Source organism: Engystomops pustulosus, unplaced genomic scaffold (assembly GCF_040894005.1).
Source record: "Engystomops pustulosus unplaced genomic scaffold, aEngPut4.maternal MAT_SCAFFOLD_290, whole genome shotgun sequence".
In the NCBI taxonomy this organism is placed as follows: Eukaryota; Metazoa; Chordata; class Amphibia; order Anura; family Leptodactylidae; genus Engystomops; species Engystomops pustulosus.
The window spans coordinates 28,798-95,416 of NW_027285169.1; the positions used below are offsets into that span (position 1 = coordinate 28,798).

The 66,619-nt window shown below is 58.0% G+C and overlaps 2 protein-coding genes across 3 annotated transcripts; both read left to right on the forward strand.

Moving 5' to 3' along the window:
- The first annotated feature begins 22,839 nt into the window (after positions 1-22,839).
- On the forward strand, positions 22,840-35,901 carry PELO (pelota mRNA surveillance and ribosome rescue factor). 2 transcript variants are annotated; one of them, XM_072132236.1, is made up of 13 exons: positions 22,840-22,993; positions 25,361-25,453; positions 25,526-25,676; positions 25,759-25,849; positions 25,933-26,096; positions 33,932-33,992; positions 34,420-34,581; positions 34,674-34,720; positions 34,797-34,870; positions 35,140-35,211; positions 35,345-35,419; positions 35,507-35,538; positions 35,626-35,901. In XM_072132236.1, exons 1-13 carry the CDS (start codon positions 22,953-22,955, stop codon positions 35,712-35,714), a joined length of 1,152 nt encoding a protein of 383 aa, XP_071988337.1. In that variant the 5' UTR covers positions 22,840-22,952; the 3' UTR covers positions 35,715-35,901. The 2 variants fall into 2 exon arrangements, with proteins under 2 accessions (XP_071988337.1, XP_071988338.1); XM_072132237.1 differs by having other exon boundaries at positions 22,888-22,993; positions 25,365-25,453.
- A 142-nt stretch (positions 35,902-36,043) lies between these two features.
- On the forward strand, positions 36,044-45,608 carry LOC140110497 (kremen protein 2-like). The gene is made up of 10 exons (XM_072132235.1): positions 36,044-40,255; positions 40,362-40,456; positions 41,468-41,636; positions 41,803-41,894; positions 41,973-42,097; positions 42,520-42,673; positions 42,751-43,083; positions 43,154-43,264; positions 43,890-43,953; positions 45,183-45,608. The coding sequence occupies exons 2-10, from the start codon at positions 40,399-40,401 to the stop codon at positions 45,322-45,324; spliced, it is 1,248 nt and encodes a 415-aa protein (XP_071988336.1). The 5' UTR covers positions 36,044-40,255; positions 40,362-40,398; the 3' UTR covers positions 45,325-45,608.
- The last annotated feature ends 21,011 nt before the right edge of the window (positions 45,609-66,619 follow it).

Genomic DNA, 66,619 nt, shown 5'->3' on the forward strand with positions numbered 1-66,619 from the left:
CAGCTCTCCTAGAGAGCACCCGTTTCCTTAGATCCAGCTCTCCTAGAGAGCACACGTTTCCTTAGATCCAGCTCTCCTAGAGAGCACACGTTTCTTTAGGTCCAGCTCTCCTACAGAGCACACGTGTCTTTAGGTCCAGCTCTCCTACAGAGCACACGCTTATTTAGGTCCAGCTCTCCTATAGAGAGCACACTTTTTTTAGGTCCAGCTCTTCTAGAGAGCACACGTTTCCTTAGATCCAGCTCTCCTACAGAGCACACGTTTCCTTAGATCCAGCTCTCCTAGAGAGCACATGTTTCTTTTGGTCCAGCTCTCCTAGAGAGCATACGTTTCTTTAGGTCCAGCTCTCCTAGAGAGCACACGTTTCTTTAGGTCAAGCTCTCCTAGAGAGCACACGTTTCTTTAGGTGCAGCTCTCCTAGAGAGCACACGTTTATTTAGGTCCAAGCTCTCCTAGAGAGCACATATTTCTTTAGGTCCAGCTTTCCTAGAGAGCACCTGTTTCTTTAGGTCCAGCTCTCCTAGAGAGCACACGTTTCTATGGGCCCAGCTCTCCTCCAGAGCACACGTTTCTTTAGGTCCAGCTCTCCTACAGAGCACACGTTTCTTTAGGTCCAGCTCTCCTACAGAGCACACATTTCTTTAGGTCCAGCTCTCCTACAGAGCACACATTTCTTTAGGTCCAGCTCTCCTACAGAGCACACGTTTCTTTTGGTCCAGCTCTCCTAAAGAGCACACGTTTCCTTTGGTCCAGCTCTCTTATAGAGCACACGTTTCTTTAGGTCCAGCTCTCCTACAGAGCACACGTTTCTTTAGGTCCACCTCTCCTACGGAGCCCACGTTTCTATGGGCCCAGCTCTCCTACAGAGCACACGTTTCTTTTGGTCCAGCTCTCCTACAGAGCACACGTTTCTTTTGTTCCAGCTCTCCTAAAGAGCACACGTTTCTTTAGGTCCAGCTCTCCTACAGAGCACACGTTTCTTTAGGTCCAGCTCTGCTACAGAGCACACATTTCTTTAGGTCCAGCTCTCCTACAGAGCACACGTTTCTTTAGGTCCAGCTCTCCTAGAGCACATGTTTCTTTAGGTCCAGCTCTCCTACAGAGCACACGTGTCTTTAGGTCCAGCTCTCCTACAGAGCACACGCTTATTTAGGTCCAGCTCTCCTATAGAGAGCACACTTTTTTTAGGTCCAGCTCTCTTAGAGAGCACACGTTTCTTTAGGTCCAAGCTCTCCTAGAGAGCACACGTCTCTTTAGGTCCAGCTCTCCTAGAGAGCACACGTTTCTTTAGGTCCAAGCTCTCCTACAGAGCACACGTTTCTTTAGGTCCAGCTCTCCTACAGAGCCCACGTTTCTATGGGCCCAGCTCTCCTACAGAGCACACGTTTCTTTTGTTCCAGCTCTCCTACAGAGCACACGTTTCTTTAGGTCCAGCTCTCCTAGAGAGCACACGTTTCTTTAGGTCCAGCTCTCCTAGAGAGCACACATTTCTATGGGCCCAGCTCTCCTACAGAGCACACGTTTCTTTAGGTCCAGCTCTCCTAGAGAGCACACGTTTCTTTAGGTCCAGCTCTCCTACAGAGCACACGTTTCTTTAGGTCCAGCTCTCCTAGAGAGCACACATTTCTATGGGCCCAGCTCTCCTACAGAGCACACGTTTCTTTAGGTCCAGCTCTCCTACAGAGCCCACGTTTCTATGGGCCCAGCTCTCCTAGAGAGCACACATTTCTATGGGCCCAGCTCTCCTACAGAGCACACGTTTCTTTAGGTCCAGCTCTCCTACAGAGCCCACGTTTCTATGGGCCCAGCTCTCCTACAGAGCACACGTTTCTTTTGTTCCAGCTCTCCTACAGAGCACACGTTTCTTTAGGTCCAGCTCTCCTAGAGAGCACACGTTTCTTTAGGTCCAGCTCTCCTAGAGAGCACACGTTTCTTTAGGTCCAGCTCTCCTACAGAGCACACGTTTCTTTAGGTCCAGCTCTCCTAGAGAGCACACATTTCTATGGGCCCAGCTCTCCTACAGAGCACACGTTTCTTTAGGTCCAGCTCTCCTACAGAGCACACGTTTCTTTAGGTCCAGCTCTCCTACAGAGCACACATTTCATTAGGTCCAGCTCTCCTACAGAGCACACGTTTCTTTAGGTCCAGCTTTCCTAGAGCACATGTTTCTTTAGGTCCAGCTCTCCTACAGAGCACACGTGTCTTTAGGTCCAGCTCTCCTACAGAGCACACGCTTATTTAGGTCCAGCTCTCCTATAGAGAGCACACTTTTTTTAGGTCCAGCTCTCTTAGAGAGCACACGTTTCTTTAGGTCCAAGTTCTCCTAGAGAGCACACGTCTCTTTAGGTCCAGCTCTCCTAGAGAGCACACGTTTCTTTAGGTCCAAGATCTCCTACAGAGCACACGTTTCTTTAGCTCCAGCTCTCCTACAGAGCACACGTTTCTTTAGGTCCAGCTCTCCTAGAGCACATGTTTCTTTTGGTCCAGCTCTCCTATAGAGCACACATTTCTTTAGGTCCAGCTCTCCTAGAGAGCACACGTTTCTTTAGGTCCAGCTCTCCTAGAGAGCACACGTCTCTTTAGGTCCAGCTCTCCTAGAGAGCACACGTTTCTTTAGGTCCAGCTCTCCTAGAGAGCACACGTCTCTTTAGGTCCAGCTCTCCTAGAGAGCACACGTTTCTTTAGGCCCAGCTCTCCTAGAGAGCACACGTTTCCTTAGGTACAGCTCTCCTAGAGAGCACATGTTTCTTTAGGTCCAGCACTCCTAGAGAGCACACATTTCCTTAGATCCAGCTCTCCTAGAGAGCACACGTTTCTTTAGGCCCAGCTCTCCTAGAGAGCACACGTTTCTTTAGGCCCAGCTCTCCTAGAGAGCACACGTTTCTTTAGGCCCAGCTCTCCTACAGAGCACACATTTGTTTCGGTCCAGCTCTCCTAGAGAGCACACGTTTCTTTAGGTCCAGCTCTCCTAGAGAGCACACGTTTCTTTAGATCCAGCTCTCCTAGAGAGCACACGTTTCCTTAGGTCCAGCTCTCCTACAGAGCACACGTTTCTTTAGATCCAGCTCTCCTACAGAGCACACGTTTCCTTAGATCCAGCTCTCCTAGAGAGCACACGTTTCTTTAGGTTCATCTCTCCTAGAGAGCACACGTTTCCTTAGAACCAGCTCTTCTAGAGAGCACACGTTTCCTTAGGTCCAGCTCTCCTAGAGTGCACACGTTTCCTTAGATTCAGCTCTCCTAGAGAGCACACGTTTCTTTAGGTCCAGCTCTCCTAGAGAGCACACGTTTCCTTAGATCCAGCTCTCCTAGAGAGCACACGTTTCTTTAGGTCCAGCTCTCCTAGAGTACACACGTTTCTTTAGGCCCAGCTCTCCTACAGAGCACACGTTTCTTTAGGTCCAGCTCTCCTACAGAGCACACGTTTCTTTAGGTCCAGCTCTCCTACAGAGCACTCGTTTCTTTAGATCCAGCTCTCCTACAGAGCACACGTTTCTTTAGATCCAGCTCTCCTACAGAGCACATGTTTCTTTAGGTCCAGCTCTCCTAGAGAGCACACGTTTCCTTAGGTCCAGCTCTCCTAGAGTGCACACGTTTCCTTAGATCCAGCTCTCCTAGAGAGCACACGTTTCTTTAGGTCCAGCTCTACTACAGAGCACACGTTTCCTTAGATCCAGCTCTCCTACAGAGCACACGTTTCTTTAGGTCCAGCTCTCCTAGAGAGCACACGTTTCATTAGGTCCAGCTCTCCTACAGAGCACACGTTTCTTTAGGTCCAGCTCTCCTAGAGCACATGTTTCTTTAGGTCCAGCTCTCCTACAGAGCACACGTGTCTTTAGGTCCAGCTCTCCTACAGTGCACACGCTTATTTAGGTCCAGCTCTCCTACAGAGCACACGTTTCTTTAGGTCCAGCTCTCCTACAGAGCACACGTTTCTTTAGGTCCAGCTCTCCTAGAGAGCACACGTTTCCTTAGATCCAGCTCTCCTAGAGAGCACACGTTTCTTTAGGTCCAGCTCTCCTAGAGAGCACACGTTTCTTTAGGTCCAGCTCTCCTACAGAGCACAAGTTTCCTTAGGTCCAGCTCTCCTAGAGCACATGTTTCTTTTGGTCCAGCTCTCCTATAGAGAGCTAGACCTACAGAGCACACGTTTCTTTAGGTCCAGCTCTCCTACAGAGCACACATTTATTTAGGTCCAGCTCTCCTAGAGAGCACACGTTTCTTTAGATCCAGCTCTCCTAGAGAGCACACGTTTCCTTAGATCCAGCTCTCCTAGAGAGCACACGTTTCTTTAGGTCCAGCTCTCCTACAGAGCACACGTGTCTTTAGGTCCAGCTCTCCTACAGAGCACACGCTTATTTAGGTCCAGCTCTCCTATAGAGAGCACACTTTTTTTAGGTCCAGCTCTTCTAGAGAGCACACGTTTCCTTAGATCCAGCTCTCCTACAGAGCACACGTTTCCTTAGATCCAGCTCTCCTAGAGAGCACATGTTTCTTTTGGTCCAGCTCTCCTAGAGAGCATACGTTTCTTTAGGTCCAGCTCTCCTAGAGAGCACACGTTTCTTTAGGTCAAGCTCTCCTAGAGAGCACACGTTTCTTTAGGTGCAGCTCTCCTAGAGAGCACACGTTTATTTAGGTCCAAGCTCTCCTAGAGAGCACATATTTCTTTAGGTCCAGCTTTCCTAGAGAGCACCTGTTTCTTTAGGTCCAGCTCTCCTAGAGAGCACACGTTTCTATGGGCCCAGCTCTCCTCCAGAGCACACGTTTCTTTAGGTCCAGCTCTCCTACAGAGCACACGTTTCTTTAGGTCCAGCTCTCCTACAGAGCACACATTTCTTTAGGTCCAGCTCTCCTACAGAGCACACATTTCTTTAGGTCCAGCTCTCCTACAGAGCACACGTTTCTTTTGGTCCAGCTCTCCTAAAGAGCACACGTTTCCTTTGGTCCAGCTCTCTTATAGAGCACACGTTTCTTTAGGTCCAGCTCTCCTACAGAGCACACGTTTCTTTAGGTCCACCTCTCCTACGGAGCCCACGTTTCTATGGGCCCAGCTCTCCTACAGAGCACACGTTTCTTTTGGTCCAGCTCTCCTACAGAGCACACGTTTCTTTTGTTCCAGCTCTCCTACAGAGCACACGTTTCTTTAGGTCCAGCTCTCCTACAGAGCACACGTTTCTTTAGGTCCAGCTCTGCTACAGAGCACACATTTCTTTAGGTCCAGCTCTCCTACAGAGCACACGTTTCTTTAGGTCCAGCTCTCCTAGAGCACATGTTTCTTTAGGTCCAGCTCTCCTACAGAGCACACGTGTCTTTAGGTCCAGCTCTCCTACAGAGCACACGCTTATTTAGGTCCAGCTCTCCTATAGAGAGCACACTTTTTTTAGGTCCAGCTCTCTTAGAGAGCACACGTTTCTTTAGGTCCAAGCTCTCCTAGAGAGCACACGTCTCTTTAGGTCCAGCTCTCCTAGAGAGCACACGTTTCTTTAGGTCCAAGCTCTCCTACAGAGCACACGTTTCTTTAGGTCCAGCTCTCCTACAGAGCCCACGTTTCTATGGGCCCAGCTCTCCTACAGAGCACACGTTTCTTTTGTTCCAGCTCTCCTACAGAGCACACGTTTCTTTAGGTCCAGCTCTCCTAGAGAGCACACGTTTCTTTAGGTCCAGCTCTCCTAGAGAGCACACATTTCTATGGGCCCAGCTCTCCTACAGAGCACACGTTTCTTTAGGTCCAGCTCTCCTAGAGAGCACACGTTTCTTTAGGTCCAGCTCTCCTACAGAGCACACGTTTCTTTAGGTCCAGCTCTCCTAGAGAGCACACATTTCTATGGGCCCAGCTCTCCTACAGAGCACACGTTTCTTTAGGTCCAGCTCTCCTACAGAGCCCACGTTTCTATGGGCCCAGCTCTCCTACAGAGCACACGTTTCTTTTGTTCCAGCTCTCCTACAGAGCACACGTTTCTTTAGGTCCAGCTCTCCTAGAGAGCACACGTTTCTTTAGGTCCAGCTCTCCTAGAGAGCACACGTTTCTTTAGGTCCAGCTCTCCTACAGAGCACACGTTTCTTTAGGTCCAGCTCTCCTAGAGAGCACACATTTCTATGGGCCCAGCTCTCCTACAGAGCACACGTTTCTTTAGGTCCAGCTCTCCTACAGAGCACACGTTTCTTTAGGTCCAGCTCTCCTACAGAGCACACATTTCATTAGGTCCAGCTCTCCTACAGAGCACACGTTTCTTTAGGTCCAGCTTTCCTAGAGCACATGTTTCTTTAGGTCCAGCTCTCTTACAGAGCACACGCTTATTTAGGTCCAGCTCTCCTATAGAGAGCACACTTTTTTTAGGTCCAGCTCTCTTAGAGAGCACACGTTTCTTTAGGTCCAAGTTCTCCTAGAGAGCACACGTCTCTTTAGGTCCAGCTCTCCTAGAGAGCACACGTTTCTTTAGGTCCAAGATCTCCTACAGAGCACACGTTTCTTTAGCTCCAGCTCTCCTACAGAGCACACGTTTCTTTAGGTCCAGCTCTCCTAGAGCACATGTTTCTTTTGGTCCAGCTCTCCTATAGAGCACACATTTCTTTAGGTCCAGCTCTCCTAGAGAGCACACGTTTCTTTAGGTCCAGCTCTCCTAGAGAGCACACGTCTCTTTAGGTCCAGCTCTCCTAGAGAGCACACGTTTCTTTAGGTCCAGCTCTCCTAGAGAGCACACGTCTCTTTAGGTCCAGCTCTCCTAGAGAGCACACGTTTCTTTAGGCCCAGCTCTCCTAGAGAGCACACGTTTCCTTAGGTACAGCTCTCCTAGAGAGCACATGTTTCTTTAGGTCCAGCACTCCTAGAGAGCACACATTTCCTTAGATCCAGCTCTCCTAGAGAGCACACGTTTCTTTAGGCCCAGCTCTCCTAGAGAGCACACGTTTCTTTAGGCCCAGCTCTCCTAGAGAGCACACGTTTCTTTAGGCCCAGCTCTCCTACAGAGCACACATTTGTTTCGGTCCAGCTCTCCTAGAGAGCACACGTTTCTTTAGGTCCAGCTCTCCTAGAGAGCACACGTTTCTTTAGATCCAGCTCTCCTAGAGAGCACACGTTTCTTTAGGTCCAGCTCTCCTACAGAGCACACGTTTCTTTAGATCCAGCTCTCCTACAGAGCACACGTTTCCTTAGATCCAGCTCTCCTAGAGAGCACACTTTTCTTTAGGTTCATCTCTCCTAAAGAGCACACGTTTCCTTAGAACCAGCTCTCCTAGAGAGCACACGTTTCCTTAGGTCCAGCTCTCCTAGAGTGCACACGTTTCCTTAGATTCAGCTCTCCTAGAGAGCACACGTTTCTTTAGGTCCAGCTCTCCTAGAGAGCACACGTTTCCTTAGATCCAGCTCTCCTAGAGAGCACACGTTTCTTTAGGTCCAGCTCTCCTAGAGTACACACGTTTCTTTAGGCCCAGCTCTCCTACAGAGCACACGTTTCTTTAGGTCCAGCTCTCCTACAGAGCACACGTTTCTTTAGGTCCAGCTCTCCTACAGAGCACTCGTTTCTTTAGATCCAGCTCTCCTACAGAGCACACGTTTCTTTAGATCCAGCTCTCCTACAGAGCACATGTTTCTTTAGGTCCAGCTCTCCTAGAGAGCACACGTTTCCTTAGGTCCAGCTCTCCTAGAGTGCACACGTTTCCTTAGATCCAGCTCTCCTAGAGAGCACACGTTTCTTTAGGTCCAGCTCTACTACAGAGCACACGTTTCCTTAGATCCAGCTCTCCTACAGAGCACACGTTTCTTTAGGTCCAGCTCTCCTAGAGAGCACACGTTTCATTAGGTCCAGCTCTCCTACAGAGCACACGTTTCTTTAGGCCCAGCTCTCCTACAGAGCACACGTTTCTTTAGGCCCAGCTCTCCTACAGAGCACACGTTTCTTTAGGTCCAGCTCTCCTACAGAGCACACGTTTCTTTAGGTCCAGCTCTCCTACAGAGCACACGTTTCTTTAGGTCCAGCTCTCCTACAGAGCACACATTTCTTTAGGTCCAGCTCTCCTACAGAGCACACATTTCTTTAGGTCCAGCTCTCCTACAGAGCACACGTTTCTTTTGGTCCAGCTCTCTTATAGAGCACACGTTTCTTTAGGTCCAGCTCTCCTACAGAGCCCACGTTTCTATGGGCCCAGCTCTCCTACAGAGCACACGTTTCTTTTGGTCCAGCTCTCCTACAGAGCACACATTTCTTTAGGTCCAGCTCTCCTAAAGAGCACACATTTCCTTTGGTCCAGCTCTCTTATAGAGCACATGTTTCTTTAGGTCCAGCTCTCCTACAGAGCCCACGTTTCTATGGGCCCAGCTCTCCTACAGAGCACACGTTTCTTTTGGTCCAGCTCTCCTACAGAGCACACGTTTCTTTTGTTCCAGCTCTCCTACAGAGCACACATTTCTTTAGGTCCAGCTCTCCTAGAGAGCACACGTTTCTTTAGGTCCAGCTCTCCTAGAGAGCACACGTTTCTTTAGGTCCAGCTCTCCTACAAAGCACACGTTTCTTTAGGTCCAGCTCTCCTAGAGAGCACACATTTCTATGGGCCCAGCTCTCCTACAGAGCACACGTTTCTTTAGGTCCAGCTCTCCTACAGAGCACACGTTTCTTTAGGTCCAGCTCTCCTACAGAGCACACGTTTCTTTAGGTCCAGCTCTCCTAGAGAGCACACATTTCTATGGGCCCAGCTCTCCTACAGAGCACACGTTTCTTTAGGTCCAGCTCTCCTACAGAGCACACGTTTCTTTAGGTCCAGCTCTCCTACAGAGCACACGTTTCTTTCGGTCCAGCTCTCCTACAGAGCACACGTTTCTTTAGGTCCAGCTCTCCTACAGAGCACACATTTCTTTAGGTCCAGCTCTCCTACAGAGCACACGTTTCTTTAGGTCCAGCTCTCCTAGAGCACATGTTTCTTTAGGTCCAGCTCTCCTACAGAGCACACGTGTCTTTAGGTCCAGCTCTCCTAGAGAGCACACGTTTCCTTAGATCCAGCTCTCCTACAGAGCACACGTTTCTTTAGGTCCAGCTCTCCTACAGAGCACACGTTTCTTTAGGTCCAGCTCTCCTACAGAGCACACGTTTCTTTAGGCCCAGCTCTCCTACAGAGCACACGTTTCTTTAGGCCCAGCTCTCCTACAGAGCACACGTTTCTATGGGCCCAGCTCTCCTACAGAGCACACGTTTCTTTTGGTCCAGCTCTCCTACAGAGCACACGTTTCTTTTGTTCCAGCTCTCCTACAGAGCACACGTTTCTTTAGGTCCAGCTCTCCTAGAGAGCACACGTTTCTTTAGGTCCAGCTCTCCTAGAGAGCACACGTTTCTTTAGGTCCAGCTCTCCTACAGAGCACACGTTTCTTTAGGTCCAGCTCTCCTAGAGAGCACACATTTCTATGGGCCCAGCTCTCCTACAGAGCACACGTTTCTTTAGGTCCAGCTCTCCTACAGAGCACACGTTTCTTTAGGTCCAGCTCTCCTACAGAGCACACATTTCTTTAGGTCCAGCTCTCCTAGAGAGCACACGTTTCTTTAGGTCCAGCTCTCCTAGAGCACATGTTTCTTTAGGTCCATCTCTCCTACAGAGCACACGTGTCTTTAGGTCCAGCTCTCCTACAGAGCACACGCTTATTTAGGTCCATCTCTCCTATAGAGAGCACACTTTTTTTAGGTCCAGCTCTCTTAGAGAGCACACTTTCTTTAGGTCCAAGCTCTCCTAGAGAGCACACGTCTCTTTAGGTCCAGCTCTCCTAGAGAGCACACGTTTCTTTAGGTCCAAGCTCTCCTACAGAGCACACGTTTCTTTAGGTCCAGCTCTCCTACAGAGCCCACGTTTCTTTGGGCCCAGCTCTCCTACAGAGCACATGTTTCTTTTGGTCCAGCTCTCCTACAGAGCACACGTTTCTTTTGTTCCAGCTTTCCTACAGAGCACACGTTTCTTTAGGTCCAGCTCTCCTAGAGAGCACACGTTTCTTTAGGTCCAGCTCTCCTAGAGAGCACACGTTTCTTTAGGTCCAGCTCTCCTACAGAGCAGACGTTTCTTTAGGTCCAGCTCTCCTAGAGAGCACACATTTCTATGGGCCCAGCTCTCCTACAGAGCACACGTTTCTTTAGGTCCAGCTCTCCTACAGAGCACACGTTTCTTTAGGTCCAGCTCTGCTACAGAGCACACATTTCTTTAGGTCCAGCTCTCCTACAGAGCACACGTTTCTTTAGGTCCAGCTCTCCTAGAGCACATGATTCTTTAGGTCCAGCTCTCCTACAGAGCACACATGTCTTTAGGTCCAGCTCTCCTACAGAGCACACGCTTATTTAGGTCCAGCTCTCCTATAGAGAGCACACTTTTTTTTAGGTCCAGCTCTCTTAGAGAGCACACGTTTCTTTAGGTCCAAGCTCTCCTAGAGAGCACACGTCTCTTTAGGTCCAGCTCTCCTAGAGAGCACACGTTTCTTTAGGTCCAAGCTCTCCTACAGAGCACACGTTTCTTTAGGTCCAGCTCTCCTACAGAGCCCACGTTTCTATGGGCCCAGCTCTCCTAGAGAGCACACGTTTCTTTTGTTCCAGCTCTCCTACAGAGCACACGTTTCTTTAGGTCCAGCTCTCCTAGAGAGCACACGTTTCTTTAGGTCCAGCTCTCCTAGAGAGCACACGTTTCCTTAGGTCCAGCTCTCCTACAGAGCACACGTTTCTTTAGGTCCAGCTCTCCTAGAGAGCACACATTTCTATGGGCCCAGCTCTCCTACAGAGCACACGTTTCTTTAGGTCCAGCTCTCCTACAGAGCACACGTTTCTTTAGTTCCAGCTCTCCTACAGAGCACACATTTCTTTAGGTCCAGCTCTCCTACAGAGCACACGTTTCTTTAGGTCCAGCTCTCCTAGAGCACATGTTTCTTTAGGTCCAGCTCTCCTACAGAGCACACGTGTCTTTAGGTCCAGCTCTCCTACAGAGCACACGCTTATTTAGGTCCAGCTCTCCTATAGAGAGCACACTTTTTTTAGGTCCAGCTCTCTTAGAGAGCACACGTTTCTTTAGGTCCAAGTTCTCCTAGAGATCACACGTCTCTTTAGGTCCAGCTCTCCTAGAGAGCACACGTTTCTTTAGGTCCAAGCTCTCCTACAGAGCACACGTTTCTTTAGCTCCAGCTCTCCTACAGAGCACACATTTCTTTAGGTCCAGCTCTCCTAGAGCACATGTTTCTTTTGGTCCAGCTCTCCTATAGAGCACAAATTTCTTTAGGTCCAGCTCTCCTAGAGAGCACACGTTTCTTTAGGTCCAGCTCTCCTAGAGAGCACACGTCTCTTTAGGTCCAGCTCTCCTAGAGAGCACACGTTTCTTTAGGTCCAGCTCTCCTAGAGAGCACACGTCTCTTTAGGTCCAGCTCTCCTAGAGAGCACACGTTTCTTTAGGCCCAGCTCTCCTAGAGAGCACACGTTTCCTTAGGTACAGCTCTCCTAGAGAGCACATGTTTCTTTAGGTCCAGCTCTCCTAGAGAGCACACATTTCCTTAGATCCAGCTCTCCTAGAGAGCACACGTTTCTTTAGGCCCAGCTCTCCTAGAGAGCACACGTTTCTTTAGGCCCAGCTCTCCTAGAGAGCACACGTTTCTTTAGGCCCAGCTCTCCTACAGAGCACACATTTGTTTAGGTCCAGCTCTCCTAGAGAGCACACGTTTCTTTAGGTCCAGCTCTCCTAGAGAGCACACGTTTCTTTAGGTCCAGCTCTCCTAGAGAGCACACGTTTCTTTAGGTCCAGCTCTCCTACAGAGCACACGTTTCTTTAGATCCAGCTCTCCTACAGAGCACACGTTTCCTTAGATTCAGCTCTCCTAGAGAGCACACGTTTCTTTAGGTCCATCTCTCCTAGAGAGCACACGTTTCCTTAGAACCAGCTCTCCTAGAGAGCACACGTTTCCTTAGGTCCAGCTCTCCTAGAGTGCACACGTTTCCTTAGATTCAGCTCTCCTAGAGAGCACACGTTTCTTTAGGTCCAGCTCTCCTAGAGAGCACACGTTTCCTTAGATCCAGCTCTCCTAGAGAGCACACGTTTCTTTAGGTCCAGCTCTCCTAGAGAGCACACGTTTCTTTAGGCCCAGCTCTCCTACAGAGCACACGTTTCTTTAGGTCCAGCTCTCCTACAGAGCACACGTTTCTTTAGGTCCAGCTCTCCTACAGAGCACACGTTTCTTTAGATCCAGCTCTCCTACAGAGCACACGTTTCTTTAGGTCCAGTTCTCCTAGAGAGCACACGTTTCCTTAGGTCCAGCTCTCCTAGAGAGCACACATTTCTTTAGGTCCAGCTCTCCTACAGAGCACACGTTTCTTTAGGTCCAGCTCTCCTACAAAGCACACGTTTCTTTAGATCCAGCTCTCCTACAGAGCACATGTTTCTTTAGGTCCAGCTCTCCTAGAGAGCACACGTTTCCTTAGGTCCAGCTCTCCTAGAGAGCACGCGTTTCCTTAGATCCAGCTCTCCTAGAGAGCACACGTTTCTTTAGGTCCAGCTCTCCTACAGAGCACACGTTTCCTTAGATCCAGCTCTCCTACAGAGCACACGTTTCTTTAGGTCCAGCTCTCCTAGAGAGCACACGTTTCATTAGGTCCAGCTCTCCTAGAGAGCACACGTTTCTTTAGGCCCAGCTCTCCTACAGAGCACACGTTTCTTTAGGCCCAGCTCTCCTACAGAGCACACGTTTCTTTAGGTCCAGCTCTCCTACAGAGCACACGTTTCTTTAGGTCCAGCTCTCCTACAGAGCACACGTTTCTTTAGGTCCAGCTCTCCTACAGAGCACACATTTCTTTAGGTCCAGCTCTCCTACAGAGCACTCGCTTCTTTAGGTCCAGCTCTCCTAGAGAGCACACGTTTCATTAGGTCCAGCTCTCCTACAGAGCACACGTTTCTTTAGGCCCAGCTCTACTACAGAGCACACGTTTCTTTAGGCCCAGCTCTCCGACAGAGCACACGTTTCTTTAGGTCCAGCTCTCCTACAGAGCACACGTTTCCTTTGGTCCAGCTCTCTTATAGAGCACATGTTTCTATAGGCCCAGCTCTCCTACAGAGCACACGTTTCTTTTGGTCCAGCTCTCCTACAGAGCACACGTTTCTTTTGTTCCAGCTCTCCTACAGAGCACACATTTCTTTAGGTCCAGCTCTCCTAGAGAGCACACGTTTCTTTAGGTCCAGCTCTCCTAGAGAGCACACGTTTCTTTAGGTCCAGCTCTCCTACAGAGCACACATTTCTTTTCAGGTCCAGCTCTCCTAGAGAGCACACATTTCTATGGGCCCAGCTCTCCTACAGAGCACACGTTTCTTTAGGTCCAGCTCTCCTAGAGAGCACACGTTTCTTTAGGTCCAGCTCTCCTACAGAGCACACGTTTCTTTAGGTCCAGCTCTCCTAGAGAGCACACATTTCTATGGGCCCAGCTCTCCTACAGAGCACACGTTTCTTTAGGTCCAGCTCTCCTACAGAGCACACGTTTCTTTAGGTCCAGCTCTCCTACAGAGCACACGTTTCTTTCGGTCCAGCTCTCCTACAGAGCACACGTTTCTTTAGGTCCAGCTCTCCTACAGAGCACACATTTCCTTAGATCCAGCTCTCCTAGAGAGCACACGTTTCTTTAGGCCCAGCTCTCCTAGAGAGCACACGTTTCTTTAGGCCCAGCTCTCCTACAGAGCACACATTTGTTTAGGTCCAGCTCTCCTAGAGAGCACACGTTTCTTTAGGTCCAGCTCTCCTACAGAGCACACGTTTCTTTAGGTCCAGCTCTCCTAGAGAGCACACGTTTCTTTAGGTCCAGCTCTCCTACAGAGCACACGTTTCTTTAGATCCAGCTCTCCTACAGAGCACACGTTTCCTTAGATCCAGCTCTCCTAGAGAGCACACGTTTCTTTAGGTCCAGCTCTCCTAGAGAGCACACGTTTCCTTAGAACCAGCTCTCCTAGAGAGCACACGTTTCTTTAGGTCCAGCTCTCCTAGAGAGCACACGTTTCCTTAGGTCCAGCTCTCCTAGAGTGCACACGTTTCCTTAGATTCAGCGCTCCTAGAGAGCACACGTTTCTTTAGGTCCAGCTCTCCTAGAGAGCACACGTTTCCTTAGATCCAGCTCTCCTAGAGAGCACACGTTTCTTTAGGTCCAGCTCTCCTAGAGAGCACACGTTTCTTTTGGCCCAGCTCTCCTACAGAGCACACGTTTCTTTAGGTCCAGCTCTCCTACAGAGCACACGTTTCTTTAGGTCCAGCTCTCCTACAGAGCACACGTTTCTTTAGATCCAGCTCTCCTACAGAGCACACGTTTCTTTAGGTCCAGTTCTCCTAGAGAGCACACGTTTCCTTAGGTCCAGCTCTCCTAGAGAGCACACGTTTCTTTAGGTCCAGCTCTGCTACAGAGCAAACGTTTCTTTAGGTCCAGCTCTCCTACAAAGCACACGTTTCTTTAGATCCAGCTCTCCTACAGAGCACATGCTTCTTTAGGTCCAGCTCTCCTAGAGAGCACACGTTTCCTTAGGTCCAGCTCTCCTAGAAAGCACACGTTTCCTTAGATCCAGCTCTCCTAGAGAGCACACGTTTCTTTAGGTCCAGCTCTCCTACAGAGCACACGTTTCCTTAGATCCAGCTCTCCTACAGAGCACACGTTTCTTTAGGTCCAGCTCTCCTACAGAGCACACGTTTCTTTAGGTCCAGCTCTCCTAGAGAGCACACGTTTCTTTAGGTCCAGCTCTCCTAGAGAGCACACGTTTCTTTAGGTCCAGCTCTCCTACAGAGCACACGTTTCTTTAGGTCCAGCTCTCCTAGAGAGCACACATTTCTATGTGCCCAGCTCTCCTACAGAGCACACGTTTCTTTAGGTCCAGCTCTCCTACAGAGCACACGTTTCTTTAGGTCCAGCTCTCCTACAGAGCACACATTTCTTTAGGTCCAGCTCTCCTACAGAGCACACATTTCTTTATGTCCAGCTCTCCTACAGAGCACACGTTTCCTTAGGTACAGCTCTCCTAGAGAGCACATGTTTCTTTAGGTCCAGCTCTCCTAGAGAGCACACATTTCCTTAGATCCAGCTCTCCTAGAGAGCACACGTTTCTTTATGCCCAGCTCTCCTAGAGAGCACACGTTTCTTTAGGCCCAGCTCTCCTACAGAGCACACATTTGTTTAGGTCCAGCTCTCCTAGAGAGCACACATTTCTTTAGGTCCAGCTCTCCTACAGAGCACACGTTTCTTTAGGTCCAGCTCTCCTAGAGAGCACACGTTTCTTTAGGTCCAGCTCTCCTACAGAGCACACGTTTCTTTAGATCCAGCTCTCCTACAGAGCACACGTTTCCTTAGATCCAGCTCTCCTAGAGAGCACACGTTTCTTTAGGTCCAGCTCTCCTAGAGAGCACACGTTTCCTTAGAACCAGCTCTCCTAGAGAGCACACGTTTCTTTAGGTCCAGCTCTCCTAGAGAGCACACGTTTCCTTAGGTCCAGCTCTCCTAGAGTGCACACGTTTCCTTAGATTCAGCTCTCCTAGAGAGCACACGTTTCTTTAGGTCCAGCTCTCCTAGAGAGCACACGTTTCCTTAGATCCAGCTCTCCTAGAGAGCACACGTTTCTTTAGGTCCAGCTCTCCTAGAGAGCACACGTTTCTTTTGGCCCAGCTCTCCTACAGAGCACACGTTTCTTTAGGTCCAGCTCTCCTACAGAGCACACGTTTCTTTAGGTCCAGCTCTCCTACAGAGCACACGTTTCTTTAGATCCAGCTCTCCTACAGAGCACACGTTTCTTTAGGTCCAGTTCTCCTAGAGAGCACACGTTTCCTTAGGTCCAGCTCTCCTAGAGAGCACACGTTTCTTTAGGTCCAGCTCTGCTACAGAGCAAACGTTTCTTTAGGTCCAGCTCTCCTACAAAGCACATGTTTCTTTAGATCCAGCTCTCCTACAGAGCACATGTTTCTTTAGGTCCAGCTCTCCTAGAGAGCACACGTTTCCTTAGGTCCAGCTCTCCTAGAGAGCACACGTTTCCTTAGATCCAGCTCTCCTAGAGAGCACACGTTTCTTTAGGTCCAGCTCTCCTACAGAGCACACGTTTCCTTAGATCCAGCTCTCCTACAGAGCACACGTTTCTTTAGGTCCAGCTCTCCTACAGAGCACACGTTTCTTTAGGTCCAGCTCTCCTAGAGAGCACACGTTTCATTAGGTCCAGCTCTCCTAGAGAGCACACGTTTCTTTAGGCCCAGCTCTCCTACAGAGCACACGTTTCTTTAGGCCCAGCTCTCCTGCAGAGCACACGTTTCTTTAGGTCCAGCTCTTCTACAGAGCACACGTTTCTTTAGGTCCAGCTCTCCTACAGAGCACACGTTTCTTTAGGTCCAGCTCTCCTACAGAGCACACATTTCTTTAGGTCAAGCTCTCCTACAGAGCACACATTTCTTTAGGTCCAGCTCTCCTACAGAGCACACGTTTCTTTTGGTCCAGCTCTCCTAAAGAGCACACGTTTCCTTTGGTCCAGCTCTCTTATAGAGCACACGTTTCTTTAGGTCCAGCTCTCCTACAGAGCCCACGTTTCTATGGGCCCAGCTCTCCTACAGAGCACACGTTTCTTTTGGTCCAGCTCTGCTACAGAGCAAACGTTTCTTTAGGTCCAGCTCTCCTACAAAGCACATGTTTCTTTAGATCCAGCTCTCCTACAGAGCACATGTTTCTTTAGGTCCAGCTCTCCTAGAGAGCACACGTTTCCTTAGGTCCAGCTCTCCTAGAGAGCACACGTTTCCTTAGATCCAGCTCTCCTAGAGAGCACACGTTTCTTTAGGTCCAGCTCTCCTACAGAGCACACGTTTCCTTAGATCCAGCTCTCCTACAGAGCACACGTTTCTTTAGGTCCAGCTCTCCTACAGAGCACACGTTTCTTTAGGTCCAGCTCTCCTAGAGAGCACACGTTTCATTAGGTCCAGCTCTCCTAGAGAGCACACGTTTCTTTAGGCCCAGCTCTCCTACAGAGCACACGTTTCTTTAGGCCCAGCTCTCCTACAGAGCACACGTTTCTTTAGGTCCAGCTCTTCTACAGAGCACACGTTTCTTTAGGTCCAGCTCTCCTACAGAGCACACGTTTCTTTAGGTCCAGCTCTCCTACAGAGCACACATTTCTTTAGGTCCAGCTCTCCTACAGAGCACACATTTCTTTAGGTCCAGCTCTCCTACAGAGCACACGTTTCTTTTGGTCCAGCTCTCCTAAAGAGCACACGTTTCCTTTGGTCCAGCTCTCTTATAGAGCACACGTTTCTTTAGGTCCAGCTCTCCTACAGAGCCCACGTTTCTATGGGCCCAGCTCTCCTACAGAGCACACGTTTCTTTTGGTCCAGCTCTCCTACAGAGCACACGTTTCTTTTGTTCCAGCTCTCCTACAGAGCACGCATTTCTTTAGGTCCAGCTCTCCTAGAGAGCACACGTTTCTTTAGGTCCAGCTCTCCTAGAGAGCACACGTTTCTTTAGGTCCAGCTCTCCTACAGAGCACACGTTTCTTTAGGTCCAGCTCTCCTAGAGAGCACACATTTCTATGGGCCCAGCTCTCCTACAGAGCACACGTTTCTTTAGGTCCAGCTCTCCTACAGAGCACACGTTTCTTTAGGTCCAGCTCTCCTACAGAGCACACATTTCTTTAGGTCCAGCTCTCCTAGAGAGCACACGTTTCTTTAGGTCCAGCTCTCCTAGAGCACATGTTTCTTTAGGTCCAGCTCTACTACAGAGCACACGTGTCTTTAGGTCCAACTCTCCTACAGAGCACACGCTTATTTAGGTCCAGCTCTCCTATAGAGAGCACACTTTTTTTAGGTCCAGCTCTCTTAGAGAGCACACGTTTCTTTAGGTCCAGCTCTCCTAGAGAGCACACGTTTCTTTAGGTCCAAGCTCTCCTAGAGAGCACACGTCTCTTTAGGTCCAAGCTCTCCTAGAGAGCACATGTTTCTTTAGGTCCAGCTCTCCTACAGAGCACACGTTTCTTTAGGTCCAGCTCTCCTAGAGCACATGTTTCTTTAGGTCCAGCTCTCCTACAGAGCACACGTGTCTTTAGGTCCAGCTCTCCTACAGTGCACACGCTTATTTAGGTCCAGCTCTCCTACAGAGCACACATTTCTTTAGGTCCAGCTCTCCTACAGAGCACACGTTTCTTTAGGTCAAGCTCTCCTAGAGAGCACACGTTTCCTTAGATCCAGCTCTCCTACAGAGCACACGTGTCTTTAGGTCCAGCTCTCCTACAGTGCACACGCTTATTTAGGTCCAGCTCTCCTACAGAGCACACATTTATTTAGGTCCAGCTCTCCTAGAGAGCACACGTTTCTTTAGGTCCAGCTCTCCTAGAGAGCACACGTTTCCTTAGATCCAGCTCTCCTAGAGAGCACACATTTCCTTAGATCCAGCTCTCCTACAGAGCACACGTTTCTTTAGGTCCAGCTCTCCTACAGAGCACACGTGTCTTTAGGTCCAGCTCTCCTACAGAGCACACGCTTATTTAGGTCCAGCTCTCCTATAGAGAGCACACTTTTTTTAGGTCCAGCTCTCCTACAGAGCACACGTTTCCTTAGATCCAGCTCTCCTAGAGAGCACACGTTTCCTTAGATCCAGCTCTCCTAGAGAGCACATGTTTCTTTTGGTCCAGCTCTCCTAGAGAGCATACGTTTCTTTAGGTCCAGCTCTCCTAGAGAGCACACGTTTCTTTAGGTCAAGCTCTCCTAGAGAGCACACGTTTCTTTAGGTGCAGCTCTCCTAGAGAGCACACGTTTCTATGGGCCCAGCTCTCCTCCAGAGCACACGTTTCTTTAGGTCCAGCTCTCCTACAGAGCACACATTTCTTTAGGTCCAGCTCTCCTACAGAGCACACGTTTCTTTAGGTCCAGCTCTCCTACAGAGCACACATTTCTTTAGGTCCAGCTCTCCTACAGAGCACACATTTCTTTAGGTCCAGCTCTCCTACAGAGCACACGTTTCTTTTGGTCCAGCTCTTCTACAGAGCACACGTTTCCTTTGGTCCAGCTCTCTTATAGAGCACACGTTTCTTTAGGTCCAGCTCTCCTACAGAGCCCACGTTTCTATGGGCCCAGCTCTCCTACAGAGCACACGTTTCTTTTGGTCCAGCTCTCCTACAGAGCACACGTTTCTTTTGTTCCAGCTCTCCTACAGAGCACACGTTTCTTTAGGTCCAGCTCTCCTAGAGAGCACACGTTTCTTTAGGTCCAGCTCTCCTAGAGAGCACACGTTTCTTTAGGTCCAGCTCTCCTACAGAGCACACGTTTCTTTAGGTCCAGCTCTCCTAGAGAGCACACATTTCTATGGGCCCAGCTCTCCTACAGAGCACACGTTTCTTTAGGTCCAGCTCTCCTACAGAGCACACGTTTCTTTAGGTCCAGCTCTCCTACAGAGCACACATTTCTTTAGGTCCAGCTGTCCTACAGAGCACACGTTTCTTTAGGTCCAGCTCTCCTAGAGCACATGTTTCTTTAGGTCCAGCTCTCCTACAGAGCACACGTGTCTTTAGGTCCAGCTCTCCTACAGAGCAAACGCTTATTTAGGTCCAGCTCTCCTATAGAGAGCACACTTTTTTTAGGTCCAGCTCTCTTAGAGAGCACACGTTTCTTTAGGTCCAAGCTCTCCTAGAGAGCACACGTCTCTTTAGGTCCAGCTCTCCTAGAGAGCACACGTTTCTTTAGGTCCAAGCTCTCCTACAGAGCACACGTTTCTTTTGGTCCAGCTCTCCTACAGAGCACACGTTTCTTTTGTTCCAGCTCTCCTACAGAGCACACGTTTCTTTAGGTCCAGCTCTCCTAGAGAGCACACGTTTCTTTAGGTCCAGCTCTCCTAGAGAGCACACGTTTCTTTAGGTCCAGCTCTCCTACAGAGCACACGTTTCTTTAGGTCCAGCTCTCCTAGAGAGCACACATTTCTATGGGCCCAGCTCTCCTACAGAGCACACGTTTCTTTAGGTCCAGCTCTCCTACAGAGCACACGTTTCTTTAGGTCCAGCTCTCCTACAGAGCACACATTTCTTTAGGTCCAGCTCTCCTACAGAGCACACGTTTCTTTAGGTCCAGCTCTCGTACAGAGCACACATTTCTTTAGGTCCAGCTCTCCTAGAGCACATGTTTCTTTAGGTCCAGCTCTCCTACAGAGCACACGTGTCTTTAGGTCCAGCTCTCCTACAGAGCACACGCTTATTTAGGTCCAGCTCTCCTATAGAGAGTACACTTTTTTTAGGTCCAGCTCTCTTAGAGAGCACACGTTTCTTTAGATCCAAGCTCTCCTATAGAGCACACGTCTCTTTAGGTCCAGCTCTCCTAGAGAGCACACGTTTCTTTAGGTCCAAGCTCTCCTACAGAGCACACGTTTCTTTAGGTCCAGCTCTCCTACAGAGCACACGTTTCTTTAGGTCCAGCTCTCCTAGAGCACATGTTTCTTTTGGTCCAGCTCTCCTATAGAGCACACATTTCTTTAGGTCCAGCTCTCCTAGAGAGCACACGTTTCTTTAGGTCCAGCTCTGCTAGAGAGCACACGTCTCTTTAGGTCCAGCTCTCCTAGAGAGCACACGTTTCTTTAGGTCCAGCTCTCCTAGAGAGCACACGTTTCTTTAGGCCCAGCTCTCCTAGAGAGCACACGTTTTTTTAGGCCCAGCTCTCCTAGAGAGCACACGTTTCTTTAGGCCCAGCTCTCCTAGATAGCACACGTTTCTTTAGGTCCAGCTCTCCTATAGAGAGTACACTTTTTTTAGGTCCAGCTCTCTTAGAGAGCACACGTTTCTTTAGGTCCAAGCTCTCCTATAGAGCACACGTCTCTTTAGGTCCAGCTCTCCTAGAGAGCACACGTTTCTTTAGGTCCAAGCTCTCCTACAGAGCACACGTTTCTTTAGGTCCAACTCTCCTACAGAGCACACGTTTCTTTAGGTCCAGCTCTCCTAGAGCACATGTTTCTTTTGGTCCAGCTCTCCTATAGAGCACACATTTCTTTAGGTCCAGCTCTCCTAGAGAGCACACGTTTCTTTAGGTCCAGCTCTCCTAGAGAGCACACGTCTCTTTAGGTCCAGCTCTCCTAGAGAGCACACGTTTCTTTAGGTCCAGCTCTCCTAGAGAGCACACGTCTCTTTAGGTCCAGCTCTCCTAGAGAGCACACGTTTTTTTAGGCCCAGCTCTCCTAGAGAGCACACGTTTCTTTAGGCCCAGCTCTCCTAGATAGCACACGTTTCTTTAGGTCCAGCTCTCCTAGAGAGCACACGTTTCTTTAGGTCCAGCTTTCCTAGAGAGCACACGTTTCTTTAGGTCAGAGCATATGCAGAGAGATAGTGTCACACACAGAGCACCCAGGACAAAGCTGCAGCTTCCATATCTGGACATAGCTACATCCCAGCCTGCACCTACTACCAAGCTGGTGAATCTATTCCTGAGGACACTCTCCATGACCACTCTCCAGTAATCCGGACTATGCCATAATGTGGCATCTGTACTAGATCGTTTGGCTTGTTGTCTGCTGTAAGTTAAAATAAAGTACTGTAAGTTATTTTTCTACAACGTTGCCTCCGTCTGATCCCTGGTTATGGCTGTTAGCACCACGGGCTCCCCATCCATTACCCAGGGACTGATCTTACAGACACTCAGGGGTTGCCCCAGGGAGATCCGCTATAGCAGCCTCTCCCTCCATATTTCTTGCACACACCACCTGCTGGAGAGCTGCCAGGCTGTAGGACAGTCCTCTGGTCCCCATACCAAGCACCATGACACCAGCGTGCCTAGGCCGCAACCGCCAGCCACTCAGGTATTCTGGGCACCGGCTGCCTCCAGGCCCCAAGAAAAGGCCCCGTAGGGGGATGTTGCAGATGTCTATTAACAACAAAAATATTTTAACTCGCAAGAAGAAAAACTGAAGCGTTTTGATGTGAATAGAAACACAATGTAGATACGTCACGTGTCACCGGCCTCAGTGGTGGACATGTGAGTCTGTTGTTTTATTGAGATTTTTGTCACAAACATCGCACAAAAGTCTGAAATGTTTAAGAGGACCCTCGTCTGCGCCCGCTTTGGAGTGGAGGCTATTTACACAAAAATTAGCAATTTTTTGCAGACGTCCACATCTGTGTGTGATCGGGGCCTCTGGACTGTGTCTCAGAACCCATCAGCGCTCATTTACTGAGGGTCCGCGGACCGTGACTCTGTGGGGATTCCCGAATGTTTCCTTTTTGCGACGAATTGCCCCAGGTTTTTAGCGCACGCGATTGCATTGTGGCGCATCGGCGCCGGCTTTTAGGTGAAAAAGGTGAACTCCGGGGACCTGAGCGGGCAAGCCACACATGCAGGATATCGGGCGCACGATGTTGGCGAATCGCACTGGACTTCATCCTCGTTAGACAGTCCGGATCGGGGATCGCACAGGCATCGGGTAAGTAAATGTGCCCCATTGTGTGTGATCGCGGCCTCAGTTTCCGCTTTTCATTGTTCTGGAGCCTTTGGTTTTATTATTTCTAGTTTCTGATTAGAAGATGAAAAATGAACATCGGAGAAGATTTATTCTAATAAATGGAAAGACCGGATGTGATGATCGGTTATTATCGGTGGAGTGCGGTCACACGTAGCGCATGCATTGTAACGATACAATACAAGCGTGCGTTTAGTATGCGATTTGGCTGTGAACGTCTGCAGATTTGTAGAGAGGGCAAGGTGAAATACTCTGCAGGATATATCACTGTTCTGCAGATCTGTAAGGCGGGCAGGGTGCAATGCTCTGCAGGATCTCCTCCATTTTACCAGTAGATAATATGGCGCCGACAGAAACATCTTGCCCTTTGACCCAATGTAAGGCTCATGTGACCGGACGTGCACTCGACGACATTTTGCTACACCTCTTATTCTAACACATGCGGAATATGCAGTGTCGGGTGCACAAAAATGGCGGAGAGAAACTTCCGGTCCGGGCCCTGAGGAGTCTACGGAGAGCGAAGAGGAGGAAGAGAAGATGAAGCTCATCAGCAGAGACATCGAGAAGGACAACACCGGGTGCGGGCTCAGTACTACTCCCCCAATCCTCCTCCCCCTGTGCTCAGTACTACTCCCCCAATCCTCCTCCCCCTGTGCTCAGTACTACTCCCCCAATCATCCTCCTGTGCTCAGTACTACTCCCCAAATCCTCCTCCCCCTGTGCTCAGTACTACTCCCCCAATCATTCTCCTGTGCTCAGTACTACTCCCCCAATCCTCCTCCCCCTGTGCTCAGCACTACTCCCCCGCTCCTCCTCCCCCTGTGCTCAGTACTACTCCCCCAATCCTCCTCCCCCTGTGCTCAGTACTACTCCCCCGCTCCTCCTCCCCTGTGCTCAGCACTACTCCCCCGCTCCTCCTCCCCCTGTGCTCAGTACTACTCCCCCAATCCTCCTCCCCCTGTGCTCAGTATTACTCCCCCGCTCCTCCTCCCCTGTGCTCAGTACTACTCCCCCAATCCTCCTCCTCCTGTGCTCAGTACTACTCCCCCGCTCCTCCTCCTCCTGTGCTCAGTACTACTCCCCCCGCTCCTCCTCCTCCTGTGCTCAGCACTACTCCCCCGCTCCTCCTCCCCCTGTGCTCAGCACTACTCCCCAGCTCCTCCTCCCCCTGTGCTCAGCACTACTCCCCCGCTCCTCCTCCCCCTGTGCTCAGCACTACTCCCCCGCTCCTCCTCCTCCTGTGCTCAGCACTACTCCCCCGCTCCTCCTCCCCCTGTGCTCAGTACTACTCCCCAGCTCCTCCTCCCCCTGTGCTCAGCACTACTCCCCAGCTCCTCCTCCCCCTGTGCTCAGTACTACTCCCCCGCTCCTCCTCCCCCGGTGCTCAGTACTACTCCCCCGCTCCTCCTCCCCCTGTGCTCAGTACTACTCCCCCGCTCCTCCTCCCCCTGTGCTCAGTACTACTCCCCCGCTCCTCCTCCCCCTGTGCTCAGCACTACTCCCCAGCTCCTCCTCCCCCTGTGCTCAGCACTACTCCCCCGCTCCTCCTCCCCCTGTGCTCAGTACTACTCCCCCAATCCTCCTCCCCCTGTGCTCAGCACTACTCCCCCAATCCTCCTCCCCCTGTGCTCAGTACTACTCCCCAGCTCCTCCTCCCCCTGTGCTCAGCACTACTCCCCAGCTCCTCCTCCCCCTGTGCTCAGTACTACTCCCCCGCTCCTCCTCCCCCGGTGCTCAGTACTACTCCCCCGCTCCTCCTCCCCCTGTGCTCAGTACTACTCCCCCGCTCCTCCTCCCCCTGTGCTCAGTACTACTCCCCCGCTCCTCCTCCCCCTGTGCTCAGCACTACTCCCCAGCTCCTCCTCCCCCTGTGCTCAGCACTACTCCCCAGCTCCTCCTCCCCCTGTGCTCAGCACTACTCCCCAGCTCCTCCTCCCCCTGTGCTCAGTACTACTCCCCCGCTCCTCCTCCCCCTGTGCTCAGTACTACTCCCCCGCTCCTCCTCCTCCTGTGCTCAGTACTACTCCCCCAATCCTCCTCCCCCTGTGCTCAGCACTACTCCCCCAATCCTCCTCCCCCTGTGCTCAGTACTACTCCCCAGCTCCTCCTCCCCCTGTGCTCAGCACTACTCCCCAGCTCCTCCTCCCCCTGTGCTCAGCACTACTCCCCAGCTCCTCCTCCCCCTGTGCTCAGTACTACTCCCCCGCTCCTCCTCCCCCTGTGCTCAGCACTACTCCCCAGCTCCTCCTCCCCCTGTGCTCAGTACTACTCCCCCGCTCCTCCTCCTCCTGTGCTCAGTACTACTCCCCCAATCCTCCTCCCCCTGTGCTCAGCACTACTCCCCCAATCCTCCTCCCCCTGTGCTCAGCACTACTCCCCCAATCCTCCTCCCCCTGTGCTCAGTACTACTCCCCAGCTCCTCCTCCCCCTGTGCTCAGCACTACTCCCCAGCTCCTCCTCCCCCTGTGCTCAGCACTACTCCCCCGCTCCTCCTCCCCCTGTGCTCAGTACTACTCCCCCGCTCCTCCTCCCCCTGTGCTCAGCACTACTCCCCAGCTCCTCCTCCCCCTGTGCTCAGTACTACTCCCCCGCTCCTCCTCCCCCTGTGCTCAGTACTACTCCCCCAATCCTCCTCCCCCTGTGCTCAGTACTACTCCCCCGCTCCTCCTCCCCCTGTGCTCAGCACTACTCCCCAGCTCCTCCTCCCCCTGTGCTCAGTACTACTCCCCCGCTCCTCCTCCCCCTGTGCTCAGTACTACTCCCCCAATCCTCCTCCCCCTGTGCTCAGTACTACTCCCCCGCTCCTCCTCCCCCTGTGCTCAGTACTACTCCCCCGCTCCTCCTCCTCCTGTGCTCAGTACTACTTCCCTGCTCCTCCTCCCCCTGTGCTCAGTACTACTCCCCTGCTCCTCCCCCTTCTCTGATCCGTTCTGTGGTTGTCGTAGTCAGGTGACGCTGGTTCCGGAGGAGGCGGAGGACATGTGGCACACATATAATCTCTTACAAGTGGGTGACAGTCTGCGGGCGTCCACCATCAGGTGCGGGTGCGGGTTATGAGGGGATGGGTGGGTGGTCATGTGACAGTGGGTGATGGGGGTCATTCTCTGCAGGAAGGTGCAGACGGAGTCGGCCACGGGCAGTGTGGGCAGCAACCGCATCCGGACCACCCTGACCATCTGCGTGGAGAACATTGACTTTGACTCCCAGGCGTGCCAGCTGCGGGTCAAGGGGATCAACATCCAGGAGAACCAGTATGTCAAGGTAACCGCCCACATAGCCCCGGCACCGCCCACATAGCCCCCCACCGGAACTCCCACGACTCCTCTTCTTGCTCTCTCCTCAGATGGGCGCTTATCACACCATAGAGCTGGAGCTCAACCGTAAATTCACCCTGGCCAAGAAGCAGTGGGACAGCATAGTACTGGAGCGGATAGGTAGGTGCTGTGCCATGGGGGAGGGACCTCTTCCTGGCAGGTGTGGCTTCTGATGTCTGGCGGGTGTGGCTTCTGTCTTAAAGAACAAGCTTGTGACCCTGCATTCAGCGCTGATGTGGCGGCAGTTGTCATGCAGGAAGGTCTCGCCCACATCTGCCTCGTCACGCCCAGTATGACCTTACTGCGTGCCAAGATAGAGACCAGCATCCCACGAAAGAGGCGGGGCAACTGCTCCCAACACGAGAAGGTCCCGAGACTCTACATGCCTGACCTCCTCTCAAACTTTACTGTGTTCTGTGACCTCCTCCATCTCCCCAGCTCCGCTGTCCTCTCTGCGGCCTCCTCCAGCTCCCCGGCTCCGCTGTCCTCTCTGTGCTGCTTCCTCCATCTCCCCGGCTCCTCTGTCCTCTCTGTTCCGCCTCCTCCAGCTCCCCGGCTCCTCTGTCCTCTCTGTTCCGCCTCCTTCATCTTCCCGGCTCCTCTGTCCTCTCTGTTCCGCCTCCTACAGCTCCCCGGCTCCTCTGTCCTCTCTGTTCCGCCTCCTACAGCTCCCCGGCTCCTCTGTCCTCTCTGTTCCGCCTCCTCCAGCTCCCCGGCTCCTCTGTCCTGCCTCCTCCAGCTCCCCGGCTCCTCTGTCCTGCCTCCTCCAGCTCCCCGGCTCCTCTGTCCTGCCTCCTCCAGCTCCCCGGCTCCTCTGTCCTGCCTCCTCCAGCTCCCCGGCTCCTCTGTCCTGCCTCCTCCAGCTCCCCGGCTCCTCTGTCCTGCCTCCTCCAGCTCCCCGGCTCCTCTGTCCTGCCTCCTCCAGCTCCCCGGCTCCTCTGTCCTGCCTCCTCCAGCTCCCCGGCTCCTCTGTCCTGCCTCCTCCAGCTCCCCGGCTCCTCTGTCCTGCCTCCTCCAGCTCCCCGGCTCCTCTGTCCTGCCTCCTCCAGCTCCCCGGCTCCTCTGTCCTGCCTCCTCCAGCTCCCCGGCTCCTCTGTCCTGCCTCCTCCAGCTCCCCGGCTCCTCTGTCCTGCCTCCTCCAGCTCCCCGGCTCCTCTGTCCTGCCTCCTCCAGCTCCCCGGCTCCTCTGTCCTGCCTCCTCCAGCTCCCCGGCTCCTCTGTCCTGCCTCCTCCAGCTCCCCGGCTCCTCTGTCCTGCCTCCTCCAGCTCCCCGGCTCCTCTGTCCTGCCTCCTCCAGCTCCCCGGCTCCTCTGTCCTGCCTCCTCCAGCTCCCCGGCTCCTCTGTGCCGCCTCCTCCAGCTCCCCGGCTCCTCTGTGCCGCCTCCTCCAGCTCCCCGGCTCCTCTGTGCCGCCTCCTCCAGCTCCCCGGCTCCTCTGTGCCGCCTCCTCCAGCTCCCCGGCTCCTCTGTGCCGCCTCCTCCAGCTCCCCGGCTCCTCTGTGCCGCCTCCTCCAGCTCCCCGGCTCCTCTGTGCCGCCTCCTCCAGCTCCCCGGCTCCTCTGTGCCGCCTCCTCCAGCTCCCCGGCTCCTCTGTGCCGCCTCCTCCAGCTCCCCGGCTCCTCTGTGCCGCCTCCTCCAGCTCCCCGGCTCCTCTGTGCCGCCTCCTCCAGCTCCCCGGCTCCTCTGTGCCGCCTCCTCCAGCTCCCCGGCTCCTCTGTGCCGCCTCCTCCAGCTCCCCGGCTCCTCTGTGCCGCCTCCTCCAGCTCCCCGGCTCCTCTGTGCCGCCTCCTCCAGCTCCCCGGCTCCTCTGTGCCGCCTCCTCCAGCTCCCCGGCTCCTCTGTGCCGCCTCCTCCAGCTCCCCGGCTCCTCTGTGCCGCCTCCTCCAGCTCCCCGGCTCCTCTGTGCCGCCTCCTCCAGCTCCCCGGCTCCTCTGTGCCGCCTCCTCCAGCTCCCCGGCTCCTCTGTGCCGCCTCCTCCAGCTCCCCGGCTCCTCTGTGCCGCCTCCTCCAGCTCCCCGGCTCCTCTGTGCCGCCTCCTCCAGCTCCCCGGCTCCTCTGTGCCGCCTCCTCCAGCTCCCCGGCTCCTCTGTGCCGCCTCCTCCAGCTCCCCGGCTCCTCTGTGCCGCCTCCTCCAGCTCCCCGGCTCCTCTGTGCCGCCTCCTCCAGCTCCCCGGCTCCTCTGTGCCGCCTCCTCCAGCTCCCCGGCTCCTCTGTGCCGCCTCCTCCAGCTCCCCGGCTCCTCTGTGCCGCCTCCTCCAGCTCCCCGGCTCCTCTGTGCCGCCTCCTCCAGCTCCCCGGCTCCTCTGTGCCGCCTCCTCCAGCTCCCCGGCTCCTCTGTGCCGCCTCCTCCAGCTCCCCGGCTCCTCTGTGCCGCCTCCTCCAGCTCCCCGGCTCCTCTGTGCCGCCTCCTCCAGCTCCCCGGCTCCTCTGTGCCGCCTCCTCCAGCTCCCCGGCTCCTCTGTGCCGCCTCCTCCAGCTCCCCGGCTCCTCTGTGCCGCCTCCTCCAGCTCCCCGGCTCCTCTGTGCCGCCTCCTCCAGCTCCCCGGCTCCTCTGTGCCGCCTCCTCCAGCTCCCCGGCTCCTCTGTGCCGCCTCCTCCAGCTCCCCGGCTCCTCTGTGCCGCCTCCTCCAGCTCCCCGGCTCCTCTGTGCCGCCTCCTCCAGCTCCCCGGCTCCTCTGTTGTGCCGCCTCCTCCAGCTCCCCGGCTCCTCTGTCCTCTCTGTGCCGCCTCCTCCAGCTCCCCGGCTCCTCTGTCCTCTCTGTGCCGCCTCCTCCAGCTCCCCGGCTCCTCTGTCCTCTCTGTGCCGCCTCCTCCAGCTCCCCGGCTCCTCTGTCCTCTCTGTGCCGCCTCCTCCAGCTCCCCGGCTCCTCTGTCCTCTCTGTGCCGCCTCCTCCAGCTCCCCGGCTCCTCTGTCCTCTCTGTGCCGCCTCCTCCAGCTCCCCGGCTCCTCTGTCCTCTCTGTGCCGCCTCCTCCAGCTCCCCGGCTCCTCTGTCCTCTCTGTGCCGCCTCCTCCAGCTCCCCGGCTCCTCTGTCCTCTCTGTGCCGCCTCCTCCAGCTCCCCGGCTCCTCTGTCCTCTCTGTGCCGCCTCCTCCAGCTCCCCGGCTCCTCTGTCCTCTCTGTGCCGCCTCCTCCAGCTCCCCGGCTCCTCTGTCCTCTCTGTGCCGCCTCCTCCAGCTCCCCGGCTCCTCTGTCCTCTCTGTGCCGCCTCCTCCAGCTCCCCGGCTCCTCTGTCCTCTCTGTGCCGCCTCCTCCAGCTCCCCGGCTCCTCTGTCCTCTCTGTGCCGCCTCCTCCAGCTCCCCGGCTCCTCTGTCCTCTCTGTGCCGCCTCCTCCAGCTCCCCGGCTCCTCTGTCCTCTCTGTGCCGCCTCCTCCAGCTCCCCGGCTCCTCTGTCCTCTCTGTGCCGCCTCCTCCAGCTCCCCGGCTCCTCTGTCCTCTCTGTGCCGCCTCCTCCAGCTCCCCGGCTCCTCTGTCCTCTCTGTGCCGCCTCCTCCAGCTCCCCGGCTCCTCTGTCCTCTCTGTGCCGCCTCCTCCAGCTCCCCGGCTCCTCTGTCCTCTCTGTGCCGCCTCCTCCAGCTCCCCGGCTCCTCTGTCCTCTCTGTGCCGCCTCCTCCAGCTCCCCGGCTCCTCTGTCCTCTCTGTGCCGCCTCCTCCAGCTCCCCGGCTCCTCTGTCCTCTCTGTGCCGCCTCCTCCAGCTCCCCGGCTCCTCTGTCCTCTCTGTGCCGCCTCCTCCAGCTCCCCGGCTCCTCTGTCCTCTCTGTGCCGCCTCCTCCAGCTCCCCGGCTCCTCTGTCCTCTCTGTGCCGCCTCCTCCAGCTCCCCGGCTCCTCTGTCCTCTCTGTGCCGCCTCCTCCAGCTCCCCGGCTCCTCTGTCCTCTCTGTGCCGCCTCCTCCAGCTCCCCGGCTCCTCTGTCCTCTCTGTGCCGCCTCCTCCAGCTCCCCGGCTCCTCTGTCCTCTCTGTGCCGCCTCCTCCAGCTCCCCGGCTCCTCTGTCCTCTCTGTGCCGCCTCCTCCAGCTCCCCGGCTCCTCTGTCCTCTCTGTGCCGCCTCCTCCAGCTCCCCGGCTCCTCTGTCCTCTCTGTGCCGCCTCCTCCAGCTCCCCGGCTCCTCTGTCCTCTCTGTGCCGCCTCCTCCAGCTCCCCGGCTCCTCTGTCCTCTCTGTGCCGCCTCCTCCAGCTCCCCGGCTCCTCTGTCCTCTCTGTGCCGCCTCCTCCAGCTCCCCGGCTCCTCTGTCCTCTCTGTGCCGCCTCCTCCAGCTCCCCGGCTCCTCTGTCCTCTCTGTGCCGCCTCCTCCAGCTCCCCGGCTCCTCTGTCCTCTCTGTGCCGCCTCCTCCAGCTCCCCGGCTCCTCTGTCCTCTCTGTGCCGCCTCCTCCAGCTCCCCGGCTCCTCTGTCCTCTCTGTGCCGCCTCCTCCAGCTCCCCGGCTCCTCTGTCCTCTCTGTGCCGCCTCCTCCAGCTCCCCGGCTCCTCTGTCCTCTCTGTGCCGCCTCCTCCAGCTCCCCGGCTCCTCTGTCCTCTCTGTGCCGCCTCCTCCAGCTCCCCGGCTCCTCTGTCCTCTCTGTGCCGCCTCCTCCAGCTCCCCGGCTCCTCTGTCCTCTCTGTGCCGCCTCCTCCAGCTCCCCGGCTCCTCTGTCCTCTCTGTGCCGCCTCCTCCAGCTCCCCGGCTCCTCTGTCCTCTCTGTGCCGCCTCCTCCAGCTCCCCGGCTCCTCTGTCCTCTCTGTGCCGCCTCCTCCAGCTCCCCGGCTCCTCTGTCCTCTCTGTGCCGCCTCCTCCAGCTCCCCGGCTCCTCTGTCCTCTCTGTGCCGCCTCCTCCAGCTCCCCGGCTCCTCTGTCCTCTCTGTGCCGCCTCCTCCAGCTCCCCGGCTCCTCTGTCCTCTCTGTGCCGCCTCCTCCAGCTCCCCGGCTCCTCTGTCCTCTCTGTGCCGCCTCCTCCAGCTCCCCGGCTCCTCTGTCCTCTCTGTGCCGCCTCCTCCAGCTCCCCGGCTCCTCTGTCCTCTCTGTGCCGCCTCCTCCAGCTCCCCGGCTCCTCTGTCCTCTCTGTGCCGCCTCCTCCAGCTCCCCGGCTCCTCTGTCCTCTCTGTGCCGCCTCCTCCAGCTCCCCGGCTCCTCTGTCCTCTCTGTGCCGCCTCCTCCAGCTCCCCGGCTCCTCTGTCCTCTCTGTGCCGCCTCCTCCAGCTCCCCGGCTCCTCTGTCCTCTCTGTGCCGCCTCCTCCAGCTCCCCGGCTCCTCTGTCCTCTCTGTGCCGCCTCCTCCAGCTCCCCGGCTCCTCTGTCCTCTCTGTGCCGCCTCCTCCAGCTCCCCGGCTCCTCTGTCCTCTCTGTGCCGCCTCCTCCAGCTCCCCGGCTCCTCTGTCCTCTCTGTGCCGCCTCCTCCAGCTCCCCGGCTCCTCTGTCCTCTCTGTGCCGCCTCCTCCAGCTCCCCGGCTCCTCTGTCCTCTCTGTGCCGCCTCCTCCAGCTCCCCGGCTCCTCTGTCCTCTCTGTGCCGCCTCCTCCAGCTCCCCGGCTCCTCTGTCCTCTCTGTGCCGCCTCCTCCAGCTCCCCGGCTCCTCTGTCCTCTCTGTGCCGCCTCCTCCAGCTCCCCGGCTCCTCTGTCCTCTCTGTGCCGCCTCCTCCAGCTCCCCGGCTCCTCTGTCCTCTCTGTGCCGCCTCCTCCAGCTCCCCGGCTCCTCTGTCCTCTCTGTGCCGCCTCCTCCAGCTCCCCGGCTCCTCTGTCCTCTCTGTGCCGCCTCCTCCAGCTCCCCGGCTCCTCTGTCCTCTCTGTGCCGCCTCCTCCAGCTCCCCGGCTCCTCTGTCCTCTCTGTGCCGCCTCCTCCAGCTCCCCGGCTCCTCTGTCCTCTCTGTGCCGCCTCCTCCAGCTCCCCGGCTCCTCTGTCCTCTCTGTGCCGCCTCCTCCAGCTCCCCGGCTCCTCTGTCCTCTCTGTGCCGCCTCCTCCAGCTCCCCGGCTCCTCTGTCCTCTCTGTGCCGCCTCCTCCAGCTCCCCGGCTCCTCTGTCCTCTCTGTGCCGCCTCCTCCAGCTCCCCGGCTCCTCTGTCCTCTCTGTGCCGCCTCCTCCAGCTCCCCGGCTCCTCTGTCCTCTCTGTGCCGCCTCCTCCAGCTCCCCGGCTCCTCTGTCCTCTCTGTGCCGCCTCCTCCAGCTCCCCGGCTCCTCTGTCCTCTCTGTGCCGCCTCCTCCAGCTCCCCGGCTCCTCTGTCCTCTCTGTGCCGCCTCCTCCAGCTCCCCGGCTCCTCTGTCCTCTCTGTGCCGCCTCCTCCAGCTCCCCGGCTCCTCTGTCCTCTCTGTGCCGCCTCCTCCAGCTCCCCGGCTCCTCTGTCCTCTCTGTGCCGCCTCCTCCAGCTCCCCGGCTCCTCTGTCCTCTCTGTGCCGCCTCCTCCAGCTCCCCGGCTCCTCTGTCCTCTCTGTGCCGCCTCCTCCAGCTCCCCGGCTCCTCTGTCCTCTCTGTGCCGCCTCCTCCAGCTCCCCGGCTCCTCTGTCCTCTCTGTGCCGCCTCCTCCAGCTCCCCGGCTCCTCGGTCCTCTCTGTGCCGCCTCCTCCAGCTCCCCGGCTCCTCGGTCCTCTCTGTGCCGCCTCCTCCAGCTCCCCGGCTCCTCGGTCCTCTCTGTGCCGCCTCCTCCAGCTCCCCGGCTCCTCGGTCCTCTCTGTGCCGCCTCCTCCAGCTCCCCGGCTCCTCGGTCCTCTCTGTGCCGCCTCCTCCAGCTCCCCGGCTCCTCGGTCCTCTCTGTGCCGCCTCCTCCAGCTCCCCGGCTCCTCGGTCCTCTCTGTGCCGCCTCCTCCAGCTCCCCGGCTCCTCGGTCCTCTCTGTGCCGCCTCCTCCAGCTCCCCGGCTCCTCGGTCCTCTCTGTGCCGCCTCCTCCAGCTCCCCGGCTCCTCGGTCCTCTCTGTGCCGCCTCCTCCAGCTCCCCGGCTCCTCGGTCCTCTCTGTGCCGCCTCCTCCAGCTCCCCGGCTCCTCGGTCCTCTCTGTGCCGCCTCCTCCAGCTCCCCGGCTCCTCGGTCCTCTCTGTGCCGCCTCCTCCAGCTCCCCGGCTCCTCGGTCCTCTCTGTGCCGCCTCCTCCAGCTCCCCGGCTCCTCGGTCCTCTCTGTGCCGCCTCCTCCAGCTCCCCGGCTCCTCGGTCCTCTCTGTGCCGCCTCCTCCAGCTCCCCGGCTCCTCTGTCCTCTCTGTGCCGCCTCCTCCAGCTCCCCGGCTCCTCTGTCCTCTCTGTGCCGCCTCCTCCAGCTCCCCGGCTCCTCTGTCCTCTCTGTGCCGCCTCCTCCAGCTCCCCGGCTCCTCTGTCCTCTCTGTGCCGCCTCCTCCAGCTCCCCGGCTCCTCTGTCCTCTCTGTGCCGCCTCCTCCAGCTCCCCGGCTCCTCTGTCCTCTCTGTGCCGCCTCCTCCAGCTCCCCGGCTCCTCTGTCCTCTCTGTGCCGCCTCCTCCAGCTCCCCGGCTCCTCTGTCCTCTCTGTGCCGCCTCCTCCAGCTCCCCGGCTCCTCTGTCCTCTCTGTGCCGCCTCCTCCAGCTCCCCGGCTCCTCTGTCCTCTCTGTGCCGCCTCCTCCAGCTCCCCGGCTCCTCTGTCCTCTCTGTGCCGCCTCCTCCAGCTCCCCGGCTCCTCTGTCCTCTCTGTGCCGCCTCCTCCAGCTCCCCGGCTCCTCTGTCCTCTCTGTGCCGCCTCCTCCAGCTCCCCGGCTCCTCTGTCCTCTCTGTGCCGCCTCCTCCAGCTCCCCGGCTCCTCTGTCCTCTCTGTGCCGCCTCCTCCAGCTCCCCGGCTCCTCTGTCCTCTCTGTGCCGCCTCCTCCAGCTCCCCGGCTCCTCTGTCCTCTCTGTGCCGCCTCCTCCAGCTCCCCGGCTCCTCTGTCCTCTCTGTGCCGCCTCCTCCAGCTCCCCGGCTCCTCTGTCCTCTCTGTGCCGCCTCCTCCAGCTCCCCGGCTCCTCTGTCCTCTCTGTGCCGCCTCCTCCAGCTCCCCGGCTCCTCTGTCCTCTCTGTGCCGCCTCCTCCAGCTCCCCGGCTCCTCTGTCCTCTCTGTGCCGCCTCCTCCAGCTCCCCGGCTCCTCTGTCCTCTCTGTGCCGCCTCCTCCAGCTCCCCGGCTCCTCTGTCCTCTCTGTGCCGCCTCCTCCAGCTCCCCGGCTCCTCGGTCCTCTCTGTGCCGCCTCCTCCAGCTCCCCGGCTCCTCGGTCCTCTCTGTGCGGCCTTCATTGGCTCAGTCTTGTCCTCCATCTCTTGCAGGCTGTGGAGAAGTTCTATGAGCAGGTGATGCAGGGAATCATACGGCACATTAACTTTGAGGGTGAGTGCAGTTCTGGGCTGTTATATTGAGGGGGCAACGTGATCTACTCTTGTGATGCATAGCTTTGTTTTTGGTGTAGGGGAGGCTGTGTAGCGCCTTCTTTTAGGGGTACATCTTCCTGGTGCCGGTCTCTCTGGCTGTCTCTTTTAGGGGGGGAGGAGGACGTTTTTCTTGTGTCAGCCTCCCTGGCTGTGTCTTGTGGGTGTACGTCTCTTTGGTGCTAGTCTCTCTAGCTGTCTCATGAGGGGTACGTCTCTCCGTCTGTTACTTGGGGGATTCGTTTCTCCAGTTGTCTCTTGGGAGGTGCGACTTCCTCCATCTCCCGGCTCCTCTGTTCTCTCTGCGCGGCCTCCCCCGTCCCCTCTGCGCGGCCTCCTCCGTCTTTCCGGTGCTGATCTCTCTGAGCCCCCTCTGTTTCCCCCGGCAGTGGTGAAGGTGGTCCTGGTGGCCTCCCCGGGGTTCGTTCGTGAGCAGTTCTGTGAGTTCCTCTTTCTCCGCGCTGTGAAACAAGATCTCAAGACAATTCTGGAAAACCGTGGAAAGTTCCTGCAGGTGCACAGCTCGTCCGGACACAAGTACTCGCTGACAGGTAATGGATTCCCCGGCCCCCCACCTGTGGTCATGGACATGGTGTCTCCTCAGAGCAGAGGTTCTAGATGATTGGTTCTGTTGTTGTTGCAGAGGTTCTGTGTGATCCGGCTGTCACCTCCCGCCTTGCAGACACTAAGGTGAGTGGCTCCTGTATGAGGCGCGAGGTTCTGCTCCCCCACCAGCACTCACCCTGTCACTTACTGCTTGTTTCAGGCAGCCAGTGAGATCAAGGCGCTTGGAGATTTCTACAAGATGCTCCAACATGAGCCGGACCGAGCCTTCTACGGGTGAGTTCTCTGCTTGTGGCCCCAGAGTGCCCCCTGTCCTGCTGTCACCCCGCCAGCCGTGCAGGTCCCATCCTGACACATGTTTCTGCTTCCCTCGGGTTATCAGCCGCTTCTTCACCTGCAGATCCTTATCGTTGGCTCCACACCCTCCTTCCTGGCACCCACCCTGCCCCGCAGGAACAACTGCCATGGCAGCACTACTACTCCCATCCTGCTCTCACCCTGTACAGATGCTCCACTCATTCCCATTCTTGTATTGTCTCTTCTAGGATTAAGCAGGTGGAGCGGGCGAACGAAGCCCTGGCCATTGACACCCTGTTGGTGACTGATGAGCTCTTCAGGTACCGCTACAACTCGTGCCGCCCTGCACCCAGTGCGGCCCCCTGCTCTCTGTGCCTGCTCCCTGTGGCGGGCCCCCGCCGCCTGCTCCGTGTGGCGTCTTATTGTTGGCTCATGTTTTGCCTCTTTCTGTAGGCATCAGGATGTGGCTACCCGCACTCGCTATGTTAAACTTGTGGACAGTGTTAGGGAGAATGGAGGAGTGGTGAGGTAAGGTGGGGGTGGGGGTACAATTTGGTGACTGCTCCATTGTCAGATTCTTATTGGGTTTTTTTTGTATTTTTCTTCTTTCTTCAGAATTTTCTCAAGTTTACACGTTTCTGGAGAACGTAAGTGGTGGGGCGGGGCTTACAGCAGAGGGGCGGGGCAAAGATGGGTCAGTCTTCCCTGTTGATTAATTGGATTTTCTTCTTTAGAACTGAATCAGCTCACAGGGGTGGCGGCTATTTTGAGGTTTCCCGTGGCGGATCTGTCGGAAGATGAATCCAGCTCTGGAGAAGACTAGACCCAGCGCTCCCTGATTCTGGAGCAGGACACATGGAGACCGTCCTGTCAGTAACTGATGACTATTTATTGAACTGGTGGTCCTCCATGGAGCGGGGGCAGAGTCTGGCGGTTACTATTATATATGTAGCTGAGGACTCGGAGTCGTCCCTGATTATGATGATGGAATAAATCTCCTGGTGCCTGCACCTGCCGTGACTCCGCCCGTGGGCGGGGCTTGTGTTATTATTATTATACATGTAGAATGATATGACCCTATGGACCTGCCCATCTGTCCCGTCATTGGGGTCAGTATCGGGCCAGCGGAGCCGAGCAGGTTCTGTTACTGTAACTGCGGGTGGCAGAGGACGTGTGAGGAGGCGCTGACCTCATCCTCCGCATTCAGTAACACACTCTATATGGTTCTGGCGTCTCCATAACGGCCTGTACAATAAATCTGAAGAAATATCGGACCTGTTATGGTGAACGCAATAAAACAAGAACCTGAAAAAGACGAATTTTCAAGTCCCTTCACAAACAATTTTTCTACAAAGTGATCAGAAAAACCAGAAGAACAACTCAACCAATAAACCCTCGAGCCGTTCTGTGGACTGAAGAGTAAAACAGATTCTCTCTACATTAGTTTTTATTCAGTAAAATTGAGCAGTTTTTTAAAAATCAAAGAGAATAAACACGTTTTCATGGTGGGGTGAACAGTGAGGAGTCCAGACTGGAACTGACGATTTTCTTCTACCCAGAAACCTGTAACTTTTTGGGCCAAATTGAATGTGTGGTGAACAAGAAGCGGCTCCCGTATCGCCCGTCCCTGGGAAACCTTTAAAGGGTTAACAAGCTGCATAAAAACCTCTTACATTCACTTGGAAGCCGAGTTGTCCAATGTTTTGGCAATTTTCATGAAAATGTGAAAAATCACACCCAAAATTCTGAGCCTCGTCACATCCTAGAAGAATGCGAGGACACATAAACATTAAGCAGATATTAGGGAAGTTTTTTGGGTGCTATCACTGTCGGGCGAGCAGAACATTTTAAACTTTGAAAAAAATGTTAAAATTTTTTTGAAAATCGCCAAAACCCGTATTTCTAGGGACCGGCCCAACTTTCAAATGACTGTGAGAGGCCAAAATAATAGCAAAACTAGTAAATGACCCCATGATGGAAGCTGCACCCCGCAACATACGAAAAAACTCTTGTAACAAATTTGTTAACCCTTGCGGTCTACAATTTTTGGACAATACGTTCATTTTGGGTGGAAAATTAAACATTCACAATGGATTAAATGAAAAAAAGTTCGATCCCCAATTTCTCCCCAATATATGGGCACGTAGGGACTTATTTTTGTGCACTTTTCTGGTACATACTTTTGGGGTTTCGATACAATACAACTTTATTGATCCCTTTGAGAAATTGCTTTGTCTACAAATCATTGGAGCCAGGAGTATACAATACAAATCCATGGAAACACCGAATCATTAATGCGGAGGGTGGGAGGATGAACAGGAGGGGTGTCGCTGGTAACACTAGTCTGGGGGGAGCTGCTGGTATTGTTGTATATTTCCATAGCGAGTTATAAAATCTCTCCGTATGGCCATTGATTTGGCGCTGGTACATTGGTAGAGTGGGGGGAACTTGTTGATGCATCTTTCCTGACAGACCCAGGGAGGCCGACAGCGCCTTGAGCCCTCTTAATAAGTTTTTATTCTCCTCCCTTCTTGACAAAGAATCGCAGACTCGTGATCGAGGACTCGTACAACATTCTCAGGATCTTGCCACATACATTGAAGGACCGGAGTTTCCCGAGATTCCTTAGTTTTTCCTTCGAGGTTATTGTCTTCACCTCATACTACAGATGAGCTGATGGTGCCCCTATAGGGCTTGACGTCACCGTCCTTAATGGCTGAGTTATGGCTGAAGTCAGATGTGTAAAGAGGAATGGTGCTAGGACAGTGCCCTGAGGTGCGCCTCACCGGTGTACGAGTTATTCGTTAGATAGTCATGTGTCCAGTTGACAATAGAGGGCTGTAGGTTGAGGTGGGTCATTTTGCCCCTCATCAATTCTCGGTCTATGGTTTTCCTGGAGAAGTCAAAGGTTATTCTTACAATATTACCTTTATGTTCCAGACGGGAGAAGGTCCTATGTAGAAGGTCCAGCACCGCGTCATCCCCACCCATTTTGTTGTTGTGTAATGGGTCAAGTCCAGGGGCGTAACTTGAGGGGGTGCAGAGGTTGTGGTTGCACCAGGGCCCAAGAGGTTTAGGGGGCCCTTCTGTTGTCACTTTCCCATATGAGAAGACTATTATTATAAACCATACATTATAGTCAGGGGCCTGGCACAGACTTTGCATGGGGGCCCATCAGCTTCTAGTTACGCCACTAGTCAAGTCTGCCCTTCACGGCCTCCTACATGTGAGACTGGAGAATTCTCTCAAAGGATTTCATTCTGTGGGATGTGAGTGCAATCCGGCGGAAATACTTGTAGTTGTTTTTTTGCAGTCTCCTGGTGTAGGCTATAGCTGAACATATCGGTCAGTGCAGGGCTTAGCTCGTTTGCACAGGTTTTTAGTAGCCGTGGACAGATTCCATCAGGCCCCACAGCCTTGTTGGGTTTGAGCCCGGATAGGGCCCTTCTAACTAGCTCCACAGGAACCCTCAGCCACATATTTCCATAGGTGTTAGCTCCATCGGTTGGTGTAGGTAGAAGTGTAGTGGATGGGTGGCCAAACATAGCTGTGTAAACCGGGAAGCCATCCGAGAATCGATTCCTACCATGGACCCTATGCACCCATTCCTCACTCAGGTTTAGTTCCCTCCCAGTGACCTCCTTCATGTTGTTATTTGCAAGTTTTTCCTCTAGTTCTTTACCATACTCTCCATTGCTCTTCAGTATTTTTGTTCTTTGCTTTGTGTTGCTTTATCCTTGTGTCTGAAGGCTTCCTATTTCTTCAGTAACTTAAGATCCTTGGTTTGTTGTTCGGGAAGCAGCGTATGACTTCCTCTGGGCAGAACTTCATGTAGTCGCTGAAGCTATCTGCCCATTCATTTATATCCTCTGGCTGAAGCGCTCCAGTCAGTCGGGCTGAGGTTTGCCCTGAATTCTTCTAATTTTTCGTCAGACCATCTGCGTATGAGTTTAGATTTGGTTTTCCTACAACAATGTTATGGTCAGCGTTGCTAAGGGGAGGGGGCAGTATCTTAATCTCAGATGCATCCTCAACGTTTGCAGATACCAGATGTAGAATATTCTCATTCCTAGTCACCTCAACATATTGATAGAAGAGGCAACGTGTGCTGGGATACCCTGCAACTAATCTACACCATGCAGTAGGATAATTAGTAACGTGTTGATGATGTCAGTAGAGGTCCTGCAACTTTTAGTTGCTGTTTTGTCTTGTTTTTGGGCATATCAATGCAAAGCACCTCTGTCGTGTGATTTTTATGTAAATAAGTCTACAGCCGTGTTCTCGGCATTCTGCGTGCTCTCTATACAGGGGTGCAGCGGGTCAGTGAGGTACCGGTACTAACACTGCACTAGTCCTGACGGTCTACAGAGGAAGTGGATGTGTCCGGTGCAATCACCATGCTGTGGATGATGTTCAGGAGGGATGGAGTAGATGCTCACTGCTGGGTCCAGGAGCATCTACAATACAGATAGACACTTTCTGTGGTAGATACAGAGTCTGTTATGTCGACTGTGCTGTAGAAATAATTACATTCAGAGACACCCGCCTGAAGGTAGAGATGAGACACAACTTCCTACAGGTGGAGAGGACAGGTACAGACACGAGTCCCCTGCAGCTGCTGCACTCACTATAAGAACGGCTGACTCACCAGGAAGCAAGCACTCTCCACACTGGGGTCTCTCGCTGGAACTCTCCACACTGGGGTCTCTTGCTGGAACTCTTCACACTGGGGTCTCTTGCTGGAACTCTTCACACTGGGGTCTCTTGCTGGAACTCTTCACACTGGGGTCTCTCGCTGGAACTCTCCACACTGGGGTTTCTCGCTGGAACTCTCCACACTGGGGTCTCTAACTGGAACTCTCCACACCTGGGTCTCTCGCTGGAACTCTCCACACTGGGGTCTCTAACTGGAACTCTCCACACCTGGGTCTCTCGCTGGAACTCTCCACACTGGGGTCTCTAACTGGAACTCTCCACACCTGGGTCTCTCGCTGGAACTCTCCACACTGGGGTCTCTTGCTGGAACTCTCCACACTGCGGTCTCTAGCTGACACTCTCCACACTGGGGTCTCTCGCAAGCAGTCTACACACTGGGATCTCTTGCTGGAACTCTCCACACTGGGGTCTCTAGCTGGAACTCTCCACACTGGGGTCTCTAGCTGGAACTCTCCATACTGGGGTCTCTAGCTGGAACTCTCCACACTGGGGTCTCTGCCGGCAGTCTACACACTGGGGTCTCTCGCCGGCAGTCTACACACTGGGATCTCTCATTGGCAGTCTCCATATCGGGACTCCCATTGATGGTCTCCAGGCTGGGGTCACTCATTGGTGTCTCCTCAGTGGGGTCTTTTGAACCATCCACAGGTAAGTTTCTCCAGTTTGGGGAGATATTTCTCTTTACAGTCTGCCTGGTCTAGGGGTTTTCTTGACACTGCTCCAGTCTGATTGTTCTTTGGGATGTCTCTCGCAGGAGGCTGTCTGGGATCTTCTACTTTACACCTTGGAAGATGCTCTTATTCCTTTTGGGATTGGTGGTTCCTGTCCTGTCGGAGCCTTTTATGCCAGGTGTGTCACATGAATGGGTTAATATGTTTACATGTATGTATGTCTTGTTCCTGCCTCAGGGGTCTTGGCGTGTTGAGGCAGCTGCTCCTCCTGCCTGGGACCCCTTTGAAGTGAGGTTTGTGCTGGGACATGAGGGGTTCTCCAGGTTGGGACAGACTCCTCTCTCTTTGAAGTTTGACGAAGAGGGAAATTCACCAGGAAAGATGAGCCGCTGCTGGGCCAGAGAGCTGACACTCTATTACCAGTCAGGATCTTCCCTAGGGAACACTTCTTGCAGGAATGATAAGGATGATAAAAAGCTAAATGAGGGACAAAGCTTAAAGAGGAAACCTGGGGTCTGGTGCCGCCGATTGAAGCCTTGGCTGATGTAATAAAATCATTGCAGACTCCGGGCACCGCATAGGTGGAGGACCCTCCATGTGCTGTTGGAGGCTGCTGTATATTATGTGTGATCACAGGCACTGTGTAGGCGGAGGACCCTCCATGTGCTGCAGGAGGCTGCTGTATATTATGTGTGATCACAGGCACCGTGTAGGCGGAGGACCCTCCATGTTCTGGAGGAGGCTGCTGTATATTATGTGTGATCACAGGCACCGTGTAGGCGGAGGACCCTCCATGTTCTGGAGGAGGCTGCTGTATATTATGTGTGATCACAGGCACCGTGTAGGCGGAGGACCCTCCATGTTCTGGAGGAGGCTGCTGTATATTATGTGTGATCACAGGCACCGTGTAGGCGGAGGACCCTCCATGTTCTGGAGGAGGCTGCTGTATATTATGTGTGATCACAGGCACCGTGTAGGCGGAGGACCCTCCATGTTCTGGAGGAGGCTGCTGTATATTATGTGATCACAGGCACCATGTAGAGGGAGGACCCTCCATGTGCTGCAGGAGGCTGCTGTATATTATGTGTGATCACAGGCACCGTGTAGGAGGAGGACCCTTGTGTTTTCAGAGGACTATCTTGCTCTAGTCTCTGCTCTGCTGTGTTGATGACTTCATCTTCTTCTTCAGAGTTGTCAGAATGTTACACAGTAAATGGGAGAGATTATCGGGGTTCGGTGAACCACGCTGGAGCAGAAAGAATACAATGTCTATACTGGAACCAGACCTTCCATCACCGATACAACACACAGTCTGACCCCTCTGGGGAGCTTGGGCTGGGAAACCACAATTATTGCAGGTATGATAGTGGCCCCACCAATCCAGGGTTTATATAATGATCTGATCCTTATTCCAAACATACAGCACCAGAACCAAGCTGACTACATAGGGCAGCAGCCAGTTACCAGTGTAGTACAGCTTCCAGAACATTGGCCTGCACTTTTTAACATGTCCTATTTCTACAGGAATCCGGACTCTGATGTCCAACCGTGGTGTTATGTATCCGAGACAGAAGAAGGAATCTACTGGAAGTACTGCGATATCCCATCATGCCACAGTATGTGCAAAGATTTGTGTGCCGCTCCAGCATACACTGGAGAGAATTAAGGGTTTATTGGAGTGTTTCCATTTTCAGTGCCAGGCTATGTTGGCTGTTTTGTGGACCAGGGCTCTCCTCCAGCCCTCAGCGGGGCAAGTGGAACATCGAAAAAACTCACTATCCAAACCTGCCTCCAGTTCTGCCGTAGGAAAGGCCACGAGGTATCAAAAAACCCAACTCCTCATCTACAGTCCTGAGAATTAATAGAGTGGATTATGATCATTTTTTAGACACGCCCTTGCCATGTCCTCCTCTCGCCCTTGCCGTGTCCTCCTCTCGCCCTTGCCGTGTCCTCCTCTCGCCCTTGCCGTGTCCTCCTCTCGCCCTTGCCGTGTCCTCCTCTCGCCCTTGCCGTGTCCTCCTCTCGCCCTTGCCGTGTGCTCCTCTCGCCCTTGCCGTGTCCCCTTCTTGCCCTTGCCGTGTCCTCCTCTCGCCCTTGCCGTGTCCTCCTCTCGCCCTTGCCGTGTCCTCCTCTCGCCCTTGCCGTGTCCTCCTCTCGCCCTGGCCGTGTCCACCTCTCGCCCTGGCCGTGTCCTCCTCTCGCTCATACTTTTAATAGTGTTGTGCCTTTTTATCCTGGCAGTACGCAGGACTAGAAGCTGGCTATGCTTGCTTCTGTGGCAGTTCCTTGGAAGTGGCCAATCTACAGATGGTCAGTAGTTCTCAGTGTGACCAAGTCTGTTTTGGAAGGACCAATGAACTTTGTGGTGGTGACGGAAAGCTCAGTGTGTACAGTGGTGAGTGTGTAGACACCTGGAGTGACACCATTACGTACTGTACCCACATGACATGTTCTCTTGTTTTTCTTCTATAGTATGGGTTGGGACATGTCACGGAAACTTCTCCTCTACCCTTGGGGTTCTCTACTCTCCAGATTTCCCAGATGAATACAGTGCGGACAGTTCATGTTTGTGGAACATACTCATCCCTGGCAGTGCTTCCATACAGATACAGTTTCAGTCCTTTCACATCACAGATCCTAATGATTTTCTTGAAGTGAAGGATGGGCGAAGTGGAAACTTGCTTCTTCACATTCAAGGGGGTCTAGAACCTCCAAACGTTTTCACCTTTCAGACAGACCATCTTCAGATAACATTCCTATCTGACCATGAGCTTGGTGGTCCAGGATTCGTGATATTGTTCAGAGGTGAGTCCGTGGCGATATAAGTTGCAGACAGAGTGCTGCTTGCACATGTGTAATGCCTTCTGTGTTTCAGGTCTGGTAACCTTGGGATCATCTGTGGCTCCGTATTCTGGGACAAGTTCTTCTGTTGAAGACAAAATTGTACCATCGCAAAGAAGAAGTGAACAGCATGGCTCCAGAAATGGTGAGTGGTGGAGGGCACAGTAGATTTCTGCAGGAGCTACGGCTAAGGACAAAATCAGTGGTGGCTGTTCGGATGCCCTGATGCTGGGGGAGATGGAGGGGACACTGCTCGGTCCTCTATATTTAGTACAGATAGCTGACACAGTGGGGCAGTGTCCTCCTTACCCGGTCCATTCGCGATCCAGCGGCGCGTTCTCTGCGCTGGATTCGGGTCCGGCCGGGATTCATTAAGGTAGTTCCTCCGCCGTCCACCAGGTGGCGCTGCTGCGCTGAAAAGCATCGGAATGCACTGGAGTTCACCGAGCCGAGTGAAGGTAAGTGCAAGCTCTGCAACAGATTTTTTGTTTTAAATGCAGCGGCTTTTCCGAATCAGTCGGTTTTTCGTTCGGCCACGCCCCCCGATTTCCGTCGCATGCATGCCAGCACCGATTGGCCACAATCCGATCGCGTGCGCCAAAATCCCGGGGCAATTCAGGGAAAATCTGCGCAAACCGTAAATATTCGGGTAACACGTCGGGAAAACGCGAATCCCTTAGTAAATGACCCCCAGAGTGTTTCTCATGGGCGCTAACTTTCTCTAGACCTGTGTAAATTCTAACCACCGAATGTCTCGTTCTTCATCACAGCTTGGCTTCTCCTGGCCGTGGGCTCATCTGTTCTGATACTTGGCATTGGATATTTGATGTGGAGGTAAGATGATTGATGCTGATTATTGTGAGATTACAATAAAGGTTTGGATGTGATCAGTTCTGATCAGGCAGAACAATTTCAGGATGGACTGTGAGGGATAGGATGCCTGATGTGGCGCCATCTTATAGCAATTTCTCTTGGTATTTCCAGTATGGACTGATCATCTATCCTTAAGATTAACTGTAAAGTTATTGACAAAAACTCGTTTTAGCGCAGCTGGCGAGAGACTTTGACAAGACTTCCAGTGATACCTGTATCCTGCTGCTGCTTCTTCCTATCCTGAGATATAGGGAGAATAGATATATGAGGTTTCTGTAATATCCTCTCCGCTTCTCCTGGAGTGGGCGGGGCTTCTTGGCTGTGACATCACCTAGGGGCAGTGAGGTCTGAGCAATGAGGGCATTCACATGAACGTGCACAAACTGCTCAGCCAATCAGGACACAGAATCAGTGTTACTGCTTGTATAGAGATCTAGTGCAGAGCGAGGGAGACACAAAACACTGGATCCATGCATCACACAGTAATCTACTACATCCTAAAGAGAAAGATATATTACACCATGTCCTACTACACCATAAAACACCAGGAATAAGAGGAACACATGGCGGCATCACACTATCTGTACATGCATACACACACATATATATGTATATACACACAGTGAGGGGCGTGGCAGTAGCACATGAATTTTCAAACATCAGAACAATTGATCAGATTTGCCTGATATACATACAAATTTTTTTTACTATATCCAAACTTTCAAACACAAACAGCCCTGCTACATTCCATTGGATGTAATTGGATGAGATGAAGCATGTGATCAGTCACATGCCTTTGACATCACTGCAGGTCAGATATTATCCTGCTACTGATGCTGAGAGTGCATGTGCTAGTGACTCCTCCCAACAACAACACCCACCCTCCTCTGTCTAGCTACAGATTCCCATGGCAACCAAGCAAACAAAGACAGCCAGAGAGAGAAGGTACTACTAGTTTCCAGCCTGCAGAGAGTAAATGAGTGTAATATAGAGCATTGCGTATTTTGCCTTTGTGCAGAACTAGGCAAGAGTTTTTATACTTTACAGCTGTACTCTAGGATAAGGTCTCTCACCTCTTCTAAGGTCACGTCCTGTCGTTCCCCTTTTGATCATGTGGTTCTCGGCAGCACAATGTGGAGTAAATGCGGCTGGTAGAGTCTGACTTCTCCTTCCAATGTTGTCTACCCCAGGTACCTCCCGTGTGGTCGATGTTCTCCTCTGTTGGGACCGAGCTCCAGTACCTTTTACTGCTCCATGCTATTCAGGCACCAGAAACCTCCGAGCGGAGACCTCGCCACTGTTAACCAGTCTTCCATGAAGTCTCTGCTCTAGTGGAGTTGGACCCTCAAACCAAGCGAGCGAGCGTATTCAAAGGCCCATGTGGACGTGTGAACTACAAATCCACGTTTCAGAGCTATAGAAGTGGAGGGAGCGCTGGCCGCCCTCTCCCCCGCCAGGACTGACTGCTGTGCGGCCCGATAGCAGAGGACAGGACTCCACCGGAGGTCCGGACTGCAGGACATCCTATACTCATCCCATGTGGCCCCGTCTTATGACGTGTGACATTTCAGTGAATGTTTTCATAAAATACATCTCTATATTATGCCACAAAGTGATGTGAATCCTTTACTGACATCTTCTCCAGAGCTGCACTCACTGTGCCGCACTCACATCAAGAGCCCCACCAGAGGTGACACATATTACAGGAGATTCATGTGGGGTCATGTGCTGCAGAATGAGGGCCCAGGAGACCCTCATTACTGTGACCTCCAAATGCAGAGTGGCACAAGCCTCATGTATGCCAGGGCTCAGCCGCTACAGGAGAGTCACATGCCCAAGGTTTAGTCAGCTGGGAGGAGCCAGTAATCATCCTTAGGGAAGTGGTCACATATCTTCCAAGTTTCCTAACAAAGAAAGAGGGGCAAATTAAATTAGAGCGGAGGGGGCGAGAGCGGAGGTGAAGAGTGCGGAGGAGCGGTGCAGGGGCAGTGAGCAGAGGGGAGGTGCGGGGGCAGTGAGCAGAGGGGAGGTGCGGGGGCAGTGAGCAGAGGGGAGGTGCGGGGGCAGTGAGCAGAGGGGAGGTGCGGGGGCAGTGAGCAGAGGGGAGGTGCGGGGGCAGTGAGCAGAGGGGAGGTGCGGGGGCAGTGAGCAGAGGGGAGGTGCGGGGGCAGTGAGCAGAGGGGCGGTGCGGGGGCAGTGAGCAGAGGGGCGGTGCGGGGGCAGTGAGCAGAGGGGCGATACTGGGGTAGGAGTTCTTGGAGTGCTGTGCCGCAATTGGCCGACACTGAATCTATTGTTACCGACCATTCAGAAGTTCACTCCTAGACCATAAGAAGAGGCGGAACTGTGAAGCGCTGCTCATGAATTCGTGCACGCCTCTTGTCACAGGTTCGGGGGGCTCCTCTCACAGGGTCGGGGGGCTCCTCTCACAGGTTCGGGGGCCATCTCTCTCCTCTCACAGGTTCGGGGGGCTACTCTCTCCTCTCACAGGTTCGGGGGGCTACTCTCTCCTCTCCAGGTTCGGGGGGCTACTCTCTCCTCTCACAGGTTCGGGGGGCTACTCTCTCCTCTCACAGGGTTGGGGGGGCTCCTCTCTCCTCTCACAGGGTCGGGGGCACCTCTCTCCTCTCACAGGGTCGGGGGCTCCTCTCTCCTCTCACAGGGTCGGGGGGCTCCTCTCTCCTCTCACAGGGTCGGGGGGCTCCTCTCTCCTCTCACAGGGTCAGGGCTCCTCTCTCCTCTCACAGGGTCGAGGGGGTTCCTCTCTCCTCTCACAGGGTCGGGGGGCTTCTCTCTCAGGGTCGGGGGGCTTCTCTCACAGGGTCGGGGGGCTTCTCTCACAGGGTCGGGGGGCTCCTCTCCTCTCACAGGGTCGGGGGGGGGGATCCTCTCTCCTCTCACAGGGTCGGGGGGCTCCTCTCACAGGGTCGGGGGGCTGCTCTCTCCTCTCACAGGGTCGGGGGGGCTCCTCTCTCCTCTCACAGGGTCGGGGTGCTCCTCTCTCAGGGTCGGGGGGGCTCCTCTCTCCTATCACAGGGTCGGGGGCACCTCTCTCCTCTCACAGGGTCGGGGGGTTCCTCTCTCCTCTCACAAGGTCAGGGGGCTCCTCTCTCAGGGTCGGGGGGCTCCTCTCTCAGGGTCGGGGGGCTCCTCTCTCAGGGTCGGGGGGCTCCTCTCTCAGGGTCGGGGGGGGGCTCCTCTCACAGGGTCGGGGGGCTCCTCTCTCCTCTCACAGGGTCGGGGGGCTCCTCTCTCCTCTCACAGGGTCAGGGGCACCTCTCTCCTCTCACAGGGTCGGGGGCACCTCTCTCCTCTCACAGGGTCGGGGGCACCTCTCTCCTCTCACAGGGTCGGGGGGCTCTTATCACAGGGTCGGGGGCTCCTCTCCTCTCACAGGGTCGGGGGCACCTCTTTCCTCTCATAGGGTCGGGGGGCTCCTATCACAGGGTCGGGGGGCTCCTCTCTCCTCTCACAGGGTCAGGGTGCTCCTCTCTCCTCTCTCAGGGTCGGGGGGCTCCTCTCTCAGGGTCACATGCCTTTGACATCACTGCAGGTCAGATATTATCCTGCTACTGATGCTGAGAGTGCATGTGCTAGTGACTCCTCCCAACAACAACACCCACCCTCCTCTGTCTAGCTACAGATTCCCATGGCAACCAAGCAAACAAAGACAGCCAGAGAGAGAAGGTACTACTAGTTTCCAGCCTGCAGAGAGTAAATGAGTGTAATATAGAGCATTGCGTATTTTGCCTTTGTGCAGAACTAGGCAAGAGTTTTTATACTTTACAGCTGTACTCTAGGATAAGGTCTCTCACCTCTTCTAAGGTCACGTCCTGTCGTTCCCCTTTTGATCATGTGGTTCTCGGCAGCACAATGTGGAGTAAATGCGGCTGGTAGAGTCTGACTTCTCCTTCCAATGTTGTCTACCCCCAGGTACCTCCCGTGTGGTCGATGTTCTCCTCTGTTGGGACCGAGCTCCAGTACCTTTTACTGCTCCATGCTATTCAGGCACCAGAAACCTCCGAGCGGAGACCTCGCCACTGTTAACCAGTCTTCCATGAAGTCTCTGCTCTAGTGGAGTTGGACCCTCAAACCAAGCGAGCGAGCGTATTCAAAGGCCCATGTGGACGTGTGAACTACAAATCCACGTTTCAGAGCTATAGAAGTGGAGGGAGCGCTGGCCGCCCTCTCCCCCGCCAGGACTGACTGCTGTGAGGCCCGATAGCAGAGGACAGGACTCCACCGGAGGTCCGGACTGCAGGACATCCTATACTCATCCCATGTGGCCCCGTCTTATGACGTGTGACATTTCAGTGAATGTTTTCATAAAATACATCTCTATATTATGCCACAAAGTGATGTGAATCCTTTACTGACATCTTCTCCAGAGCTGCACTCACTGTGCCGCACTCACATCAAGAGCCCCACCAGAGGTGACACATATTACAGGAGATTCATGTGGGGTCATGTGCTGCAGAATGAGGGCCCAGGAGACCCTCATTACTGTGACCTCCAAATGCAGAGTGGCACAAGCCTCATGTATGCCAGGGCTCAGCCGCTACAGGAGAGTCACATGCCCAAGGTTTAGTCAGCTGGGAGGAGCCAGTAATCATCCTTAGGGAAGTGGTCACATATCTTCCAAGTTTCCTAACAAAGAAAGAGGGGCAAATTAAATTAGAGCGGAGGGGGCGAGAGCGGAGGTGAAGAGTGCGGAGGAGCGGTGCGGGGGCAGTGAGCAGAGGGGAGGTGCGGGGGCAGTGAGCAGAGGGGAGGTGCGGGGGCAGTGAGCAGAGGGGAGGTGCGGGGGCAGTGAGCAGAGGGGAGGTGCGGGGGCAGTGAGCAGAGGGGAGGTGCGGGGGCAGTGAGCAGAGGGGAGGTGCGGGGGCAGTGAGCAGAGGGGCGGTGCGGGGGCAGTGAGCAGAGGGGAGGTGCGGGGGCAGTGAGCAGAGGGGAGGTGCGGGGGCAGTGAGCAGAGGGGAGGTGCGGGGGCAGTGAGCAGAGGGGAGGTGCGGGGGCAGTGAGCAGAGGGGAGGTGCGGGGGCAGTGAGCAGAGGGGCGGTGCGGGGGCAGTGAGCAGAGGGGAGGTGCGGGGGCAGTGAGCAGAGGGGAGGTGCGGGGGCAGTGAGCAGAGGGGAGGTGCGGGGGCAGTGAGCAGAGGGGCGGTGCGGGGGCAGTGAGCAGAGGGGAGGTGCGGGGGCAGTGAGCAGAGGGGAGGTGCGGGGGCAGTGAGCAGAGGGGAGGTGCGGGGGCAGTGAGCAGAGGGGAGGTGCGGGGGCAGTGAGCAGAGGGGAGGTGCGGGGGCAGTGAGCAGAGGGGCGGTGCGGGGGCAGTGAGCAGAGGGGCGGTGCGGGGGCAGTGAGCAGAGGGGTGGTGCGGGGGCAGTGAGCAGAGGGGCGATACTGGGGTAGGAGTTCTTGGAGTGGCCGACACTGAATCTATTGTTACCGACCATTCAGAAGTTCACTCCTAGACCATAAGAAGAGGCGGAACTGTGAAGCGCTGCTCATGAATTCGTGCACGCCTCTTGTCACAGGTTCGGGGGGCTCCTCTCACAGGGTCGGGGGGCTCCTCTCACAGGTTCGGGGGCCATCTCTCTCCTCTCACAGGTTCGGGGGGCTACTCTCTCCTCTCACAGGTTCGGGGGGCTACTCTCTCCTCTCACAGGTTTGGGGGGCTACTCTCTCCTCTCCAGGTTCGGGGGGCTACTCTCTCCTCTCACAGGTTCGGGGGGCTACTCTCTCCTCTCACAGGTTCGGGGGGCTACTCTCTCCTCTCACAGGTTTGGGGGGGCACCTCTCTCCTTTCACAGGGTCGGGGGGCACCTCTCTCCTCTCACAGGGTCGGAGGGCTCCTTCTCTCACAGGGTCTGGGGGCTCCTCTCTCCTCTCACAGGTTAAGGGGGCTCCTCTCTCCTCTCACAGGTTCGGGGGGCTCCTCTCACAGGGTCGGGGGGCTCCTCTCTCCCCTCACAGGGTCGGGAGGCTCCTCTCTCAGGGTCCGGGGGCTCCTCTCTCAGGGTCGGGGGGCTCCTCTCTCAGGGTCGGGGGGCACCTCTCTCCTCTCACAGGGTCAGGGGGGCTCCTCTCTCCTCTCACAGGGTCGGGGAGCTCCTCTCTCCTCTCACAGGGTCGGGGGGCTCCTCTCACAGGGTTGGGGGGGCTCCTCTCTCCTCTCACAGGGTCGGGGGGCTCCTCTCACAGGGTTGGGGGGCACCTCTCTCCTCTCACAGGGTCGGGGGCTCCTCTCTCCTCTCACAGGGTTGGGGGGGCTCCTCTCACAGGGTCGGGGGGCTCCTCTCACAGGGTTGGGGGGGCTCCTCTCTCCTCTCACAGGGTCGGGGGCACCTCTCTCCTCTCACAGGGTCGGGGGCTCCTCTCTCCTCTCACAGGGTCGGGGGGCTCCTCTCTCCTCTCACAGGGTCGGGGGGCTCCTCTCTCCTCTCACAGGGTCAGGGCTCCTCTCTCCTCTCACAGGGTCGAGGGGGTTCCTCTCTCCTCTCACAGGGTCGGGGAGCTCCTCTCACAGGGTTGGGGGGCACCTCTCTCCTCTCACAGGGTTGGGGGGGCTCCTCTCTCCTCTCACAGGGTCGGGGGCTCCTCTCTCCTCTCACAGGGTTGGGGGGGCTCCTCTCACAGGGTCGGGGGGCTCCTCTCACAGGGTTGGGGGGGCTCCTCTCTCCTCTCACAGGGTCGGGGGCACCTCTCTCCTCTCACAGGGTCGGGGTATCCTCTCTCCTCTCACAGGGTCGGGGGGCTCCTCTCTCCTCTCACAGGGTCGGGGGGCTCCTCTCTCCTCTCACAGGGTCAGGGCTCCTCTCTCCTCTCACAGGGTCAAGGGGGTTCCTCTCTCCTCTCACAGGGTCGGGGGGCTTCTCTCTCAGGGTCGGGGGGCTTCTCTCACAGGGTCGGGGGGCTTCTCTCACAGGGTCGGGGGGCTCCTCTCCTCTCACAGGGTCGGGGGGGGGGATCCTCTCTCCTCTCACAGGGTCGGGGGGCTCCTCTTACAGGGTCGGGGGGCTGCTCTCTCCTCTCACAGGGTCGGGGGGGCTCCTCTCTCCTCTCACAGGGTCGGGGGGCTCCTCTCACAGGGTCGGGGTGCTCCTCTCTCAGGGTCGGGGGGGCTCCTCTCTCCTATCACAGGGTCGGGGGCACCTCTCTCCTCTCACAGGGTCGGGGGGTTCCTCTCTCCTCTCACAGGGTCAGGGGGCTCCTCTCTCAGGGTCGGGGGGCTCCTCTCTCAGGGTCGGGGGGCTCCTCTCTCAGGGTCGGGGGGCTCCTCTCTCAGGGTCGGGGGGGGCTCCTCTCACAGGGTCGGGGGGCTCCTATCACAGGGTCGGGGGGCTCCTCTCTCCTCTCACAGGGTCGGGGGGCTCCTCTCTCCTCTCACAGGGTCGGGGGCACCTCTCTCCTCTCACAGGGTCGGGGGCACCTCTCTCCTCTCACAAGGTCGGGGGCACCTCTCTCCTCTCACAGGGTCGGGGGGCTCTTATCACAGGGTCGGGGGCTCCTCTCTCCTCTCACAGGGTCGGGGGCACCTCTTTCCTCTCATAGGGTCGGGGGGCTCCTATCACAGGGTCGAGGGGCTCCTCTCTCCTCTCACAGGGTCGGGGTGCTCCTCTCTCCTCTCTCAGGGTCGGGGGGCTCCTCTCTCAGGGTCGAGGGGCTCCTCTCTCCTCTCACAGGGTCGGGGGGCTCCTCTCTCAGGGTCGGGGGGCTCCTCTCTCCGGGTCGGGGGGCTTCTCTCTCAGGGTCGGGGGGCTCCTCTCTTCTCTCTCAGGGTCGGGGGGCTCCTCTCTTCTCTCTCAGGGTCGGGGGGCTCCTCTCTCAGGGTCGGGGGGCTCCTCTCTCAGGGTCGGGGGGCTCCTCTCTCAGGGTCGGGGGGCTCCTCTCTCCTCTCTCAGGGTCGGGGGGCTCCTCTCTCAGGGTCGGGGGTTCCTCTCTCCTCTCTCAGGGTTGGGGGCTCCTCTCTCCTCTCACAGGGTTGGGGGGCTCCTCTCTCCTCTCACAGGGTCAGGGTGCTCCTCTCTCCTCTCACAGGGTTGGGGGGCTCCTCTCTCGTCTCACAGGGTCGGGGCGGCTCCTCTCTCCTCTCACAGGGTCGGGGGGGGGCTCCTCTCTCAGGGTCGGGGGGCTCCTCTCTCAGGGTCGGGGGGCTCCTCTCTCAGGGTCGGGGGTTTTTCTCTCCTCTCTCAGGGTCGGGGGGCTCCTCTCTCCTCTCACAGGGTCGGGGGGCTCCTCTCTTCTCTCTCAGGTTCGGGGGGCTCCTCTCTCAGGGTCGGGGGGCTCCTCTCTCAGGGTCGGGGGGCTTCTCTCTCAGGGTCGGGGGGCTCTTCTCTCCTCTCTCAGGGTCGGGGGGCTCCTCTCTCAGGGTCGGGGGCTCCTCTCTCCTATCACAGGGTCGGGGGTTCCTCTCTCAGGGTCGGGGGGCTCCTCTCTCCTCTCACAGGGTCGGGGTGCTCCTCTCTCCTCTCTCAGGGTCGGGGGGCTCCTCTCTCAGGGTCGAGAAGCTCCTCTCTCCTCTCACAGGGTCGGGGGGCTCCTCTCTCAGGGTCGGGGGGCTCCTCTCTCCGGGTCGGGGGGCTTCTCTCTCAGGGTCGGGGGGCTCCTCTCTTCTCTCTCAGGGTCGGGGGGCTCCTCTCTTCTCTCTCAGGGTCGGGGTGCTCCTCTCTCAGGGTCGGGGGGCTCCTCTCTCAGGGTCGGGGGGCTCCTCTCTCAGGGTCGGGGGGCTCCTCTCTCCTCTCTCAGGGTCGGGGGGCTCCTCTCTCAGGGTCGGGGGTTCCTCTCTCCTCTCTCAGGGTTGGGGGCTCCTCTCTCCTCTCACAGGGTCGGGGGGCTCCTCTCTCCTCTCACAGGGTCAGGGTGCTCCTCTCTCCTCTCACAGGGTTGGGGGGCTCCTCTCTCGTCTCACAGGGTCGGGGCGGCTCCTCTCTCCTCTCACAGGGTCGGGGGGGGGCTCCTCTCTCAGGGTCGGGGGGCTCCTCTCTCAGGGTCGGGGGGCTCCTCTCTCAGGGTCGGGGGGCTCCTCTCTCAGGGTCGGGGGGCTCTTCTCTCCTCTCTCAGGGTCGGGGGGCTCCTCTCTCAGGGTCGGGGGCTCCTCTCTCCTATCACAGGGTCGGGGGTTCCTCTCTCAGGGTCGGGGAGCTCCTCTCTCAGGGTCGGGGAGCTCCTCTCTCAGGGTCGGGGGGCTCCTCTCTCAGGGTCGGGGGGCTTCTCTCTCAGGGTCGGGGTGCTCCTCTCTCCTATCACAGGGTCGGGGGTTCCTCTCTCAGGGTCGGGGGGCTTCTCTCTCAGGGTCGGGGTGCTCCTCTCTCAGGGTCGGGGGGCTTCTCTCTCAGGGTCGGGGTGCTCCTCTCTCCTATCACAGGGTCGGGGGTTCCTCTCTCAGGGTCGGGGGGCTTCTCTCTCAGGGTCGGGGGGCTCCTCTCTCAGGGTCGGGGAGCTCCTCTCTCAGGGTCAGGGGGCTTCTCTCTCAGGGTCGGGGGGCTCCTCTCTCAGGGTCGGGGGGGCTCCTCTGTCCTATCACAGGGTCGGGGGTTCCTCTCTCCTTTCACAGGGTCAGGGGGCTCCTCTCTCAGGGCGGGGGGCTCCTCTCTCAGGGTCGGGGGTTCCTCTCTCAGGGTCGGGGGGCTCCTCTCTCAGGGTCGGGGGGCTCCTCTCTCAGGGTCGGGGGGCTCCTCTCTCAGGGTCGGGGGGCTCCTCTCTCCTATCACAGGGTCGGGGGTTCCTCTCTCCTCTCTCAGGGTCGGGGGGCTTCTCTCTCAGGGTCGGGGGGCTCCTCTCTTCTCTCTCAGGGTCGGGGGGCTTCTCTCTCAGGGTCGGGGGGGCTCCTCTCTCAGGGTCGGGGGGCTTCTCTCTCAGGGTCGGGGGGCTTCTCTCTCAGGGTCGGAGGGCTCCTCTCTCCTATCACAGGGTCGGGGGTTCCTCTCTCCTCTCTCAGGGTCGGGGGGCTTCTCTCTCAGGGTCGGGGGGCTCCTCTCTTCTCTCTCAGGGTCGGGGGGCTCCTCTCTCAGGGTCGGGGGGCTTCTCTCTCAGGGTCGGGGGGCTCCTCTCTCAGGGTCGGGGGGATTCTCTCTCATTGTCGGGGGGCTTCTCTCTCAGGGTCGGGGGGCTCCTCTCTCAGGGTCGGGGGGCTTCTCTCTCAGGGTCGGGGGGCTCCTCTCTCCTCTCTCAGGGTCGGGGGGCTTCTCTCTCAGGGTCGGGGGGCTCCTCTCTCCTCTCTCAGGGTCGGAGTGCTCCTCTCTCAGGGTCGGGGAGCTCCTCTCTCAGGGTCGGGGGGCTCCTCTCTCAGGGTCGGGGGGTTCCTCTCTCAGGGTCGGGGGGCTCCTCTCTCAGGGTTGGGGGGCTCCTCTCTCCTCTCTCAGGGTCGGGGGTTCCTCTCTCCTCTCTCAGGGTCGGGGGCTCCTCTCTCCTCTCACAGGGTCGGGGGGCTCCTCTCACAGGGTCAGGGGGCTCCTCTCTCAGGGTCGGGGGGCTCCTCTCTCAGGGTCGGGGGGCTCCTCTCTCCTCTCTCAGGGTCGGGAGGCTCCTCTCTCAGGGTCGGGGGGCTCCTCTCACAGGGTCGGGGGGCTCCTCTCACAGGGTCGGGGGGCTCCTCTCTCCTCTCACAGGGTCAGGGTGCTCCTCTCTCCTCTCACAGGGTCAGGGGGTTCCTCTCTCCTCTCACAGGGTCGGGGGGATCCTCTCTCCTCTCACAGGGTCGGGGGGGGGGCTCCTCTCTCCTCTCTCAGGGTCGGGGTGCTCCTCTCTCAGGGTCGGGGGGCTCCTCTCTCAGGGTCAGGGAGCTCCTCTCTCAGGGTCGGGGGGCTCCTCTCTCAGGGTCGGGGGTTTTTCTCTCCTCTCTCAGGGTCGGGGGGCTCCTCTCTTCTCTCTCAGGGTCGGGGGGCTCCTCTCTCAGGGTCGGGGGGCTCCTCTCTCAGGGTCGGGGGGCTTCTCTCTCAGGGTCAGGGGGCTCCTCTCTCCTCTCTCAGGGTCGGGGGGCTCCTCTCTCAGGGTCGGGGGCTTCTCTCTCCTATCACAGGGTCGGGGGTTCCTCTCTCAGGGTCGGGGAGCTCCTCTCTCAGGGTCGGGGAGCTCCTCTCTCAGGGTCGGGGGGCTCCTCTCTCAGGGTCGGGGGGCTCCTCTCTCCTCTCTCAGGGTCGGGGGGCTCCTCTCTAAGGGTCGGAGGGCTCCTCTCTCCTATCACAGGGTCGGGGGTTCCTCTCTCCTCTCTCAGGGTCGGGGGGCTTCTCTCTCAGGGTCGGGGGGCTCCTCTCTTCTCTCTCAGGGTCGGGGGGCTCCTCTCTCAGGGTCGGGGAGCTCCTCTCTCAGGGTCGGGGGGCTCCTCTCTCAGGGTCGGGGGGTCTCCTCTCTCCTATCACAGGGTCGGGGGTTCCTCTCTCCTCTCACAGGGTCAGGGGGCTCCTCTCTCAGGGTCGGGGGGCTCCTCTCTCAGGGTCTGGGGGCTCCTCTCTCAGGGTCGGAGGGCTCCTCTCTCCTATCACAGGGTCGGGGGTTCCTCTCTCCTCTCTCAGCGTTGGGGGGCTTCTCTCTCAGGGTCGGGGGGCTTCTCTCTTCTCTCTCAGGGTCGGGGGGCTTCTCTCTCAGGGTCGGGGGGCTCCTCTCTCAGGGTCAGGGGGCTCCTCTCTCAGGGTCGGGGGGCTCCTCTCTTCTCTCTCAGGGTCGGGGGGCTCCTCTCTCAGGGTTGGGGGGCTCCTCTCTTCTCTCTCAGGGTCGGGGGGCTCCTCTCTCAGGGTCGGGGGGCTTCTCTCTCAGGGTCGGGGGGCTCCTCTCTTCTCTCTCAGGGTCAGGGTTCTCCTCTCTCAGGGTCGGGGGGCTCCTCTCTCCTCTCACAGGGTCGGGGGGCTCCTCTCTTCTATCACAGGGTCAGGGGGCTCCTCTCTCAGGGTCGGGGGCTCCTCTCTCAGGGTCGGGGGGCTCCTCTCTCCTCTCTCAGGGTCGGGGGGCTCCTCTCTCAGGGTCGGGGGGCTCCTCTCTCAGGGTCGGGGGGCTCCTCTCTCAGGGTCGGAGGGCTCCTCTCTCCTATCACAGGGTCGGGGGTTCCTCTCTCCTCTCTCAGGGTCGGGGGGCTCCTCTCTCAGGGTCGGGGGGCTTCTCTCTCAGGGTCGGGGGGCTCCTCTCTCCTCTCTCAGGGTCGGGGGGCTTCTCTCAGGGTCGGGGGGCTCCTCTCTCCTCTCTCAGGGTCGGGGGGCTTCTCTCTCAGGGTCGGGGGGCTCCTCTCTCAGGGTCGGGGGGCTTCTCTCTCAGGGTCGGGGGGCTCCTCTCTCAGGGTCGGGGGGCTCCTCTCTCCTATCACAGGGTCGGGGGTTCCTCTCTCAGGGTCGGGGGCTCCTCTCTCCTCTCTCAGGGTCGGGGGGCTCCTCTCTCCTATCACAGGGTCGGGGGCTCCTCTCTCCTATCACAGGGTCGGGGGTTCCTCTCTCCTCTCTCAGGGTCGGGGGGCTCCTCTCTCCTCTCTCAGGGTCGGGGGGCTCCTCTCTCAGGGTCGGAGGGCTCCTCTCTCAGGGTCGGGGGGCTCCTCTCTCCTCTCTCAGGGTCGGGGGGCTTCTCTCTCAGGGTCGGGGGGCTCCTCTCTCAGGGTTGGGGGGCTCCTCTCTCCTCTCTCAGGGTCGGGGGGCTTCTCTCTCAGGGTCGGGGGGCTTCTCTCTCAGGGTCGGGGGGCTTCTCTCTCAGGGTCGGGGGGCTCCTCTCTCCTCTCTCAGGGTCGGGGGGCTCCTCTCTCAGGGTCGGGGGGCTCCTCTCTCAGGGTCGGGGGGCTCCTCTCTCCTCTCTCAGGGTCGGGGGGCTTCTCTCTCAGGGTCGGGGGGCTCCTCTCTCAGGGTCGGGGGCTCCTCTCTTCTCTCTCAGGGTCGGGGGGCTCCTCTCTCAGGGTCGGGGGCTCCTCTCTTCTCTCTCAGGGTCGGGGGTCTCCTCTCTCTCAGGTTCGGGGGGCTCCTCTCTCCTCTCTCAGGGTCGGGGGGCTTCTCTCTCAGGGTCGGGGGGCTCCTCTCTCCTCTCTCAGGGTCGGGGGTTCCTCTCTCCTCTCTTAGGGTCGGGGAGCTTCTCTCTCAGGGTCGGGGGGCTTCTCTCTCAGGGTCGGGGGGCTCCTCTCTCAGGTTCGGGGGGCTCCTCTCTCAGGGTTGGGGGGCTCCTCTCTCAGGGTCGGGGGCTCCTCTCTCCTATCACAGGGTCGGGGGTTCCTCTCTCAGGGTCGGGGAGCTCCTCTCTCAGGGTCGGGGGGGTCCTCTCTCCTCTCTCAGGGTCGGAGGCTCCTCTCTCCTATAACAGGGTTGGGGGTTCCTCTCTCCTCTCTCAGGGTCGGGGGGCTCCTCTCTCCTCTCTCAGGGTCGGGGGGCTCCTCTCTCAGGGTCGGGGGGCTCCTCTCTCCTCTCTCAGGGTCGGGGGGCTCCTCTCTCAGGGTCGGGGGGCTCCTCTCTCCTCTCTCAGGGTCGGGGGGCTCCTCTCTCAGGGTCGGGGGGCTCCTCTCTCCTATCACAGGGTCGGGGGCTCCTCTCTCCTATCACAGGGTCGGGGGTTCCTCTCTCCTCTCTCAGGGTCGGGGGGCTCCTCTCTCCTCTCTCAGGGTCGGGGGGCTCCTCTCTCAGGGTCGGGGGGCTCCTCTCTCAGGGTCGGGGGGCTCCTCTCTCCTCTCTCAGGGTCGGGGGGCTTCTCTCTCAGGGTCGGGGGGCTCCTCTCTCAGGGTTGGGGGGCTCCTCTCTCCTCTCTCAGGGTCGGGGGGCTTCTCTCTCAGGGTCGGGGGGCTTCTCTCTCAGGGTCGGGGGGCTTCTCTCTCAGGGTCGGGGGGGCTCCTCTCTCAGGGTCGGGGGGCTCCTCTCTCAGGGTCGGGGGGCTCCTCTCTCAGGGTCGGGGGGCTTCTCTCTCAGGGTCGGGGGGCTCCTCTCTCCTCTCTCAGGGTCGGGGGTTCCTCTCTCCTCTCTCAGGGTCGGGGGGCTTCTCTCTCAGGGTCGGGGGGCTTCTCTCTCAGGGTCGGGGGGCTCCTCTCTCCTCTCTCAGGGTCGGGGGTTCCTCTCTCCTCTCTTAGGGTCGGGGAGCTTCTCTCTCAGGGTCGGGGGGCTTCTCTCTCAGGGTCGGGGGGCTCCTCTCTCAGGGTCGGGGGGCTCCTCTCTCAGGGTTGGGGGGCTCCTCTCTCAGGGTCGGGGGCTCCTCTCTCCTATCACAGGGTCGGGGGTTCCTCTCTCAGGGTCGGGGAGCTCCTCTCTCAGGGTCGGGGGGCTCCTCTCTCCTCTCTCAGGGTCGGAGGCTCCTCTCTCCTATAACAGGGTTGGGGGTTCCTCTCTCCTCTCTCAGGGTCGGGGGGCTCCTCTCTCCTCTCTCAGGGTTGGGGGGCTCCTCTCTCAGGGTCGGGGGGCTCCTCTCTCCTCTCTCAGGGTCGGGGGGCTCCTCTCTCAGGGTCGGGGGGCTCCTCTCTCAGGGTCGGGGGGCTCCTCTCTCAGGGTCGGGGGGCTCCTCTCTCCTATCACAGGGTCGGGGGCTCCTCTCTCCTATCACAGGGTCGGGGGTTCCTCTCTCCTCTCTCAGGGTCGGGGGGCTCCTCTCTCCTCTCTCAGGGTCGGGGGGCTCCTCTCTCCTCTCTCAGGGTCGGGGGGCTCCTCTCTCAGGGTCGGGGGGCTCCTCTCTCAGGGTCGGGGGGCTTCTCTCTCAGGGTCGGGGGGCTCCTCTCTCCTCTCTCAGGGTTGGGGGGCTCCTCTCTCCTCTCTCAGGGTCGGGGGGCTTCTCTCTCAGGGTCGGGGGGCTTCTCTCTCAGGGTCGGGGGGCTTCTCTCTCAGGGTCGGGGGGCTCCTCTCTCCTCTCTCAGGGTCGGGGGGCTCCTCTCTCAGGGTCGGGGGGCTCCTCTCTCAGGGTCGGGGGGCTCCTCTCTCAGGGTCGGGGGGCTCCTATCTCAGGGTCGGGGGGCTTCTCTCTCAGGGTCGGGGGGCTCCTCTCTCAGGGTCGGGGGTTCCTCTCTCCTCTCTCAGGGTCGGGGGGCTTCTCTCTCAGGGTCGGGGGGCTTCTCTCTCAGGGTCGGGGGGCTCCTCTCTCAGGGTCGGGGGGCTCCTCTCTCCTCTCTCAGGGTCGGGGGGCTCCTCTCTCAGGGTCGGGGGCTCCTCTCTCCTATCACAGGGTCGGGGGTTCCTCTCTCAGGGTCGGGGAGCTCCTCTCTCAGGGTCGGGGGGCTCCTCTCTCAGGGTCGGGGAGCTCCTCTCTCAGGGTCGGGGGGCTCCTCTCTCCTCTCTCAGGGTCGGGGGGCTTCTCTCTCAGGGTCGGGGGCTCCTCTTTCCTATCACAGGGTCGGGGGTTCCTCTCTCAGGGTCGGGGAGCTCCTCTCTCAGGGTCGGGGAGCTCCTCTCTCAGGGTCGGGGAGCTCCTCTCTCAGGGTCGGGGAGCTCCTCTCTCAGGGTCGGGGGGCTCCTCTCTCAGGGTCGGGGGGCTCCTCTCTCCTCTCTCAGGGTTGGGGGCTCCTCTCTTCTATCACAGGGTCGGGGGTTCCTCTCTCAGGGTCGGGGAGCTCCTCTCTCAGGGTCGGGGGGCTCCTCTCTCAGGGTCGGAGGGCTCCTCTCTCCTATCACAGGGTCGGGGGTTCCTCTCTCCTCTCTCAGGGTCGGGGGGCTCCTCTCTCCTCTCTCAGGGTCGGGGGGCTTCTTTCTCAGGGTCGGGGGGCTTCTCTCTCTTAGGGTCGGGGGGCTCCTCTCTCAGGGTCGGGGGTTCCTCACTCAGGGTCGGGGGCTTCTCTCTCAGGGTCGGGGGGCTCCTCTCTCCTCTCTCAGGGTCGGGGGGCTCCTCTCTCAGGGTCGGGGGGCTCCTCTCTCCTATCACAGGGTCGGGGGTTCCTCTCTCCTCTCTCAGGGTCGGGGGGGCACCTCTCTCCTCTCTCAGGGTCTGGGTGCTCCTCTCTCCTATCACAGGGTCGGGGGTTCCTCTCTCAGGGTCGGGGGGCTTCTCTCTCAGGGTCGGGGGGCTCCTCTCTTCTCTCTCAGGGTCGGGGGGCTCCTCTCTCAGGGTCGGGGAGCTCCTCTCTCAGGGTCGGGGGGCTTCTCTCTCAGGGTCGGGGGGCTCCTCTCTCAGGGTCGGGGGGCTTCTCTCTCAGGGTCGGGGGGCTCCTCTCTCAGGGTCGGGGGGCTCCTCTCACAGGGTCGGGGGGCTCCTCTCTCCTATCACAGGGTCGGGGGTTCCTCTCTCCTCTCACAGGGTCAGGGGGCTCCTCTCTCAGGGCGGGGGGCTCCTCTCTCAGGGTCGGGGGGCTCCTCTCTCAGGGTCGGGGGGCTCCTCTCTCCTATCACAGGGTCGGGGGTTCCTCTCTCCTCTCTCAGGGTTGGGGGGCTTCTCTCTCAGGGTCGGGGGGCTCCTCTCTTCTCTCTCAGGGTCGGGGGGCTCCTCTCTCAGGGTCGGGGGGCTTCTCTCTCAGGGTCGGGGGGCTCCTCTCTCAGGGTCGGGGGGCTCCTCTCTCAGGGTCGGGGGGCTTCTCTCTCAGGGTCGGGGGGCTCCTCTCTCAGGGTCGGGGGGCTCCTCTCTCCTATCACAGGGTCGGGGGTTCCTCTTTCAGGGTCGGGGAGCTCCTCTCTCAGGGTCGGGGAGCTCCTCTCTCAGGGTCGGGGGGCTCCTCTCTCAGGGTCGGAGGGCTCCTCTCTCCTATCACAGGGTCGGGGGTTCCTCTCTCCTCTCTCAGGGTCGGGGGGCTTCTCTCTCAGGGTCGGGGGGCTCCTCTCTTCTCTCTCAGGGTCGGGGGGCTTCTCTCTCAGGGTCGGGGGGCTCCTCTCTTCTCTCTCAGGGTCGGAGGGCTCCTCTCTCAGGGTCGGGGGGCTCCTCTCTCAGGGTCGGGGGGCTTCTCTCTCAGGGTCGGGGGGCTCCTCTCTCAGGGTCGGGGGGCTCCTCTCTCAGGGTCGGGGGGGCTCCTCTCTCCTATCACAGGGTCGGGGGTTCCTCTCTCCTCTCACAGGGTCAGGGGGCTCCTCTCTCAGGGTCGGGGGCTCCTCTCTCAGGGTCGGGGGGCTCCTCTCTCAGGGTCGGGGGGCTCCTCTCTCCTCTCTCAGGGTCGGGGGGCTCCTCTCTCAGGGTCAGGGGGGCTCCTCTCTCCTCTCTCAGGGTCGGGGGGCTCCTCTCTCAGGGTCGGGGGCTCCTCTCTCCTATCACAGGGTCGGGGGTTCCTCTTTCAGGGTCGGGGAGCTCCTCTCTCAGGGTCGGGGAGCTCCTCTCTCAGGGTCGGGGAGCTCCTCTCTCAGGGTCGGGGAGCTCCTCTCTCAGGGTCGGGGAGCTCCTCTCTCAGGGTCGGGGGGCTCCTCTCTCCTCTCTCAGGGTTGGGGGCTCCTCTCTCCGGGTCGGGGGGCTCCTCTCTCAGGGTCGGAGGGCTCCTCTCTCCTATCACAGGGTCGGGGGTTCCTCTCTCCTCTCTCAGGGTCGGGGGGCTCCTCTCTCCTCTCTCAGGGTCGGGGGGCTTCTCTCTCAGGGTCGGGGGGCTTCTCTCTCAGGGTCGGGGGGCTCCTCTCTCAGGGTCGGGGGTTCCTCTCTCAGGGTCGGGGGCTTCTCTCTCCTCTCTCAGGGTCGGGGGGCTTCTCTCTCCTCTCTCAGGGTCGGGGGGCTCCTCTCTCCTCTCTCAGGGTCGGGGGGCTCCTCTCTCAGGGTCGGGGGGCTCCTCTCTCCTATCACAGGGTCGGGGGTTCCTCTCTCCTCTCTCAGGGTCGGGGGGGCACCTTTCTCCTCTCTCAGGGTCGGGGTGCTCCTCTCTCCTATCACAGGGTCGGGGGTTCCTCTCTCAGGGTCGGGGGGCTTCTCTCTCAGGGTCGGGGGGCTCCTCTCTTCTCTCTCAGGGTCGGGGAGCTCCTCTCTCAGGGTCGGGGGGCTTCTCTCTCAGGGTCGGGGGGCTCCTCTCTCAGGGTCGGGGGGCTTCTCTCTCAGGGTCGGGGGGCTCCTCTCTCAGGGTCGGGGGGCTCCTCTCACAGGGTCGGGAGGCTCCTCTCTCCTTTCACAGGGTCGGGGGTTCCTCTCTCCTCTCACAGGGTCAGGGGGCTCCTCTCTCAGGGCGGGGGGCTCCTCTCTCAGGGTCGGGGGTTCCTCTCTCAGGGTCGGGGGGCTCCTCTCTCCTCTCTCAGGGTCGGGGGGCTCCTCTCTCAGGGTCGGGGGGCTCCTCTCTCAGGGTCGGGGGGCTCCTCTCTCCTATCACAGGGTCGGGGGTTCCTCTCTCCTCTCTCAGGGTCGGGGGGCTTCTCTCTCAGGGTCGGGGGGCTCCTCTCTTCTCTCTCAGGGTCGGGGGGCTCCTCTCTCAGGGTCGGGGGGCTTCTCTCTCAGGGTCGGGGGGCTCCTCTCTCAGGGTCGGGGGGCTCCTCTCTCAGGGTCGGGGGGCTTCTCTCTCAGGGTCGGGGGGCTCCTCTCTCAGGGTCGGGGGGCTCCTCTCTCCTATCACAGGGTCGGGGGTTCCTCTCTCAGGGTCGGGGAGCTCCTCTCTCAGGGTCGGGGAGCTCCTCTCTCAGGGTCGGGGGGCTCCTCTCTCAGGGTCGGAGGGCTCCTCTCTCCTATCACAGGGTCGGGGGTTCCTCTCTCCTCTCTCAGGGTCGGGGGGCTTCTCTCTCAGGGTCGGGGGGCTCCTCTCTCCTATCACAGGGTCGGGGGTTCCTCTCTCCTCTCTCAGGGTCGGGGGGCTCCTCTCTCCTCTCTCAGGGTCGGGGGGCTTCTCTCTCCTCTCTCAGGGTCGGGGGGCTCCTCTGTCAGGGTCGGGGGTTCCTCTCTCAGGGTCGGGGAGCTCCTCTCTCAGGGTCGGGGGGCTCCTCTCTCAGGGTCGGGGGGCTCCTCTCTCAGGGTCGGGGAGCTCCTCTCTCAGGGTCGGGGAGCTCCTCTCTCAGGGTCGGGGGGCTCCTCTCTCCTCTCTCAGGGTCGGGGCTCCTCTCTCCTATCACAGGGTCGGGGGTTCCTCTCTCAGGGTCGGGGAGCTCCTCTCTCAGGGTCGGGGAGCTCCTCTCTCAGGGTCGGGGAGCTCCTCTCTCAGGGTCGGGGAGCTCCTCTCTCAGGGTCGGGGGGCTCCTCTCTCCTCTCTCAGGGTTGGGGGCTCCTCTCTCCTATCACAGGGTCGGGGGTTCCTCTCTCAGGGTCGGGGAGCTCCTCTCTCAGGGTCGGGGGGCTCCTCTCTCAGGGTCGGAGGGCTCCTCTCTCCTATCACAGGGTCGGGGGTTCCTCTCTCCTCTCTCAGGGTCGGGGGGCTCCTCTCTCCTCTCTCAGGGTCGGGGGGCTTCTCTCTCAGGGTCGGGGGGCTTCTCTCTCAGGGTCGGGGGGCTCCTCTCTCAGGGTCGGGGGGCTTCTCTCTCAGGGTCGGGGGGCTCCTCTCTCAGGGTCGGGGGGCTCCTCTCACAGGGTCGGGGGGCTCCTCTCTCCTATCACAGGGTCGGGGGTTCCTCTCTCCTCTCACAGGGTCAGGGGGCTCCTCTCTCAGGGCGGGGGGCTCCTCTCTCAGGGTCGGGGGTTCCTCTCTCAGGGTCGGGGGGCTCCTCTCTCCTCTCTCAGGGTCGGGGGGCTCCTCTCTCAGGGTCGGGGGGCTCCTCTCTCAGGGTCGGGGGGCTCCTCTCTCCTATCACAGGGTCGGGGGTTCCTCTCTCCTCTCTCAGGGTCGGGGGGCTTCTCTCTCAGGGTCGGGGGGCTCCTCTCTTCTCTCTCAGGGTCGGGGGGCTCCTCTCTCAGGGTCGGGGGGCTTCTCTCTCAGGGTCGGGGGGCTCCTCTCTCAGGGTCGGGGGGCTCCTCTCTCAGGGTCGGGGGGCTTCTCTCTCAGGGTCGGGGGGCTCCTCTCTCAGGGTCGGGGGGCTCCTCTCTCCTATCACAGGGTCGGGGGTTCCTCTTTCAGGGTCGGGGAGCTCCTCTCTCAGGGTCGGGGAGCTCCTCTCTCAGGGTCGGGGGGCTCCTCTCTCAGGGTCGGAGGGCTCCTCTCTCCTATCACAGGGTCGGGGGTTCCTCTCTCCTCTCTCAGGGTCGGGGGGCTTCTCTCTCAGGGTCGGGGGGCTCCTCTCTTCTCTCTCAGGGTCGGGGGGCTTCTCTCTCAGGGTCGGGGGGCTCCTCTCTTCTCTCTCAGGGTCGGAGGGCTCCTCTCTCAGGGTCGGGGGGCTCCTCTCTCAGGGTCGGGGGGCTTCTCTCTCAGGGTCGGGGGGCTCCTCTCTCAGGGTCGGGGGGCTCCTCTCTCAGGGTCGGGGGGGCTCCTCTCTCCTATCACAGGGTCGGGGGTTCCTCTCTCCTCTCACAGGGTCAGGGGGCTCCTCTCTCAGGGTCGGGGGCTCCTCTCTCAGGGTCGGGGGGCTCCTCTCTCAGGGTCGGGGGGCTCCTCTCTCCTCTCTCAGGGTCGGGGGGCTCCTCTCTCAGGGTCGGGGAGCTCCTCTCTCAGGGTCGGGGGGCTCCTCTCTCCTCTCTCAGGGTCGGGGGGCTCCTCTCTCAGGGTCGGGGGCTCCTCTCTCCTATCACAGGGTCGGGGGTTCCTCTCTCAGGGTCGGGGAGCTCCTCTCTCAGGGTCGGGGAGCTCCTCTCTCAGGGTCGGGGAGCTCCTCTCTCAGGGTCGGGGGGCTCCTCTCTCCTCTCTCAGGGTTGGGGGCTCCTCTCTCCTATCACAGGGTCGGGGGTTCCTCTCTCAGGGTCGGGGAGCTCCTCTCTCAGGGTCGGGGGGCTCCTCTCAGGGTCGGGGGGCTCCTCTCTCAGGGTCGGGGGTTCCTCTCTCAGGGTCGGGGGCTTCTCTCTCCTCTCTCAGGGTCGGGGGGCTTCTCTCTCCTCTCTCAGGGTCGGGGGGCTCCTCTCTCCTCTCTCAGGGTCATGGGGCTCCTCTCTCAGGGTCGAGGGGCTCCTCTCTCCTATCACAGGGTCGGGGGTTCCTCTCTCCTCTCACAGGGTCAGGGGGCTCCTCTCTCAGGGTCGGGGGCTCCTCTCTCAGGGTCGGGGGGCTCCTCTCTCAGGGTCGGGGGGCTCCTCTCTCAGGGTCGGGGGGCTCCTCTTTCCTCTCTCAGGGTCGGGGGGCTCCTCTCTCAGGGTCGGGGAGCTCCTCTCTCAGGGTCGGGGGGCTCCTCTCTCCTCTCTCAGGGTCGGGGGGCTCCTCTCTCAGGGTCGGGGGGCTTCACTCTCCTCTCTCAGGGTCGGGGGGCTCCTCTCTCCTCTCTCAGGGTCGGGGGGCTCCTCTCTCAGGGTCGGGGGGCTCCTCTCTCCTATCACAGGGTCGGGGGTTCCTCTCTCCTCTCTCAGGGTCGGGGGGGCACCTTTCTCCTCTCTCAGGGTCGGGGTGCTCCTCTCTCCTATCACAGGGTCGGGGGTTCCTCTCTCAGGGTCGGGGGGCTTCTCTCTCAGGGTCGGGGGGCTCCTCTCTTCTCTCTCAGGGTCGGGGAGCTCCTCTCTCAGGGTCGGGGGGCTTCTCTCTCAGGGTCGGGGGGCTCCTCTCTCAGGGTCGGGGGGCTTCTCTCTCAGGGTCGGGGGGCTCCTCTCTCAGGGTCGGGGGGCTCCTCTCACAGGGTCGGGGGGCTCCTCTCTCCTTTCACAGGGTCGGGGGTTCCTCTCTCCTCTCACAGGGTCAGGGGGCTCCTCTCTCAGGGTCGGGGGCTCCTCTCTCAGGGTCGGGGGGCTCCTCTCTCAGGGTCGGGGGGCTCCTCTCTCAGGGTCGGGGAGCTCCTCTCTCAGGGTCGGGGGGCTCCTCTCTCCTCTCTCAGGGTCGGGGGGCTCCTCTCTCAGGGTCGGGGGGCTTCTCTCTCCTCTCTCAGGGTCGGGGGGCTCCTCTCTCCTCTCTCAGGGTCGGGGGGCTCCTCTCTCAGGGTCGGGGGGCTCCTCTCTCCTATCACAGGGTCGGGGGTTCCTCTCTCCTCTCTCAGGGTCGGGGGGGCACCTTTCTCCTCTCTCAGGGTCGGGGTGCTCCTCTCTCCTATCACAGGGTCGGGGGTTCCACTCTCAGGGTCGGGGGGCTTCTCTCTCAGGGTCGGGGGGCTCCTCTCTTCTCTCTCAGGGTCGGGGAGCTCCTCTCTCAGGGTCGGGGGGCTTCTCTCTCAGGGTCGGGGGGCTCCTCTCTCAGGGTCGGGGGGCTTCTCTCTCAGGGTCGGGGGGCTCCTCTCTCAGGGTCGGGGGGCTCCTCTCACAGGGTCGGGGGGCTCCTCTCTCCTTTCACAGGGTCGGGGGTTCCTCTCTCCTCTCACAGGGTCAGGGGGCTCCTCTCTCAGGGTCGGGGGTTCCTCTCTCAGGGTCGGGGGGCTCCTCTCTCAGGGTCGGGGGGCTTCTCTCTCAGGGTCGGGGGGCTCCTCTCTCAGGGTCGGGGGGCTCCTCTCACAGGGTCGGGGGGCTCCTCTCTCCTTTCACAGGGTCGGGGGTTCCTCTCTCCTCTCTCAGGGTCGGGGGGCTCCTCTCTCAGGGTCGGGGGGCTTCTCTCTCAGGGTCGGGGGGCTCCTCTCTCAGGGTCGGGGGGCTCCTCTCTCAGGGTCGGGGGGCTTCTCTCTCAGGGTCGGGGGGCTCCTCTCTCAGGGTCGGGGGGCTCCTCTCTCCTATCACAGGGTCGGGGGTTCCTCTTTCAGGGTCGGGGAGCTCCTCTCTCAGGGTCGGGGAGCTCCTCTCTCAGGGTCGGGGGGCTCCTCTCTCAGGGTCGGAGGGCTCCTCTCTCCTATCACAGGGTCGGGGGTTCCTCTCTCCTCTCTCAGGGTCGGGGGGCTTCTCTCTCAGGGTCGGGG

What these genes read in the sequence shown, in the direction of transcription:
- PELO (XM_072132236.1), top strand. Translation starts at nt 22,953, where the DNA reads ATGAAGCTCATCAGCAGAGACATCGAGAAGGACAACACCGG. An exon ending in AGGAGAACCAGTATGTCAAG is followed by an intron (nt 25,677 to 25,758) that starts GTAACCGCCCAC and finishes CTCTCTCCTCAG; the next exon opens with ATGGGCGCTTATCACACCAT. An exon ending in GAGAATGGAGGAGTGGTGAG is followed by an intron (nt 35,420 to 35,506) that starts GTAAGGTGGGGG and finishes TTCTTTCTTCAG; the next exon opens with AATTTTCTCAAGTTTACACG.
- LOC140110497 (XM_072132235.1), top strand. Translation starts at nt 40,399, where the DNA reads ATGCTCTTATTCCTTTTGGGATTGGTGGTTCCTGTCCTGTCGGAGCCT. An exon ending in AAAGCTCAGTGTGTACAGTG is followed by an intron (nt 42,674 to 42,750) that starts GTGAGTGTGTAG and finishes TTTCTTCTATAG; the next exon opens with TATGGGTTGGGACATGTCAC. An exon ending in ATTGGATATTTGATGTGGAG is followed by an intron (nt 43,954 to 45,182) that starts GTAAGATGATTG and finishes TGTCTACCCCAG; the next exon opens with GTACCTCCCGTGTGGTCGAT.